This window comes from Bidens hawaiensis, unplaced genomic scaffold (genome assembly GCF_021521415.1).
Source record: "Bidens hawaiensis isolate Kalapana, Puna unplaced genomic scaffold, B.hawaiensis_p1.1 tig00039148_1, whole genome shotgun sequence".
Classification (NCBI taxonomy): Eukaryota; Viridiplantae; Streptophyta; class Magnoliopsida; order Asterales; family Asteraceae; genus Bidens; species Bidens hawaiensis.
This window is the reverse complement of record NW_027505598.1, coordinates 92,545-164,633: the sequence shown is the minus strand read 5'-3', so window position 1 is coordinate 164,633 and position 72,089 is coordinate 92,545. Positions and strand designations below refer to the sequence as shown.

The window sequence follows — 72,089 nt, the reverse complement described above, 5'->3', positions numbered from 1 at the left end:
ATAAAAAGGGATTAGGTACGAGATTACTCACTTGATAAACGGTGCGGTGTAAGATAAAGCAAGAACCAACTTTAAACAAGCACAAGTTAACCTATAATTAAAGATTATTGTTTTAATGATTTGTTTTAAGTCTTGATTATAAGTTAGCATAATTAATAAGTAAATTATTATATGTAATATATATATTACCGGAAAAGCAGGACAGAACAGGGAGGAAGACGGAGGCAGAGAGGGAGGCGGCAGAGAGAGCAAGGAGAACAGGAGAGAATAAGAGAGATTAAGTGTTTTGTGTGTGTAGTGTTAGGAAAAATAATACTATTATTTATAGGGAAACCCTAGGAGACACAATCCCTAGAAAAGGGGAAAAGATCTCAAAAAGCAAAAGATTACAAAAGCAAAAGATATCAAAAGATATGGCAGCAGGGAAAAAGAGAAAAAGGCTGACAGGGAACAGTAAAAAGGCATGGGCGGATCAGATAAAGGTACTGGTCAAAGCATGGAAAAAGCAGATTTCCAAAGATAATGCCAGTCACTTTTTTTTTCTGCCAACCAATGGGGTTGGTGCGCATGCTGCGCCAAAAGTGGCTTTTCAGACATAAAGCAGATTAGGTCAATCAGCACAAAAGATAAGACAACACAAAAGCAACGGCTAGATTAAACAGAAGACTCAAGACATAGCGCGAGAAGGCTGGAGCGCGAAGGCAAAAGTGCGCGAGCGCGAAGGCAGACAGAACCAATCTTAACGCGTCGCGGGAAGAATCACATTTCTTAGCGCGCCGCGGGAGGAACTAAAATTCCTAGCGCGCCGCGGGAAGAACTATAATTCTTCGCGCGTCGAGGGATGAACTACGATCCTTAGCGCGCTGCGAGAACTACAAATCCTTAGCGCGTCGCGGGAAGAACTACAAATCCTTAGCGCGTCGCGGGAAGAACTACCGTTCTTCGCGCGCTGCGAGAAGAATTACAATTCTTAGTGCGCTGCAAGAATTACAATTCTTAGCGCGCTGCGAGAAGAGTTCGTCTCGCGTATCGCTGGAACAGATGGTCTTCACGCAGGCTTCCTTGTAAGGAGTCTGGCGCGTGGAGCTGCGCAGACAACCTTAGGCGGGAAGGAACAAAGGACAAGCAAAGAGTTAGAAGAAAAAGAGGGAAACAAGGCGTAAGGGCGGGACGGCGACAAGAGGGAAAAGAAGGCGGAAAGAGAGAAGGAGAGGGACGGGACGGCGGAAAGAAAGAGAGAGAAAGAGGCGGGAAGGAAAATACATTATTATTAAAAGTAAAATATAAGTATAAATAAATATTAAATCATAAAAGAAAGGGATCGGGTCAGAGAAACGGGTACCTGTGTCGGGTCGGATCAGGGCAGATGTCACAACATTTATTGTATGCCACAACGTAGAACACAATAACCTAGTTCACCACATTTGCTTTTTTTTTTATTGCATCGATGACGGAGCCAAGCCGATTTTCTCTGCACCTTGTGTCACTTGACACCCCACCCAAGGGAACGAAGATTATTTACGCTCTCTAGCGAGTCCTTGGACATTTTTGTTGTCTTCAAACGCACCATACACTTATCAAGAGAGTGACAACAACTCTCAATCAGTGGTGCATTTGATGCATTACTCAAGCGTTTTAGTACAATAAAAAATAACGATCATAAAACACTGGTTACGACACAGTTTGCCATCATAACCTAATTTACATGTTTATATTAAGGAAAAATTTCTACCAATAGACATTCTTAGATATTTTCAAAACATATATCGCAAAAATAGACACGACTAATCATATGCTGACACATAACCCTCTTTCACACCATTAGGCACCAATGAGGGGACTGACACGGAATATAACGTCAACCCCATATTATGAAACGTGTCACGATCAAGATACAGTGGTGTGCGCCTACACTACATGTGCAAGCTATGCCTATTCTGGCTATCTGTTTTACGCTGTTCGTTCTTATCTGTTTCTGACAATTTTTTTGGATTCTCCATTAAAATAAGGTGATCATGAATAGGGACCATTTCCCACTGGCTAGCACGATGGTTACAGCCACGAAGATCAAAATGCATGACACGAGTTATATATTTGATGGATATTCGTGTGTCACGGGCATATATTATTGGTAATGATTACAAATTATTATGCAATTGTGAGAAACAATCTATTTGGCACTCACATGTGGTTGTGAAAAGTGGGCCTAGAGCTCCAAACAAATAAAAGATAAGGTTGCTGATGAATCCACGGGCCGACAAGAGAACATGGTGAACTGAAGCATCTTGGTAGCCACAGAAAAAGAAAGCAAAAGCCATAAGCTAAACAGAAGATTCAACGATTTTGGAGGGTTAAATCGAAATGAGATTTTATAGCCTTTTATGACAATTGTAAATAAAATAAAAAATGAAAAAAACGTAAATTGAATTTTGAACTCATTACCTAAAGCTAAGCAACATCCAAATTTACCACTAAACTAACATGTAATTTTGAGTTTTGACTTCCCATTATAATATAGCTATATTTAATACATACGTATATATTTTTTGATTTGGAGGTCTTAATTAAGTGTGAGTCTAAAGCCCTTGCTTAGTTTTGTTGGCCCACGGGCTGGCCCATGTGAGTCGAAACCCCACATCAGTTGCTCATACAACTGATGTGAGACAATTACAATACCTTGCAATGCTTTCAGTCATAACAATTGACCCTCCTTAAGGGAACATCCTCGTTGGTCACGGACTCACGCTGCCAGGTTTTTATAAAATATTCTAAGGTTATTTTCTATGAAAGGGTTGATGGACGATGGTGGGTAATAAGAAAACCGATATGAAAAAGATAAATATAACTTTTACTATTATGATTTGAATGTTTATATATTCTTGTTCGAAACTAATCACGTGACTGATGAAAGGATAGCTTACACCATGGGTGTGAATACAAGTGTTATTAGAGCATCTTGTAGCAGGGAATGACCCACGTACGTCCGGACAAGTACAAAACGCCTCCAAAAAAGAAACATATGGGGCATGAATGCATGATCCATGGCATTGGATAAAGATTAGCTTGGTATCAGTATTAAAAATCCCTCACAAGGGTATCGGTATCGAAAATACTCGGTACAGCCGTACAGTATCTCTACGGTGCAGTACCGGAGGGAAAAATTCGGGAAACTACCGGTACAGTACCAATCTTAAAACGTCAAAAAGTTGGTATCGAATTGATACTGACGTTACCCGATTCGGTAGCAGTGCATAACATGGGCCGGTAGCGTGGAGCTAAAATGGCCTGGATTGATGGGTTTGTTTATTTTTCAAATTTTAACCCAATCAAACAATTACATATCACCTTTTCTTTTTCATTTCTATTTCTTTTATTTAGAGATTTTTCTTGTGAAATCGTTACACACATTTTTATGAGATGTTTTTCATTTACATACACTGACGTGGCAAATGCTTAATACGAACACCTTTAGACAAGCGCAAATGGCATGCATATGGACATGACTAGAGGATGAAGAATATCGGTATATTCGCTTCTTATGATGTTGAAAGTTTTTCAGAAAATGATATGGTTTTATTTACACAGAGTAAATTACGATATGTAGACAACATTACAGTTGTTATAAGTATATTCTAATAAAAATACTTTAATTTAATTGTTTTCCACAATATAAATGTAAATATTACGATTAGGGTGTAGCATTAGAGTTTTTGAAATTTTGTTTTATGGTTTCATGTAATCATAACACATGTGGTAGACTGGTAGTTGATTACATCACGTTTCAAAAAGACCTATAGCAGTTGATAGTTTGGTACCGGTTAGATTGATGGTAGTTGCATATCAAAACGACTTTTTATTAATAGTATATGTGTATGTTGTGTAGATCATATAAATGGATTGGATCTTAAATTCATTTAAAGTTTAAGTTAAACCTTCATTAAGCTTCTTGTTAATTTTTTTGAAATGGGTTTTCTAGAGACACCCCCACTTTTGCTAAAAATACCTACCAATATGCCCCGTATAAAGCTACACGGGGCGTATTGGGTCCCGTATAGCCCCCATATGGGAAATGTTTGTATAAAATCGTTTGCAGACTTTTATATATTTATTACTTAACTGTTCTAAACATAAAATTAACAGTTGTTCTGCTTTTTCATAATTTAATATAAAAAGGTTGAACTTATCTTTATTTAAAAGATTACAACTAAATGGATATTGCAAATGGGACATAAAAAAACAACATGAAATTGGAGATACATTGCATTTGATGTACTCATGATTTGACAAATTGAAATAAATTTAAATGGACACGTGATTTTTATATCACTATATTCAAAATAGGTGCCCGACATATAACAACGACAATCAATCATAATAAATTTCACTAATAACAAAAGTATCAGTAGAATCTGGAAAGAATATAAAATTTTATTACTCATAAACAAAATTAGGGTAACTTTGCATGATAATAACAATTTTCTCAAATATATCAATAAAGTCACTTAAATTTTTTAAAGTCAGATCAACTTCATTTGAGAAGTAAATTTTATAAATGTTAAAGACTTTTTGAGTGATTAATTACCTCCTATTTCAATTTATTTTGAAAAAATAATAACTAATAGTAAGGAGTATCCATGATTTTATGTAAGTTTCATTTGTAGTCTTATTAATTTCTTTTTTTCGGTATAAATTAGTTTCTTTTTGTCACAAAAGACATGCCGGTGATATGATGTCTCCTTTATATTTTAAAGATCGAATGTTTAAATCTTGCAAATGCATGCAGAGATGGTATATAGGAGTGAATTAGTAACGGTTAACGAAAAGGTTAGCATATTGGTTGATCTTTATTGGTAGGCCGACATGCTTTGGGGGTTGTTTTGGAAAATTTGGGAGGCCTCGTGGAGTATTTTTTTTGTTTTAGTTTTTGACTTTTTGTTTTTGTTTTATTAATTAATAATCTCACTTTTATATCAACTATCAGAAACAAATTTATCAACTATGTGAGGACAAATTAATTTACTAAAATAAAAAGATTCTTGTGCATATTATTTTAATTTAGCACGAATTATTATTTTAGAGTTGGTTATCATTATTATATACGAAGTCAGCTTCACCACGTATCAGTGATAATAAAATCACTTTTTTTTAACTAAGTAGAATATATTAAATAAAAATGAAGATAAGCCGGTTACGAGAAGATAATATATGAAATCACGAAAATGCACATAATGGTGATTTTGTAAATATTTAAAAGAAAAAAGAATGCATGTAGAAACATTTAAAAATTAAATTTAAACAATAATATATATGTCATGAAGTGTTGGTGACATAGAGGCTTAACATTAATTTTAAAAGGCGTGATCAGAATTCGCACTTACAAATAACGCTAACAAAATAATCAAGGTGACTAGTTGTTCTCGAAAGACACTAGATCATCTAATGATCTAAGTATATTTTCTTGTGTCACTTTGATAACTTAAAGCATATGTTGCCAAAGCATATTTAAAGTTGAATAATCTTGTGCACTTAAAATTTTTAAATTATCTCTGGTTAAAGCCAGCTTAATAATTTTGTTGGTCAAAATCAAAAAAACATTTTATGATTCTTTGTCCATTATAATATATCTATATATAATATTTTTTTTCTTTTTAAATCAGAAGGCCTTAATTAATTGTTAACCTTAAGCACCTGCTTGATTTCGCTAACCCACAAACCAACCCTGTCTCTAATCACATCTTGACACATTATATGATAAAACTATTAAAAAAAATGTGGAGAGGTGTGCATCAAATTGGAGATTAATATTTAAGTAATTATGTGTTTCGAACATTATGGATTTGTAATTATCTACTCAACTTTTCTTTTCAATGAGAATGCAATTTTAAATTAAGGAAAAATAACTATCATAAAACACTGATTACGACACAGTTTGCCATCATAACCTAATTTACATGATTATATTAAGGAAAAATTTCTACCAATAGACATTCTTAGATATTTTCAAAACATATATCGCAAAAATAGACACGACTAATCATATGCTGACACATAACCCTCTTTCACACCATTAGGCACCAATGAGGGGACTGACACGGAATATAACATCAACCCCATATTATGAAACGTGTCACGATCAAGATACAGTGGTGTGCGCCTACACTACATGTGACAAGCTATGCCTATTCTGGCCATCTGTTTTACGCTGTTCGTTCTTATCTGTTTCTGACAATTTTTTTGGATTCTCCATTAAAATAAGGTGATCATGAATAGGGACCATTTCCCACTGGCTAGCACGATGGTTACAACCACGAGGATCAAAATGCATGACACGAGTTATATATTTGATGGATATTCGTGTGTCACGGGCATATATTATTGGTAATGATTACAAATTATTATGCAATTGTGAGAAACAATCTATTTGGCACTCACATGCAGAGGTGCACAAATCGGTTTTTTTAAAAAAACCGGTTCGATTATTAACCGGACCGGTTTTTTTTGGCCCGAAACAAAACCGGTTCGGTTAATAACCGGACCGGTTAATAACCGGTTTTTGTATGTCAAAACCCTAACCGGTCTAACCGGTTAGGACCGGTTTAGAAACCGGTTAGAACCGGTTAGTAACCGGGTTAACCGGTTTTTTTTTAAAATAACCGGTTAATAACCGGTTTTTTTCATAATAACCGGTTTTAAAAAAAAACCGGTTTTTCCATTAACCGGTTTTGGCTCTAAAACTTGTAACCGAAATACGAACCGGCGGTTTGTAAACCGGTCAAACCGGTTTTTAAAAAACCGGTTTTCGAAAAAACCGGTTTCCGGATTAAACCGGCAAACCGGTTCCCGGACCGGTTTTTTTGACCATCTCTACTCACATGTGGTTGTGAAAAGTGGGCCTAGAGCTCCAAACAAATAAAAGATAAGGTTGCTGATGAATCCACGGGCCGACAAGAGACAACAAGGTGAACTGAAGCATCTTGGTAGCCACAGAAAAAGAAAGCAAAAGCCATAAGCTAAACAGAAGATTCAACGATTTTGGAGGGCTAAATCGAAATGAGATTTTATAGCCTTTTATGACAATTGTAAATAAAATAAAAAATAAAAAAAAACGTAAATTGAATTTTGAACTCATTACCTAAAGCTAAGCAACATCCAAATTTACCATTAAACTAACATGTAATTTTGAGTTTTGACTTCCCATTATAATATAGCTATATTTAATACATACGTATATATTTTTTGATTTGGAGGTCTTAATTAAGTGTGAGTCTAAAGCCCTTGCTTAGTTTTGTTGGCCCACGGGCTGGCCCATGTGAGTCGAAACCCCACATCAGTTGCTCATACAACTGATGTGAGACAATTACAATACCTTGCAATGCTTTCAGTCATAACAATCGACCCTCCTTAAGGGAACATCCTCGTTGGTCACGGACTCACGCTGCCAGGTTTTTATAAAATATTCTAAGGTTATTTTCTATGAAAGGGTTGATGGACGATGGTGGGTAATAAGAAAACCGATATGAAAAAGGTAAATATAACTTTTACTATTATGATTTGAATGTTTATATATTCTTGTTCGAAACTAATCACGTGACTGATGAAAGGATAGCTTACACCATGGGTGTGAATACAAGTGTTATTAGAGCATCTTGTAGCAGGGAATGACCCACGTACGTCCGGACAAGTACAAAACGCCTCCAAAAAAGAAACATATGGGGCATGAATGCATGATCCATGGCATTGGATAAAGATTAGCTTGGTATCAGTATTAAAAATCCCTAACAAGGGTATCGGTATCGAAAATACTCGGTACAGCCGTACAGTATCTCTACGGTGCAGTACCGAAGGGAAAAATTCGGGAAACTACCGGTACAGTACCAATCTTAAAACGTCAAAAAGTTGGTATCGAATTGATACTGACGTTACCCGATTCGGTAGCAGTGCATAACATGGGCCGGTAGCGTGGAGCTAAAATGGTCTGGATTGATGGGTTTGTTTATTTTTCAAATTTTAACCCAATCAAACAATTACATATCACCTTTTCTTTTTCATTTCTATTTCTTTTATTTAGAGATTTTTCTTGTGAAATCGTTACACACATTTTTATGAGATGTTTTTCATTTACATACACTGACGTGGCAAATGCTTAATACGAACACCTTTAGACAAGCGCAAATGGCATGCATATGGACATGACTAGAGGATGAAGAATATCGGTAAATTCGCTTCTTATGATGTTGAAAGTTTTTCAGAAAATGATATGGTTTTATTTACACAGAGTAAATTACGATATGTAGACAACATTACAGTTGTTATAAGTATATTCTAATAAAAATACTTTAATTTAATTGTTTTCCACAATATAAATGTAAATGCGATTAGGGTGTAGCATTAGAGTTTTTGAAATTTTGTTTTATGGTTTCATGTAATCATAACACATGTGGTAGACTGGTAGTTGATTACATCACGTTTCAAAAAGACCTATAGCAGTTGATAGTTTGGTACCGGTTAGATTGATGGTAGTTGCATATCAAAACGACTTTTTATTAATAGTATTTGTGTATGTTGTGTAGATCATATAAATGGATTGGATCTTAAATTCATTTAAAGTTTAAGTTAAACCTTCATTAAGCTTCTTGTTAATTTTTTTGAAATGGGTTTTCTAGAGACACCCCCACTTTTGCTAAAAATACCTACCAATATGCCCCGTATAAAGCTACACGGGGCGTATTGGGTCCCGTATAGCCCCCATATGGGAAATGACGGTATAAAATCGTTTGCAGACTTTTATATATTTATTACTTAACTGTTCTAAACATAAAATTAACAGTTGTTCTGCTTTTTCATAATTTAATATAAAAAGGTTGAACTTATCTTTATTTAAAAGATTACAACTAAATGGATATTGCAAATGGGACATAAAAAAACAACATGAAATTGGAGATACATTGCATTTGATGTACTCATGATTTGACAAATTGAAATAAATTTAAATGGACACGTGATTTTTATATCACTATATTCAAAATAGGTGCCCGACATATAACAACGACAATCAATCATAATAAATTTCACTAATAACAAAAGTATCAGTAGAATCTGGAAAGAATATAAAATTTTATTACTCATAAACAAAATTAGGGTAACTTTGCATGATAATAACAATTTTCTCAAATATATCAATAAAGTCACTTAAATTTTTTAAAGTCAGATCAACTTCATTTGAGAAGTAAATTTTATAAATGTTAAAGACTTTTTGAGTGATTAATTACCTCCTATTTCAATTTATTTTGAAAAAATAATAACTAATAGTAAGGAGTATCCATGATTTTATGTAAGTTTCATTTGTAGTCTTATTAATTTCTTTTTTTCGGTATAAATTAGTTTCTTTTTGTCACAAAAGACATGCCGGTGATATGATGTCTCCTTTATATTTTAAAGATCGAATGTTTAAATCTTGCAAATGCATGCAGAGATGGTATATAGGAGTGAATTAGTAACGGTTAACGAAAAGGTTAGCATATTGGTTGATCTTTATTGGTAGGCCGACATGCTTTGGGGGTTGTTTTGGAAAATTTGGGAGGCCTCGTGGAGTATTTTTTTTGTTTTAGTTTTTGACTTTTTGTTTTTGTTTTATTAATTAATAATCTCACTTTTATATCAACTATCAGAAACAAATTTATCAACTATGTGAGGACAAATTAATTTACTAAAATAAAAAGATTCTTGTGCATATTATTTTAATTTAGCACGAATTATTATTTTAGAGTTGGTTATCATTATTAAATACGAAGTCAGCTTCACCACGTATCAGTGATAATAAAATCACTTTTTTTTAACTAAGTAGAATATATTAAATAAAAATGAAGATAAGCCGGTTACGAGAAGATAATATATGAAATCACGAAAATGCATCATAATGGTGATTTTGTAAATATTTAAAAGAAAAAAGAATGCATGTAGAAACATTTAAAAATTAAATTTAAACAATAATATATATGTCATGAAGTGTTGGTGACATAGAGGCTTAACATTAATTTTAAAAGGCGTGATCAGAATTCGCACTTACAAATAACGCTAACAAAATAATCAAGGTGACTAGTTGTTCTCGATAGACACTAGATCATCTAATGATCTAAGTTAACCTTATGCACCTGCTTGATTTCGCTAACCCACAAACCAACCCCGTCTCTAATCACATCTTGACACATTATATGATAAAACTATTAAAAAAAATGTGGAGAGGTATGCATCAAATTGGAGATTAATATTTAAGTAATTATGTGTTTCGAACATTATGGATTTGTAATTATCTACTCAACTTTTCTTTTCAATGAGAATGCAATTTTAAATTTGAAACTATACATTGAGAATAAATATTTATTATAGTACGCTAATTATTTGGTTGGTTACTGTGATTTGTAGACATTACACCTTTGCAAAGCCTGGGAGCTATTATTATTATTATTATTATTATTAAATATCAAAATACACAGTTGTGTTAATTTGTTTGATATTAGATATGAATTTCGATGAAAATGTAGTTGTATTAAATATAAAGTATCTTTTAGGTATTATTAACTAAAATATAACATTTTTATTGAGTTTTCGGTATCCTGTTTAATCCGATCAAACAACATCAGCACCAATACATGTATTCATTACTATGTATTTATTCGATAAATATACAAAGTACATAAAGTAATATACAGCTTTCCAGGGACTGCACATGTTAAGAGTTGAGAAGCTGGCCTATTGCTTGACAAGGTCAACTTTGACGAGGTGATCATCCATATATTTGCACGTCCCTAATAGGCTCGATTTTCTTAAAATTGTATGTATATGTGTGTGTGTTTTGGGGAGGGGGTTGTGTATTTTTAATGTTTAAATCCGATTACTCAATTAATTTAAGTCCATTTTCTATATAAGAAAAATTGTATAACCAAAATCATAACCAATACTCATTTAAAAATTTAATTGTTTAAATCCAATAAAAATAAAATTTTACTAAATGCTCAAATTTTTTCTTGCTTTTAGGCTTAAGCCCAAATTTTTTAACATTTCTCAAGGATGGCTCTGTCCACACTCATCCATAATGCTTGAATCCGTCACATCATATTTTTCGCTAAATGTTCAAATTTTTTCTTGCCTCAAGCCCAAATTTTTTTAACAATTCTCAGGGATGGCTCTATCAACACTCATCCATAATGCTTGAATCTGTCACATCATATGACCCTTAGATTTGACATGTGTTCTTTGGCGTTATTCGTACCTAATTGGTAATGTATCGGTTTAGGTAATTTTGATAACAATATCGGTACAATACCGATCTCATCCTTATTGTAAATGACTTTTGCACGTGATTGTACTAGGAATTTTGCTGAAATTGTAATACACACTACCTAAAGAGGATTAATGTCACACCCCGACTAACAAATTACGGAAACGTTAAACGAGAATGTAACAGACACCTATGGTATCAACCATATTGCTTATAAAGAACAACACCAACTAATTTACAATATTTCACATCGTTCTAACTTCTTTTACAAACTAAGTGGTTCAAATCTAAACCAGCCTGTTAAGCTGCTTTACTTCTTACTAGCGCACTTGCATCAATTCACCCAACATTGATCGTAAGTCAAACACGTAGCACATTAGCTTTCTAGTCCAAATCCGGTACACTTGAAAATCATGTTAAAACGGGTCAACTACAAATAGTTGGTGAGTTTCACGAGTTTCAAGAAAACAACTTATGCATACATCAATTATAGTTTGTAAGTACGCAAGTATGTATGTATGTAAGTACGTTTCCCAATACGTTTGTTTGTATGTTTTTATGTAATTATGCTAAGCTATAGTGAAGTCTTGATTGTTCGTTCGTGCTGCGTGCCTTCATTTCCCATGCACAATCAACCATTGTGCCCCCTCGTCAACCCATAACATGCCACGAGTAGCTATGTCTAACACTACATAGCGTGTTTGTATAATTATGGTCATGTGCAAACGGCGTTATGTGTGGCACGACAACCAGGCCGATTCCGTTTGGGTTTGTCAAACCAATAGTACTATTCACAAGCCACCGGCTCGAAGTTAATCACTGTGTTCGTGGGGACTTTTGTGTGTTAGCACTTAGATATTTCCCATTGTCAAACAATTTTAAGTATATAGAGATATATCAACATGATTTTCACCCCAAAAGTTCGTAAAACAATTTAAAAAGTAGGGTTATGAGACTCACGGTTTAGCAGGTACTCATTGCGATATTAGCTCGTGGCCTGTTTCACGCTATCACTTAGTCCCTATAATCAATATTATAATAATATTAATATTTTTATATTATTACAATTTTCATACTAAACCGGGCTGTATATCTAGTCTGGGTATAGCTATCACGCCCAGAAAGTGTCAATAAGCTTATATTGTGACGTTGTTCAATGCCTAATAATTAAAACCGAACTTGGTCAAATTTCCCTTTTTCACCTGCAGACCAAGTCGATCGTTTACGCGTTTAGAAAATAGGTATGACCATATAAACTTGGTAAACATGTTGGTTGATAAAATGATTAAATTTATAAAGAGAAAATCATAGATTAGATGTCTGGATTCGCTATGGGGCTCATTTCCGTTTATTCAATCTGATTCGGAGAAAAACGCGCACAATTTATCCAAATTGTCCGGACTTCTAACAAAAAGTTTGGTTTTACTTAGTTAACCTAAGAATATGATTCTTGATCACTCTTGATGTTCTGATATTCCAGCGGGTTATTTAATCATGAACTCGTCGGTTTTTATCATATTTGAATTTGTTTAACCTTCAATTTAGCACAATTAATTATTCTTTTATTTTAAAAATATGAAAATTTATACCCTTATCAATTAAAATATTTATATTTTTATAAAAATATTTCTGGAATTATTTACTGATTTATTAATTTATAAAAATTCATTTTATATGCTATAATTAACCCGAAAAATCGTCTATTTATACCAAACGATTTCCAAGAAAACCGAAAAAATTCCCGAGTGATCCAAATACTTCCCAAACACACTGTAAAATTTGCAGAATCTAACACTTTTTCCAAATTACCTTTTTGAGTCAAAAACGACTATAAAAACTCGAATAAACGCGAATCCAGAAAACATAGCTAGGGTTTTTCAATTGACCCCAAATTTTATATGTGATCATATTATGCTCTACCTGAGTTCTCCACAAAATTTCATAATTTTTAAGCAGTTTAAGTATTTTTCACAAATAAACGTTCCCAAACGGTAATAAATTCTCCAAATATTCTCGGATTGTCAAAAAATTATTAAATTTTGACAGGGTCTCATTCATATGGTCCCTTATGTCCCTAAAAAATTTTATAGGCTAAAAACAAGCATGTCACAATCGAATCCTAAACAGTCCCTAAACGAGTGTTTCGGCATTACCTTTGCGGTTTTCGTTTGTTTTCGCTCTCTTATTCAAATTTACGGTTTCTTGTGCTTCAAATTAAGGTATATACAGGTCCTATATCACAAACCAAGCATGTACCATCAATAAATCAGCCTTAAAACTTAGGGTTTTGGTTAGGGCTTTAAACCGAACTTTTGAACCATAAGAACGCGATTTAAACCCCTTAATCCGTGTTTATGGCCAAAAAAGTTATCAAAACAGGTTCCTAACCATGTTTATGATCAAAGTATAATTTTGAACTATTTTTAGGGTTTTTGCATGGTTAGGAGTAATTTTTGACAATCAAACTATGTTTTTATATAATTAAACATGGTTAAAATTGATCAAAAGTATGGAATTACCTAGGGTTTTTGAGTGTGTTTTGAAGAACAGGGATGAATCTCTAGATTTTTGAATAAACAAATGTTAAAATATCTTGTAATAGTTTATATATAAACAAAGAAACCTTAAGGGTAGGCTTTTCTTTTTTGCGGCCGGAAGAAAGTAGGCCCCATTTGGGCCTTATTTTGGCCCAATGGCCTAGGTTTGCGTGCCCGAGCGTGAAATCTCGAGTTCATGTTTATTTAGGGTTCGGTTTTTAGCGCGAAAAATATATCGGGTACGACAAACAATGCGAAAACGAGTGTTTTTTGGCCAATTTCTTTTAAATTTAGAAAAACATGCTATTTATTTTTAAAAATCGAAAATATTTTCACGGATCGCATAATACATTCCCATTAAGTGTTTTGTAAGTCTTTTTCGGCTTAACGAATGATACAATGCTTGTTTTGTAACTATCTTTCGTGTTTAAGTTCATAACGGGTAGTTAAACGAGCATATTTTCGTTTAACTGGTTTGCTATCGTACTAAGGCCATAATACTAATATGTTAGCTTATATTAATCGTATATCACTTATAGATGCCCCCTCCCCCCGGGATATCCAGGTCATAACCAGATTTGTTTGTTCATTACGCAATAAGCGGTTAATCGCTTATCTGATATGTGAATACTAAGGTGTATCCAGTTTTGTTGTGAATGTCACAATTAAGATATTTATGGTTATTATTATTTTTATTTTAAGTTTGTGTTTAGTAAATAATTTTATTGTTAAGGAACCGCTTTAAAAATTTACTATTATTTGCATTTAAAAATTTTCAAAAATGGTTATAAAAAGGTTTATTGGATTTTAATAATCTCTATTAACTGGTATTGGCCGATAATAATCCCTATTCATTTTATCACCGCTGACGGTCCTAAATTTAAAAAAGTTGGCCCCCAATGGTTCCAGTTAAAAATGACTTAACACCATTATACTTTTTTCGGAATTTCAAACTAATATTGCAGGGTTTTTTATCGAAAGGAGGATGCAAGTCAATTGATGTAAAACTTCGTTCGAAACAATGCTCCAAAACGACGAAACAATGCTTCAATTCGGATGTTAGAACTTTCAATTAATAAAAATTAAGTCGTCTGGATCACCGTTTCGAGCTATGTTTTACATCAATCGACTTGTATCTTTCTTCCAATCAAAAGCCCTAAAACATTAGTTTGAAAGTCGGAAAAAAATATAACGGCGTTAAGTCATTTTTATCGGCGGACCATTGGGAGCCAACTTTTTTAAATTTGGGACTGCCAATGGTGATAAAATGAATAGAGATTATTATCGGCCAATACCAGTCGATAGGGATTATTAAAATCCAATAAACCTTATAAAAATGTAGTTATATTAAAAGTAAACTATTTTTTAATCCACGGAATACAACTATAATCACTTAGAATTAATTTTTTATTTATTTTATGTTTGTGTTTACTAAATATTTTTCCGTCAAGTAATTTCTTTTAAATTATTAATATCAACTGAATTTAGAATGATAAAAAATGGTTATTGAAAATGGAGTAGTATTTAAACTTTAACGTATACTAGTTTTTTTTAATCGTAAATTAAGGATAACCTTTATAAATAGCGTGTTATATACATATATACCGTATACCATCAATATACATATATACCACCAAACCAAAGATAAGAAATAGGTGTACGCTAAACCTTACATATACATGTGTGCCAATACTTATTAAAACAACGAATAAATCTTCAAAGTTAGGTGGACCATTACAACAAATTGGTCTTAATGAGTTAAATGCATCGTTATATGCACGTGCGTAAAAACATAGTTATTACTTTACAAATAGTTAATCATCTCTCAAAAGTCAGACGCACGATTGCAATTGATTTGACAAACCGCTACAAACGAGGGTATTAACGCCATCACAATAAAGTATCAAAGATATTTAAAAAAAAAATCAATAGAAACTAACTTTTAATCAAAATTAAATGAGTGATGTGCATAGTTAACTTATTTTATTACAAAGAATTTTATGTATACCTCTACAAACTTGTAAATATCGTATATATTCAACCCGAATTTATTAAATTACGCACCTCCTTATAAGTTTCTCAAAATAATTAACAATTTTGCCCTTATTTTACTATATCTTAAAATTTCCATATTCATCCAATTTGTAAATTTTCATATCCATTTTACATAGTCAACTAAAATTTTCCTCTTTTGTTATTTCACACATATTTTAGCTAGTTAATTACAATCATATTACCTCAAATACAAACAATATCATAGGTCTGAAGAAATTAACATGATTCATATTTCTTCATAAGCATGTCTTATCAATGGCCTATCACAACTTGATGATCAAGTTGAATTTAATCACAATTAAAGTTGATTATTATTATTATTATTATTATTATTATTATTTGACTTATGAATTTGCATTTCATAGTAACGTTTTCAATCAAATAAAAGCAAAACTTGAGTTCATACTTAACAACATGACACGTTTTAACACATCAAAACACACACACATACACACACTTGTTCCATTCCATATATTTGCACGTTTTCCTTTTAAGTCATTTTCACTACACCCTCTTCATGCCTTTAAAACCACATTCCATCTTTCCAGTTTGCACCACAACTCATAACCTTATCACACTCTATCTCATCAACCATGAGCTGCCCTAGTGATTGGCCTGAGCCAATTGTCCGAGTCCAGTCATTGTCCGAAAGCGGCAAGCCAATAATTCCAGACAGATACGTCAAGCCACCACTAGACCGCCCATCGTTTAACTCAAATCCTCTCGACATAAACATACCGCTTATCGATCTAGCTGGTATGAAGACAGGTGATCAAACCGCTCGTGAGACCATATTAAATGAAATCTCGGTTGCGTGCCGAGAGTGGGGGTTCTTCCAAGTGATTAATCATGGGTTGAGTGATGAGTTGGTTGATGGAGCAAGAGAGATTTGGAGGGAATTCTTTCATCAGTCGATGGAAGTGAAGCAAAAGTATGCGAATTCGCCGAAAACATATGAAGGGTATGGAAGCAGATTAGGGCTTCAAAAGGGTGCTATACTTGATTGGAGTGATTATTATTTTCTTCATTATCTTCCTTGTTCACTAAAGGATCACAAAAAATGGCCTGAGAAACCAGCTTCTTTGAGGTGAGCGTTTCGTAATCTGATGTACACAAACTTACCCTACACTCTGTAAGTCTTAAAGTCTTACAGCTAATATCCATGACCTCAAGGTCACAAAGCAGCAATCTTATCAGTTGCAACAAGGCCGCCATAGAATGAAAATAAAAAGTATAAAAAAGTAAAAAACTAAGCATTAATTTTTAATCAAGAAGATACCTTAATTGCATGATTGTCTTCCTAAATACTAGGCTTTCTTAATTATTTTAGATAGTAGTTGCTTGCATGATAGATTTTATTAAATAATTATTTGAATCTCTAAGTTAAAAAATATGTTTTCTTAATGTAGGGAAATTGTGGAAGAATACTCCAAGGAAATAGTACGTTTGGGTAAGGATTTGCTAGAAGCATTTTCTATAAATTTGGGATTAAAGGAAGACTATCTACAAAACAAATTTGGTGGAGATGACATTGGGGCTTGTTCGAGAGTTAACTTTTATCCTAAGTGTCCACAACCTGACTTAACACTAGGTCTTTCGTCGCATTCTGATCCCGGTGGCCTCACCTTTCTCCTCCCTGATGAAAACGTTAGCGGGCTTCAAGTCCGTCGAGATGATCAATGGATTACAGTTAAACCTGCTCATCACACAATTATCGTCAATATTGGGGATCAACTTCAGGTATATATCTATTTCTTTTTTCAAAAGAAAAAACAAAATACATGTTACTTTCTGCATTATTGGATTTTAATAATTTTAACTTTCATCTATTGACTGTGATGAATCTCAACTCAAGGAAAGATTTACAAATAGTTCCAACTTTGAACATATTTTCCTTCAACGATTTTATACTAACCAAAAGTTGTGGCATGAGCTGCTTATCTGGCTACTTATGTTTCAAAAGCGTGTCTTCTTATGCAAAATTTAGTGGTTGCTTATCCATAATTAGCTTTCTGTTAGTGTGGGATCGCTATATATGTGTGTGTGTGTGTGTTCAAAGTTGAGTCTGTTTGTAAATATGTTCAAAGTTAGGAATTAATCCCGACAAATAGGTGAAAATAGATATTGTCAAAATTTCAATATCCTTTCTCTCTATAAAGTTTGTTTGTTTGTTTTTGTTTTTTAACCATATAATAAAACAATTAAAGCTTATTCGGATCTATGTCAATTTCATTCTGCGCCAAATACGGACCAACCATTGATGATTCGGTGGTTAAGTTGCCGCGAGATTCTTCTTTCTGATGGTCCAATAAAAGGCAAATTGCCAAGTGACAAAAACAAAACATTAAATGCACATGTTATAAATTCGGTAGATATATGTAGCACATGTATATTATGTCTCTTTGGACAATTTGGTATCTTGTGTTAAATTTTAATTTTAATTTTAATTTTTGAAAGGTTATAAGCAACGCTATCTACAAGAGTGTAGAACACAGGGTGATAGTGAATCCAGACAAAGAGCGAGTGTCGTTGGCATACTTCTATAACCCGAAGAGCGATTTGCTCATTCATCCGGCACCTGAGTTGGTAACACCGGAGACACCGGCTCTATACCCGGCTATGACTTTCGACGAATACAGACTTTTCATACGGACTCGAGGTCCTCAAGGGAAATCACAGGTAGAGTCTTAAAAATCACAACGATGACCTTGTATACATATGTTATATATCAAGTAATAGTGTATATGATGTTAATCATGCACAGTCATCACTTTCTTGTAACAACCTAGCTAGGTGTAAAGAAAGATTTAAATGTCTTGTTATCATTTGTAACAGTACTATAATCTTTTTTCTAATTTGTGCTTACAAAACTATAAATTATATTCACTCAAAAGTGTATTATTTATTTATTTATTATTATATTGACTGTTGCAATGTCATTTGATATTTTGTAACAACCATGCTATGATGCTAACAACCCTAACACTTAGACTCTATCTCGTATTAATGTTTTGAATATATTATGAAACCATACTTTGAATAGGATGTTATATGGGTATAAATAAAAGATACAAAAGCTAAACTTTAGAAATACAATAAATACAAATATATGAAATGCATAACTTATAGAGAGAATTTCTCCATCTTTGACTAGCCATTATTCTAGGGATTGATATGATCATTATTATCCTTAATATGCCCCCGCAAGATGGACGACCATCGGATAAGTCCAATCTTGGATAAAAGTGGATAATGGCCGTGTTTGAGCAAGAGAAGAAGTTGATGAGTTGAAGATGCAAATGGATATGAAGTTAGAGGCAAAAGAAGATATATATATATATATATATATATATATATATATATATATATATATATGTTTGGGTGAAGATCAAAGGTAGAGTTCGTTGGAAAGATGATAGTTCCGGCGGTGATAGGATTACAGGTTTTGCAAAACCTAACTAATATAGACGGAGAAGTAGTTGTGTTTGAAGAAGTAACCATTGCAATGGTAATGTAGGTAGAGGTGTTTTTTATAAAGGGATTTCGGTAGAGATGATGGGATCATAGTGCCCGGAAAAGAAATATAGAGGTGGTCGGAAAAGAAATTTAGGGGTGGCGGACGATGGTTTACAGGCTAATAGGATCAAAAGTTTTCTCGTTGAATAGGATGTTAAGTTGCCCGGAAAAGAGATATGAGCTTTGATACCATATTAACATTTTGAATATATTATGAACCCACACTTTGAATAGGATGTTACATGGATATAAATAGAGGATACAAAAGCTAAACTTTAGAAATACAATAAATACAAATATATGAAATGCATAACTTATAGAGAGAATTTCTTCATCTTTGACTAGTCATTATTCCAGGGATTGATATGATCATTATTATCCTTGATATCTCAAGCCATAACCACATATCAAAGCTGTCAACCGAACACAAATGTAGACTAAATACGCCTCTAAAATAGACATCAAAAGACTTATTTGAAACACAAAGAAAACATGAATTAAAACATGCAAACACAACCAAAGATAAATTTCAAACATAGATAAAACCTAAATTATAGCATGTAATTAATAAACACCGGTTAATCTATCAGTAATGGAGGTTACCTGTAAGGCCCCATTCCCGGTAACCCTACTTTGGTGTTGGATTTACTCATAAACACAATTCTAAAATCAGAGTTAATTAAAACCTTCGCGGAATAATTTAAAACTTCATACATCACATTACAAAACATTCATTCTTGTCTTAACATACAATTCGTGATTAATTAAAACAATCTTGACACTTCATCGTAGATGCCAATCTCTTCTGTCCATGCCATGTGTCCCTCCTTAAGCCAGCTGCCTCAATCTATTTGCCTGCATGCATACTAAAAGTCAGCCATGCTGAGTGAGTTCTAGTTAATCAATTTAGCATACAATACATTCCTGCCCTTACTCATACGTGTCCGAAGATACGCATTCATACCTTACTTTGCTGTTACTTCTTTCACACATACTTTATATACATGCATACATACTTACATACTTTCTCTTATAAAACCCTATGGTATACCATAAGCTATTCTACATTAAACATCACAGATATTGTAAGGGTCTGGTCCCTAACATCACAGATATTATAAGGGTCTGGTCTCTACTACCTCGAATAACCATACTTTTATCATACATGCATATTTTACCTGTCTCATGTATATATATATATATGCTCATTCATACTATCATTATATAGCAATAACATTCAATACGTAGTCATACACGTATCATACATTTATCAATTAAGTAAATGTATTAACTAACACATAAGAGTATGCACGCAGCTCCGAAAACATTTCAAAGAGAAATGGGGCTAGAACTCACTTGGAGTCGATTTAACTCGCCGTTAATAGTAATTCGCTTCTTTAGTTGAGCACGGCTAACTGTTCAATACATTACGCGTGTCAATTATCTATTACCACAACTACCTACATCTCAATTTATGAAACCCTCAACTAACGGGGGTCCGGGGGCAGCGCCCCTGGTAGCGGGGTCTAGGGGCGGCAGCCCCTAGCAGGGTCCAAGGGGCAGCGCCCATGGCTGGGGTTGAGCTGTTTCGCTTCGCATGGAAGCGTTTCGCTTCGCATGAAACTGTTTCGCTTCGCATGGAAGCGTTTCGCTTCGCATGGCTAAGCGAAGCGAAATGCCTGTTTCGCTTCTCATGGCTGAGCGAAGCGAAATGCCAGCCTTTCTTCGCTTTTATCATTTTTAAGCCATTTTACTTCGTGACTCTTCCTCAGGACCTGATTTTTATTCTTTCCCAACTTTTGACACATTCTGACCCCATTCACCTGATCCTGAACCCATATCTCTCATAGTCCAAGACCACCTTTTCATCTTAAGTGTACCCAAGAGGTTATAACTTAACAAGTTTATATTTTTCTTACATTTTACACCCCGATCTATCATTATATCTATTTGCATGATGATTCTAACCATAAAACTTAACCATTTAAACCGAAACCTACCTTTGCTTCGGGTTCGAGTCCAGATTCGGACAATACGTAGATCTGTACGATGATTCTTGTTATTTGATGATGTCTACACACGAGATTCTTCTTCTTTTTACACGGATTTGGATCCGGAACGTAGAGAGAAAGTGTGTTTGTGTGTTCTTGAGTGTGTGTGTGGGGTGGAAGGTAACAAAGTGGTGAAAAGGTGGAGTGGTTAGGCTTATATAGGGGGCCATAGGCCCCACAACCTACTCACAATTCCAAATCCAAATATTATCCAAACACTTAACGCACGACTAACTTAACGACACACAGTTAAATAACAAAACTTTCCGTCATTCATTATTTAACAAAAAGTTGGACGTTACCTTACCAAAGAAAAACCATCATCAAATATATTAATTGCGATGGGTATTTTCATTTGCAAAAGATTACCAACGGATGCTACTAAGAATCACCAAGGTGCGTCAACTACTTTCACTGGTGAATTACCATTAATCATTGTAAAGTCGTCTTAGGTGTTTGCTTCTAGACAGAATAGCGATGCTACTTTAGTGAGGAATCACAGACGAACTCTTTAGGTATTCCAAGCTTCGCCCTTGCCTTTGAAGAGAGAGAGATCTTTAATTTTATTGTACAAGACATAATGAATGAAGAAAGTTATTTCTAGTCTTTCGTAAATCATAATCACTATAATTAGTATGCATTATTTAATGCGTATTCAATAATAATACCTTAAATATAATGTTTAAGGTAAATCAAGTTAGAGGTTAGGTTATATTTAACTTTCACACACACGTCGTAAAACGTGAGTCATCTGGTAGTCGCTAATAATGTTTCACAAGTTGAAACACATGTGGATAACATGAAGATTCGCTGTGTAAACCCATCTTTATCCAAAGTAAAATAGTATATCCGGAAAGTAAAATAGAAAAGACGAAAACATTAAATTATCACAAATAAATCTTTATAAAACAATAAAATATGCACATCAAAGTGATTTATGAATATAGGAGATGCCATGCATGTGGATTTAATAATTCCATTTAAGAGCACATGTACGATTAAAATTTTCAAACTACTTATAATATTAATATTAAGATGGCCATTCCATTAATTAATTGTATAAAAATCCCAAAGTCCCGATCAAACCACCTGGAAAAATATTGAATTTGTAAATATTTGGCTTTTTGTCATCAACAAATAATATAAGATATTATGCAACACTGTACCAACTAATATTTATTATTAAAGAAGTTGACATTCGGGTCCAGCGATACGTGGGTGATGGTTAAGACTTGAGATCCTAACATCTTAAATTTGAAAGCTAACTCAAAAGAGTTTCTCACAGTGATGAGTTTCCTCATTGATGGCGTTTTTAGGCGAGCCCAGCCCGAAGCGTCAAAATCAGTATAAACGACTGACATCACGTCTTAGAAAGGCTCACTCGGATATTAGGGTGGTTCCAGACGTTGTTCAAAAATATATATATAAATATTCTTAATATAGCTGCATATTTTATAAAATTATATTTATGCTAAGAGACATGGAAACAATTTTTTTCTCATTCATCTTATTATTTTTTTAATCATGTCTTCCACATATTGCGATATGTTAGCATTTTGAGAATTACCAATGTATTGTGGTTATTTTTTATATTATGAGCCATGGTGCTAGATGATGTTTTTGGGACCACATGTTATAAGTTTTTACGATAACCGAGTTTTGTTTATAATGTATAAACCGAGTTATGTTTAGAATAAAATTTTTTTTCCTGATTAGCGGTTTTGGCATGTGTTTAAATCCACAATTTAAAGGATACCGAAACTAGTAATCAATTAGTTGCATTTAAAATAAATTTAGTGAAAAGCGAATATTATTTTTTAGTGAATAATGTTTAATCATGGTATGTTTTATTATTATGTAATTTTTTTATTATCAATAAATCTTTTACAAAAACTTACCTTAATTTTTAAATATATTTATTTGAATTTTATACATATTATTTGTATAGAAAAATTAAAACAAAAAAACTGAAAAAATGACAAGCGTAACGTAGGTTAAAAGATTGGTAAAATATGAACTGTGTCGATAATATAGCACGTGGGTAAAAAATGATAAGGAAAAACGAATAAAGGTATAAATAATATTTTTATGACACGTACATAACAAATTAGTGTCATTATGGATTTCTATATACCTCTAATAGCTCAATAAAATCTTATCATTTCATCTAGCATTTTTACACCATCTCAATATGTCACATAATACTTTTAAATTGGTGTTTCGATCCTCTTAAACTTATCGATTGATACTAATGAGTAAGCATGATGCATGAAGCTCATGTATAGGCGAGGTCTGAGGATGTCGGGCCATACACAAGTGATGTGCCACCATACATCGTCGTCACTTCTCTTTTTCTCACCTGCATTTTGTTCATGAAAGCTCTCCTGGAATAAAAGCATAACGTAGCATATTTATTTAAAGCAACTTTAAACAAAAGTTGATCAAACTTTATACAAATCTATTCTTAGTTTACAAACTTGTTATGTTTGCACATGGGATGTTGTCACGAATGACATAATAGGATAATAATTGTATATTCTCCTGAAGAGGTAGGTCCCAGCAGAGCCCAGTTGGACCCGCAAGACTCACCTTAAACAGGGAAGTCTGCGCAGAGACCAACTGGATCCGCAGAACCAACCATGATCAGAGACGTGACGTCCTTACGCGCAGTACGCAAGCTGGTCCCGCAGGAAATGCCTCCCAATGGTGAAGGACTCCGCCTGTCCCCGCAGCCTCGGATACAAGCCATTAGGGAAGGCCACCCGCGCAGCATGGCTACACGCACAAGGCACTTAGCTCTCGATCATTCAGTGTCACCTGAAGGAATGAGCCAAGCCGGGAGCAATCCCGCACAGAGGCGGGAGGGGGAATACTCCCGCCCAAATAAGCCAGTCCGTATACTGAAGGATCTTTTACTGTACATGACGAGGTATGGGCGAAAGATCTGATCAGAGATACGACAGCTCACTGATACAGTATGGCGAGCAGCATGCTCCTGTACTGTATCACTATTAGCCGCTGCCTACTCACCAACTACTGTCATACCACGTGCGTAGCCGGCAGTTGGTGGAAAGGGAATAGTACACAGCAGGCCTGGTCACTATCAGCCGCTGCCTACCCACCAACTACCAGCAGGGCACGTGCGTAGGCTACTGTTGATGAACAGGAACACTGTAGCAGCCGGCCATACCTCCTTGGAAACCTACCTTCGGCTATAAATACCCCAAATGGTATGATCATCTCAACACATTATTACATGACATTATCTTATATCATCAGAATATACCTGATATCTGCCCTAGCAATCTCTTAATATACATTTATATTTAAAGAGCAATCTAGTCTTATTCTCACGCCGGAGGGTGGTCACAAGGAGGAACCCCCCCTTCTCAGTGACGAGCTCACGGTGTCTGTTTTGCAGGTTATCAGAAGAACCATCTTCCAAGGGTCTAACCCCTCGTGGGAAACATCTATCTAACCCCCAGGTTATCCGTAATCTGCCCGGGGTCCGGTTAGTGTTTCTTCATTGGCGCCATCCGTGCATAAAGCTAGAACTTTATTTTTCTCCAGTTTTTTCAAACTTCTATAAAGATGGTTAGAGAAATTCCGGTAACCACAACCCCAGCTACGGGGGGGAATACCGGCAACACAGTTTTTACGAACACTACCCCGGCTACCGAAGCCGGGGCAAGTGAAGTAAATTTTACGAACACTACCCCACTTACCAAAGCTGGGGCAAGTGCAGTAAATGATCGCCTACCCACCGATACCCAGTTTGAGAAACGAAGACTCCCCCGCCAGACTCTCGATGAAGTTAAGGCATGGGCGGAGGCACGACAAAAGGAATTCCAGGCTGAGTTGGACGAACGCTTGCGTTCCGTGCAACAGGCCGACGAATTCGAATACTGGGAGGATGACTCGGAGGAATCCGACTCCGACGCGAACCCTCGCCATAGGGCAAAAGGGAAGCGTAAGGAAACGGAATCCCAACCGAAAAGGCATTTTGGACAAGCCTTCAACCCAAAAAGCACAGGTGGAAGTCCACGAGACTTCTCCAAAACGTTTAGACCAAACGTTGCAAATGCAGGAACGTCCAAGTTTGCAAGGGACATTGCGGAAGCAATCGCCCAAAAGAGTGCCAAACAAATGCCTAACATAGGCACATATGACGGTTTATCTGATCCAGACGATCATTTGAACAGGTTCATAGCGGGGGCAACCGTCAGCAATTGGACGGAACCCACGTGGTGCTACATGTTCCAAATGACGCTTGTTGGGGCTGCTAGAGCTTGGTTTGATCGTCTACCGGTCAACCACATATACGACTGGGCAGACTTCCAACAGAAGTTTAGCCAACACTTCAGCCAGCAACGGAAGTATACCGAGGAGCAATGGACAATCCTCAAATGCATACGAGAGGAAGATGAATCTCTGCCAAACTTCATCACTCGCTTCAACTCAAAGAAGCTAAGTTTGGGCAATATCAGCGAAGATCTTGTTCGCGCTGCCTTCATCCAGGGCGCACATGACCCAGAGCTCATCCGCACCCTAACGGGTAAAGATGGCATGCCATCCACATGGGATGGCATCATGACAGCAGCAAAACGCTATGCGGAAACGGAGAAGCAACTGGGTAAAGATCTCCCACAGAGCACAAACCTCTACACCCAGAGGACGAGAGAGGACAACGTCCTCACAGCCCGACTAAATAAAAAACGAAAGATAGGCATTTGGCAGTCAAGGGTAAACTTTGACACCTCATCCGGCTTGCAACATCGGTTGGGCGGAAGGGATAATGTACAGCCGCACCGAAACTCCAGATGGACGCCACTCACCAAAAGCGTCACTGAGATATTCGCCACTGAAGAGCTCCCGTGGCCAAAACCTCCGATAATCCGACATCGTCACGATGCTGATCGGAGCAAATACTGTGACTTTCACAAGACAAAGGGCCACAACACCGAAGAATGCATAGATGTAAAAGACATGGTCGAAGCATTTGTCAGAGATGGGACGCTCGCGCACCTCGTGGCGCAATAAAGGCTGAGCAGGCGGATGCGTGTAGAACCCCAGCTGGGGAAAACGAATAAAAATTCCAGCTTCAACATTGAGACTACATGCTGCGTAAAGAACGAGATCCCGAACCAGGTGCGTATCGGCTCGATGGCGCTCCCATCCCAACATGGAAGGGAGCTCATTTACACAGTTTGCATGTAAATCAATTCCAATTTGTAAAGAAAAGGCCAAGAGCCACTTCTAATGGAAATGATTCTCTTTAAGAACATCGAAGCTGATGATTTTACATTTATACTTTTCTGAACACTAATATGCCGGTTTTCACCGCATAATTACGTGAGGTCATTGCATGGGAAGGCGGTTCTACCCGCACGAACCCAAAACGTGACAAACCTTCACGCAGGTCAGTTGAAGGGGAAGACTTCAATTATCCCATTAAATGAAAGTGCCGGTCTATCCGCATGAATCATGAAAGGAAACTGAATAATAACCTATCAACAACCGCGCGTTGAACGGTTAAACTAGGCAACACTGGTGACGGCGTTCACATTACGTGAAGTCGTTGCGTGGGAAGGCGGTCCTACCCGCACTAACCCAATAACTTGACAAACCTTCACGCAGGTCAGTTGAAGGGGAAGAGTTCAATTATCCCATTAAATGAAAGTGCCAGTCTATCCGCATGAATCATGAAAGGAAACCGAACACTAACCTATCGACAACCGCGCGTCGAACGGTTCAAAACAAAATTCTTAAAAAGGATAAGGAAAACCTACACGCAGGTCAGATAAGGGTAAAGTTTTGCCATCCTACTAAGTGCAAGTGACGGTTCTACCCGCACAATCACGAAAGAGGAAGCAAGACTTCCTGTTATCAACCACGTTCAAAGGTTAACTTATCCTCAAAAGGTGAGGAAAACCTACACGCAGGTCAGATAAGGGTAAACTTTTGCCATCCTACTAAGTGCAAGTGACGGTCTTACCCGCACAATCACGAAAGAGGAAGCGAAAACTTTAATCCATTATCAACCACGTTCAAAGGTTAACTTATCCTCAAAAGGTGAGGAAAACCTACACACAGGTCAGATAAGGGTAAACTTTTGCCATCCTACTAAGTGCAAGTGACGGTCTTACCCGCACAATCACGAAAGAGGAAGCGAAAACTTTAATCCATTATCAACCACGTTCAAAGGTTAACTTATCTTAATGCCTTAGAAATTTCGAAAAGGAAAACCTACGCGCAGGTCAGATGAAGGTTAAAGTTTAGCCATCTTACCAAGTGCAAGTGACGGTTCTACCCGCACAATCACGAAGGAGGAAGCGAAACTTTAACCCATTATCAACCACGTTCAAAGGTTCTTATTCTAAACACTTGGAAAATTGCTAATTTAAACTAAGTATGCAAGTCATAAGTTTATAAAGCAAGGAACCCAAAGAAGGAAATAACAATCTTATACGCAAAAAGATTAATATTTCAAGAATATATTACAAGAATGGCCGGGTAACTACCCGCCTAAAAGAATAAAACTATACAAGTCTATCTTAGCAATGGGAAGGGATCTTCAGGATCAAGCTTCAGGGCCGCTTCCACTTAGACCCGCTCCGTCAGAAGAACGGGGTGGTTCGAGGAACGCTTTGAGGACAGCTAACCCATCATCAGCAGCAGCAGTAACCGCCGGCTCTGTGAAGGATGCTGTAAAAATCGCACTCACGGCCGGCGGGGACGTCATCTCAGCTGGAACAGTCTGCTCAGGAGCAACTGAACCAGCGGAAGCAGGCGCGGTCACCTGGGTCGACGCCTCAGGTAGGCTGACCAAGCCTACCGTCATTGGCGGAAGGGTACTCCTCTGCGCTTCACCCTGGAATGCGTCAACATCCACGCCTGCACAAAGATGAGAGTGTTGGATAAATTTATGAAGTGATAAATATAGACATTATGATTGTACTTACGGGTTTTCTTGACCCTGAACGTACGGACGGGCGGGGAGGAACCCGATGGAGCCGGCCTCTTGGTACCGGTCACCGTCGTCTTCGTTGGTTCTCCGGAGGTAACGGTCGTAGCCTCCGGAGCAGTGGTCTTCTCACCACCGGGCTTCCCCGCCACTTCTTCACTATCTGACTCCGAGTCAGATAGAACCACTGGATCAGCTGTGGAGGCCTTCTCCTTCCCCTTCACACCGGCAGCAGCCTTCTTCTTCCGCACCAACGGAGGAGCATCTGAGGATTCCTCAGAAGAAGACGGGTCAGGAATTCCAGCAGCGGGTACAGCATTTAGGGATTGAGGAAAGAATATCGCCTTACCTGGCCGCCTGTGGCTCAGGATCTCGTGGCCCTGCGGATAGACCTCCACAAACCGATCCGCCGTTTGCTCCAAGATGGGCAACTCGCCCTCGTCCAGAGCACGAGTACCCATCCGCGCGGGACCGTCGGTTTCCCGCGGGTACAGAAGCGACTCTAAATCATTTCCCTCTGAAAGAAAAGAAACAGTTAGAAGACAAACTCGTATCAAAAAGAAAAGACAAGACATACCATAGGGAATAGAGTTCAAACCGTATTCGAGAAGGATGGGAACCTGAGACGCATCCTTCCACACCCGGCTCATCCCTAACATGACCATCCCGGACTCCGCAAACCGGTAAACCGGAGATTGGATCCGGGATATCTTCGAAAACCATTCCGCCTCCTGGTAGTTGGGGGCGTGAAGGCTCGGTATCGCTTGGCCATTTTTAAACTTCATGGCAAGGGGGATGGCGCGGGCAGAAATGTAGAAGAATTCCTGCTTCCACGCGCGAAGACTGCGCTCGGTGTCGCAAATCTTCAGACCCTTAATACGGGTCGTCAAGGTGTACCACCCCTGGATGCACCTCCAGGTATAGAAGGTCATCAGGCGGTCCACATGGGGCTCGATGCCCAAAATCCGGCACACCCACTCAAAATGGCGAATCTTGGCGATCGCCATGGGGTGCAGCTCGGTCAAATGAACACCGTGCCTCTCAAGGACACGGTAAACAAATTTTGTCAATGGGAATCTAAGATTCCCATAGACAAAAAATGCAGCATAAACCCCGATCTTGCCTATGGGGGCATCGTACACGGTCTGGTGGGATTCAGGAAACTCAGGCTCGAGATGATCGAGCATGAACTTCCTGACAACATACCGGTACTGGTCGCCGGGCAGAGCACACTGGCACTCGCCAGCAGTACCCCTGTCGTCAGCTATAGCTTCAGCATCACGAGAAGACATCTTGCAGAGAAAGAAGAGAACGATTTCGAGAGAATGCTCGATTGAATAAAGGAGTATTCGCCGGAAATCGCCTTAAAGATGAAGAGAAGAGTGAAAAGTGTGAATTGCAAATAACCCTCTCCCCCTTTATATAGTAATCGCAATTAATGCGGTGAATTTAATGCGGAGGAGAGAGAAATCGAATGTGCAATGAAACTATGACACGTGGCAAAAAGCAAGCTGGCAACAGCTGTTGAAAGGACGTGTGCCAGTAATTTCGCGGCCACGCGCCCGAAAAATCGCGCCCACGCGCCTGAAAAAGCGACTGGAATGACCATGTTCTGTCACGTCACCATAACTTCCTGCACGTCCTGACACAGTCAGAAGAAACCGTCGCACGACGTTTCAGAGGTTTGGACTGTTCTGATCTTTTCACCAACTCTTCGAATTTCAAAATTCAAAATTCGAAAATATTAAAAAGTAAGCGGGAAAATACCCCTTTACCCCTTGGCAAACAAGTAACCGTAAGACGGCTGCGGGTACAGTGTAAAGGCAAAACCCTTCACATACCTAGCACCCGCAGGGAATTGAAGCCAAATAAACCTTGGCAAACAAGTAACCGTAAGACGGATGCGGGTACAGTGTAAAGGCAAAACCCTTCACATACCTAGCACCCGCAGGGAATTGAAGCCAAATAAACCTTGGCAAACAAGTAACCGTAAGACGGATGCGGGTACAGTGTAAAGGCAAAACCCTTCACATACCGAGCACCCGCAGAGAATTGAAGCCAAGAACCTCGGCTACCAAGTAACTATAAGACGGCTGCGGGTACAGTGTTCAGGCAAAACCCTTCACATACCTAGCACCCGCAGGGAATTGACGCCAGGAATACCTTGGAAGTAAAGTAACCGTAAGACGAGCGCAGGTACAGTGTTAAGGCAAAACCCTTCACATACCTAGCGCTCCGCTGGAAATTGAAACCAAGAAGGATCTTCTAGGCAATGCTTGCGGAAACGGAAATAACATCCCCGCATAGCGGGAACGTCGAGAACTACGTTGTTTGAAGCTCCAGGATGGAATTGGTGGTCTTAACATAATTGATCACTATGTTCAAAACTACCAAAACCACATGGAAAATCCATACAACTGGAACTCAATGCTCCTGACTTGCGAGGAGGTTACAGACCTACCCGCATCATACCCAAAGACCAAGCAGGAAACTCGGGCATTTCTGCAAGTGACAAGGACTTCCGCGAAAAGAATCCCCATGGAAAACCTTACAAAACCCTTTTCAAAACCCTTTGCTCAAGTCCAAAAGTTCACCTCACTTTATTAAACACTCATGAGAAGAACATTGGACTGGGGGGACTTGAAGAGGTAGGTCCCAGCAGAGCCCAGTTGGACCCGCAAGACTCACCTTAAACAGGGAAGTCTGCGCAGAGACCAACTGGATCCGCAGAACCAACCATGATCAGAGACGTGACGTCCTTACGCGCAGTACGCAAGCTGGTCCCGCAGGAAATGCCTCCCAATGGTGAAGGACTCCGCCTGTCCCCGCAGCCTCGGATACAAGCCATTAGGGAAGGCCACCCGCGCAGCATGGCTACACGCACAAGGCACTTAGCTCTCGATCATTCAGTGTCACCTGAAGGAATTAGCCAAGCCGGGAGCAATCCCGCACAGAGGCGGGAGGGGGAATACTCCCGCCCAAATAAGCCAGTCCGTATACTGAAGGATCTTTTACTGTACCTGACGAGGTATGGGCGAAAGATCTGATCAGAGATACGACAGCTCACTGATACAGTATGGCGAGCAGCATGCTCCTGTACTGTATCACTATTAGCCGCTGCCTACTCACCAACTACTGTCATACCACGTGCGTAGCCGGCAGTTGGTGGAAAGGGAATAGTACACAGCAGGCCTGGTCACTATCAGCCGCTGCCTACCCACCAACTACCAGCAGGGCACGTGCGTAGGCTACTGTTGATGAACAGGAACACTGTAGCAGCCGGCCATACCTCCTTGGAAACCTACCTTCGGCTATAAATACCCCAAATGGTATGATCATCTCAACACATTATTACATGACATTATCTTATATCATCAGAATATACCTGATATCTGCCCTAGCAATCTCTTAATATACATTTATATTTAAAGAGCAATCTAGTCTGATTCTCACGCCGGAGGGTGGTCACAAGGAGGAACCCCCCCCTTCTCAGTGACGAGCTCACGGTGTCTGTTTTGCAGGTTATCAGAAGAACCATCTTCCAAGGGTCTAACCCCTCGTGGGAAACATCTATCTAACCCCCAGGTTATCCGTAATCTGCCCGGGGTCCGGTTAGTGTTTCTTCATCTCCTCAACAATATAATGACATATATTAAATTGTCTATTCACAATATTAATATCATACGGGATGTGTTTGAATATCAAGGGTCAAACAGTTTTGTAAAATAAGGAAAAATAATTGTTTGATAATATTAAATAATAAAGCTTAGATGTGTTGTTACATATATATCGGTTGCTGAATAACTTATAAACAGTAACCTTATTTAGATGTTTAATTTTGAGTTAATTAACTTGCTTTTTTCATATTTAGCCAGAAAACTAATGAGGTGTTGTCTTACTGTTAGGACATGTGATATATATAGGGATCATCAAATGGTATCGGGTACTGGTGCCGATTTCAAGTTTTTAAGAAAATCATGATCAGGTAATTCCAAGATTGGTACCGGTGTTTACCGAACTTTGCCTACGGTACCGATACAGAACCGGTACCAAACCGAGCATTTTTAGTATCTGTAACAAGTTTTTAAGAAAATTGGGATCGGAAATTTCACTGACATGATCAAACAATGAGTTACCATATATATTTTAGAGATTTTATATTCACACACATGCCCGATTTTCAAAACAGCGGTCTATCATGGCCTATACCACCCATATAGGCCTATAAGAGGCGTACATGTACTTAGGAATTAGATCTAATTTGTTACATATGCCTATACGAGGTGTATAGGCACCAATGTCTCGTATCTTGTATAGCCTATGTAATCGTATAGATGACTCGTATGAGTGTCTATATCTTCGTATATATTTCTACGTGACTCGTATAAGCTATAAGACTTGTATAGGCATACTAGCTAGACGTCTAATTTATCAGTCAATATCTCCTAAAACACACTGTCATCTACACGACCCGTATAGACGTATACGTGTCATATGGATGAAAAACGGTGTATGAATATAACGTTGTGGTGTTTGAATATTGCATGCCATATTTTTAAGTCAAATAGTTATTATATTCATTTTTTCTCTTGCTCCTGGACAAAATATCATAATTACAAACACAATCAATATAGCATGACTCAATATGAGACACAAATTAATATGAATATACTGAAATGATTAGACAAGTGGATAATTGCAAGATATATTCTATAGGAGTGAAAGCCATTACCATAATCAAGATCTTGTCACACTTCCATCATGTGTGGCTAAATGACATTTTCTATTTTGATTCCTCTTCTATATATTGCCATGTCTGTTTCCCCTAAAGATAGATCTCATCTTTCAACTCTCTCTCCTCAATTTGTTAAGTTTTGATTTGTTGGGGTGCCCCGATCGTTACGCCTTTCGTGCGGGTGGGAACTTACCCGACAAGGAATTTCGCTACCTTAGGACCGTTATAGTTACGGCCGCCGTTCACCGGGGCTTCGGTCGCCGGCTCCCCTGTCATCAGGTCACCAACTTCCTTGACCTTCCGGCACTGGGCAGGCGTCAGCCCTCACACAAATGTGGTCTAAGGATTGGATATAAGTGCACTAGGGCTGTAAATGAACCGAACGAACACGAACAATGCCTTGTTCATGTTCATTCGTTAAGAAAATAATGTGTGTACGAACGGTTCACGAACACTTACCGAACGAGATTTTATGTTCGTGTTCGTTCATTAAGGAAATTAATATGTTCATGAACGGTTCACGAACACAAACGAACACGAATAAAATCGACAGAGCCTAGAGATTGGGAGCGATGTATTTATCAACGTAAATAATGAAAGCCTGTAAACGAATCGAATGAGCACGAACAAGCGCATATTCGTGTTTGTTCATTTAACTTTAAAAGAACATGGACACTTAATTGAAAAAAATATTTATGTTCATGTTCGTATATTTAAAAATGGACATTTGTGTTCGTTTATTTAAAATCTAAACAAACATAACTGAACAAAGATAAACGAACATGTATGAACAAATGTAAATGAACACAAATATAAACGAACTTAAATGAACACAAATTAACAAATATAATACCTTTAATCAGATGACATATCTAGATAAGATTTAATTATTTTCTATTAATAAATAAAGGGACATAAATAAACAGACATAAACGAATGTTCATGAACATAAATGAACGAACGGAACATGTGTTCATGTTCGTTCGTTTAATTAAACGAACGCAAATTTTTTGTTCATGTTCGTTCGTTTATTAAATAAACGAACATAAACAAACTCCCGCCGAACGGTTCACGAATAGTTCATCGAACGTTCGGTTCGTTTACAGGCCTAGCACTAGCTATGGATTAAGAAAAATGGTTACATCATGATAGATCAATATTCACTAGTAGACACTTTGTGCATTTTCATTCAAAGTCATCAAGTCTTTCTCATTCACAGTCAGTGTATGAAACTATGATTTTGCTTGTTCCTATCCGATTTTGTTTACATGTATTTGTCCTCTAAAAATATTGTTCCTGAAGTCTTTTAGACCATGTGTTATACTCATCAGTGAGATTTCACTATTACATGCGGCCTCAACGACACATCATTACCACCCTCTATATTTTACCATGTCTTTTAGCATACACTATTAAACAAATGGGTATCAATAACAACACATCTGTCACTATTAACAGTCATTAATGGTGAAGGTATGACGATAATATGGGGCTAGGTAATTTATTTTCTACGGACGGAAATAGTATCGAGAGATCACCAACGGTAATCTTTCGGTAGACTCAAGTTTTTTCTGGCGGAGCAAACACTATTACCGAAGGTGTTCGGCATTTTTTAGGGTTTCTACTTGTGTCTTCCTTTAAGGGTAAGATAATTAATTAAGAAGTGTTCCTCTTATATACCACTTTAAAGTTTGTCATTACTCTTAACTATGTGGGACCAGTTTTCATCATTCAACTTATTTCCTTCTTTTTTCTGAGCTTTTAAGCTCCAAAACACCTATTTTCAAGTATCGCTATCTTATTAGTTTTAGTTTCGTTTTGAGTGATGTTTGGTTCATTGTGAAATTATTACATAGTAGAACACAAACCCAATAATAATACTTATATTAACAAATGTTAGATAATTTATTATCTAAAGCTAGTTACACTTTTACATTTGATGAAATTACACTCTTTCACCAATTTTCTAACAAACATTACATAACACAATTATGCGGGATTTGCTCATTGCAAGTATTATGCCTTGTCTATTCTTTTGTAGTTCAGTTTTCCAAATTTAGAGCATTCTCATCCCACCTCCTGTCTTCAAATCAATAATTACACTAAAATTTATTTTATTTCCTCTTTTCGTTTCAATTAAATAATATTTTTTATACCTTTTATCATTACATTTTCTCTTTCCTTCACTCACAGCCACTTTCAAAATATATTAAAAAATTATAGGGGATGAACAATAACTTTTTAAATATACAGAAAAATCACTACTATTTCTAAAATATAAAAACTCTTCACTCACAACACACTGAATCACTTTTTAAATTATAAAAACACCTCTCACATAATATAAAGAGTTGGATGAGAATGCTTTTAGAGCATCCACATTAATGCCAAATCTGTATAAACCGTCACATCAACACCACATCATATTTCAAATTTTTATTAAAGTCCTCATTTTTTTCTCAACATCAAATCCCATAAAAACCCATTAAAATATTATTAAAATTATATAACATGTATGTATGTGAGAGTGAGAGAGGGGGTCTAGTAAACCCTGTCTGTCTCCTCGTTTGCATGCTCAAACTTCCTCTACAAATTTCACACGCAAACAAACCAACCCACAACGCTACAAACTTCATCTCCTCATCCATCCCCTACCTGAAGAGACGTGGATCGACTCACTGGTAGACGATCTACTTTTCTCGGGTGTGATTATACTATTTCACCGATGGTTTTCTTGGATCTGGGTTCTTCCACCTACAAAATGAACAGCACCGTCAACTTACCCCTCAGAAAGGGACAGAGGGGTCCTCTTTGGGGTAACCCTCCGGTGTGAGAATAAGTATCTGTAGGAGAAGATAATAATGTGAGAGTAAAGAAATCTGGAGAGTATTGCTTAATAGCTGAATACTCTGTAGATTTCTGTGATTGAGAGTGTTACTGACTGTAACTGTCTGTGAGTGAATGTAATTGAATATGCTTGAATGTGAATGAATGTGTTACTGGCTGTAACTGTGTATGTTATGATGATGTTTCCTTGTGGAGTTGATGCTGTATTTATAGTGCTAGGGTTTCCACTGATTGGGCTCAGCCTTGTTGGCCTCCTCCAATTGCTCTGCGCCACGTGTCCTCTGGGACACCTGGTGCTTTCTCATTGGTTGCAATCACGTGGTAGCACATGTGTCATGCTGAGTTGTCCACCTTTCATTTGGCAGCTGTCAACATCAGCATATTCTTATTCCTTAAAAAGATACCTTCTGGAAGGTTGTCTGACGTGCACAATCAAGGTGGCCCTAATCCTGATTTGGATAAGGATGAGGTTGATTATGTGCATGTGTGATGCGCGCCTATCCTGAGGATGCGCGAGGTCTTCTCTTTATTCTCACGCGCAGATGTTTCATGCGCAGATGTGATATGCACGAGCATGTGATATGCGCCACGCGCGGATGCGCCACGCGCATATGTGATATGCGTGAGCATATGTGATGCCTGAGCATCTGTGGTGCCTGGGCATATGATGCCTGAGCATGTGTGGTGCCTGGGCATATGATGCCTGAGCATATGTGATATGCGCCATGCGCATAGGTTTTGGCTTTGTGCCTCCTTGATTTCAAGACTCTTGTCTATATCTTGTGGGTTGACCCGCCTCGCTCGTTGTTGAGGCGGGTACATACCTCTTCACTACCACATCAGACGGGCACGCCCATAAACAAATACGTTGTGAATGCTCTTATAAATATCTAAAAATTTTTCAAAGGAACGTGAGTAGCACGTCAATTAGCTATCAAGAGGATTATATGCTAATTAATAAACGTGCTTGATGTGGATAAGTTTGAAGTTTGAACAAGCACTTAGCATTTATTTATTTATATTTATCTACACAGTATTTCAAACCAAATATAACAAAAACAATTACATTACCAAAATGCAGACAACCCGATAGCAACATCGTGATATACGTCATCTACATTATTTTATATACCACTATAACAATTTGGATTCATCCATTTAATACTATTGTTGAAAAGCATAAATAGTTCTAACCTATAAGTTACTGTCACTATTCGTGACAAATCCTCTTCGTCATTTATGTAAAAGAACAAAATTTCACATCATCGACTGTAACTGACGAGCCATCAAATTAACACGGCGCCTCAACTTCTGCAGTTGCTTTCTGATTACACCAACACTAAAAATTAAGGTAATATGTATATTTTAATATATTGATGATTGCGCGTTTTATTACTTCCTGTATTTATCAATTTTTAAAAATAAGTTCTAGACATATCCATACTAATCTTTTTTTTTTCTTTAATCAATTTTGTGTCCCCTAGAGGAGCTATTGCGAAATTGGCGTTGGGTGTTGGTCATCGATTTTTGGTTTACTCGGTTTAAAAATATTTCGGTCGAAACTGTACTTGAACCGAATTTACGATGTGGACCAAATAAACCAATTCAACATCAAATTGCTTTAATTTTAATTCCTGTTTATGTTGATGATCAAAACAGTCTGTAATAGCACGTATATTTGTCGATCAAAGTAGAGGTGTACAAAAACGGTTTTAAACCCAAACCAAACCGGTTTGGTCAAAGGCTGGTCAAACCCGGTTTGACTCAAACCGGTTTCGTTTATAAACCGGTTTAGAAGCAAGATAGGCCGTCCTGATCCAGATCGGTTCGGTCCGGTTTAACCAGTTTTCCTCAAACTGGTTCGGTTTTAAAACCGGTTTGGTAGATCTTAACGGGAACCGGTCCTGAAACTCACGGTTTGGATAGGTTTGGGAACCAGTTTTTGTTTGTACACCTCTAGATCAAAGTATTCAGTCTAGTTGAACTGCTGAAACTTGGAAGTACGAGTTTTGGGCTAAACTAAACATGGGTATTGGCCTATTGGGCTAAATGCAATTACTCAACTTAGAAGAGGGGTATTGGAAATTTGGAATAAAAATTGGTTTATTTGGTTTGAACATAAATGAAAATCTTGAAACTCAAAACCTCATATGTTTTTCATTTGAAATTGAACTGAAAACCGAATCGATTTCAATCATTTTTGGTTAAATTCAATGATAAACAAAAAAAGACACAATAGATCGCAAAATATAACACAATGGAGAACAAAATATGACACAATGTTGAGTAATATAACATAATATTAAGAAAAAAAGACACAGTGTCAAGAAAAAAAAAATTAATGATGAAAATAACCACAAAACATAATGATAAACAAAAATACACAATGATCTTTTTCACTCAACATTTTGTTTTTTTCGAGGTTTTTTTTCGAAACGAGAAAGACGGTGTCATTTTTGTGTTTTTTACATTTTTCGTTTTTGTATTAAAATTTGAGTTATGATTTTTTTAATTAATTTTTCATTATTTTTTAAGAGGTTTTTTTTATAACTACAAATTCTTTTCATCCATCTTATTTTTGTCTCATTTGTAGAATAACTTGACCCAATAAAGATATAAGCCGTGTCTTAAGAGTTATAAACACAATTAACAACACTCTCAAACTAATTTGTGTACATGAACATGATGAACACAAAAACACTCCACAATATTGACTGATACTCACATAGTTTCTTACGAATGATACCATCAACAGGATGAACTATGTTTGAAGGCATCTATTCAAGTCTTTATCGAATTCGATATGCGTAGATTTGATTTGGGAAAGAGATTCTTTCTTGTAAGAAAATGCTATTAATAGATTCTACAGCAATAGTCTCTCGCCGCTCTTAGAGAGAATTCCATGATTCTATTTATTTTGGATACTAGGGGGAATACATGAATACATATCTACACACGATCTTCAGAGCGCTATATAGATTGGGAGATGGAAACGATGACTAGGCCATATAAGATTCTCGAAGCCCACATGCAAGGATATAACAACCTTAGTCCATAAGCCTTAAGCCCACATCTCTTTTTGCATTCGAGTTCATCAACTCCAACTCACATTGTTCAGCAAATAAACCTATATGCAAAATACACAAATAAAAGATACATGCCTAAATTTAGTCTGGATGACAAATTGATCGTATAATACGTTCACAATTTCAACGAAAACATGTGCTATATATGGCATGATCGAATAGGAAATAGTTAAATCAAATCTTTGTTATTTGTAATTTCTTAATTATGTAACACCGTCCGTTGTGGTTGTTTTTTGTTTTTTTATATATAGTTAAACCCAGTGGCGGACCCAGGATTTTTTGCCAATGGGGTCCCATATTTTCGGTGTTCAAATTTTTCGGGTCGGTCGTTGTTCAGGTCGGGTCGAGGAGAAGAACATAATAAAAAACAATATCATAATAAAACTTTCTTTTCAATCATCACTACCTGAACGGGTCAAAATGGGTCGGGTTGACACATAAACACTTTGTTTTCCCTTTCTTAAACATTTTTGAGATAGAACCTACATCCACCCTTTCATAAGCATGTGTTGAAAACCATTAACTTAAACTAGTGAAAAATAAAACTGATATTTTAAAGTGTTTGAATGTTTCTAAAGAAAACCATGCATAAAGTTGAAAACAATGATATGTATTTTAGAGGTGTTTGAATGTTTCCAAAGTTATCATTGCAACATTAGCAATCAAATGATTGATTAACACTAAAAATTAACACAAAAAACCAAAAACTGAGCCTTGTAAGACTTAAACTCATGACCTTTCAAAGATAAAACAAGGGACTTTCCACCAGACCACATCAACATTAATAGTATGGGTTCCAAGTATTAAATCTTATGGGGTCCTCAAAAAATTTAATATACCGCTTCTAATAAATTTTTAAAAAACATTGGTGTCCCGTGACCCCGATCCACACTATGTGGATCCGCCCCTGGTTAAACCACATCAGTCTTGTTAAAAAGTTGGTTAATTAAAGCTCACTGCCTATGCGCGTTCTTTAACCAACCAAACAACAAAACATAACAAACGCATTGAGTCACCGCCAAAGAATATGGTTTCAACTTTCAACCACCTTCAGATTTAATCACAGCATTCTATTTTTCTTGAAAATAAATTTTAGCCATCTAAAGTAAGTGGTTATGCATAATTCAATTGTTGAGTTGAATTATGTGTTTATAATCTAGCTTCTTATTCGATTTTCATGTCCGCTTGTAGTCATACAGTTTGGAAGATGTCCTACCGTATTTAAACTTTTGTTCGTTATCAGGATTTATCATTGTAAATCATTAAATACTTTCATACATACAGAATATGCAGTATAAATAAGAATTACAAAATCTGTCATTTGAGTATCATTTATTTTTTTTTTATTTATTTATTATAATATACCTTTTGTTTTTGCATAGATCAGTAAGAACCTGCTTCATGGTGATGCTCCTAAGAATAACCAACAGTATACTACTGTTTATTTTGACAAGCTTTCTCCGAAAGCAAGAAATCATATTCCTTAAAGTTGTGTGGCTATGGTTTTATGAAGATTTAACCCATTGCATAAATGGCATGAATAAAAGATTTTGCTGATTTGCCTTTTTTGTTGTGTTTTATGGTCATTGAAAGGTATGTGTGGCTTTTTTAAAAAAGGCATATTGGTTTTTATAATCTCAACTATTGTTTTTTGGTTATTACTAGTCCCAACTAATGAATTGGCTGCTGACGGATCCAACTTTTAACGTATTTGTTCTTAATGGTCCACGACTAACAGAATCTTAACGTCGTTAGTTCCTGGTTGCTGGAAAAACCTTTTTGGCCGGAAACCTCAATTTTTTTCTCGAAAACTCAGAATTTTCGTCCCAAACATCTTGGTAACTTTGTATCGGACCTTTAGGAACCTTTTTCTAGTAAAATCCCCAATTATTGAGATCGCCGGAAACCCTAGAATCATCGTCAGAATCGGTTGATGGTGCTCAAGTGGTGGTAGTTGGTTGGCGGTGAGTCAATTGGTGGTGGCGGCGGTGTTTAGGTGGTGTTTCTGACAACAAATTTGACTTTTCCGGCGACCTGAAACTAACGGCGTTAAGGGTGTGTTTGGGATTCCTTATTTAAGGTAAAAAGGTCTTTTTATGATAAGTTAAAAAGTTCTTTTGGCTTTCTAATAAGGAGTTTCCAAAAAAGTGTTTTGATTAAAATGACCAAAAAGGATATTTTTGTATAAGTTAATAAGTTTGGTGGGTGGAACTTGGAAGGGTGTAATGGGTATTCTAATCCTATAAGGAGATAAGTTAGCAAGCTCCAACTTATTGAAAACCCTTATTTTGGTTTTGTTGATAAAGAGATTTGAAAAAGGCCTTATGTGCTCACAAACACTTTTTTAACACAAAAAAGACTTATTCAACCATCATAAGTCATAAGGAGAGAAAAATAAGGAATCCCAAACACACCCTAAGATTTTGTTAGTCGTGGACCATTAGTAACAAATACGTTAAAAGTTGGGACCGTCACCAGCCAGTTCATTAATTGGGACCGACAGTAAAAGGCAATAGTTAGGATTAATAAAAACCAATATACCTTTTAAAAATGATTATGTAATGTGGAATCACCAGAATTAGATAGTAAGATAATTAGTTTTTAAGAATATTTGTCAAATGATTTTGTTTGTACTCAATGGATATACATATCAAGTATGTATATTTAATCATTAATGTTAAGTTTGTCCCCGGTAACAAGTGCCATTGGTTGTTTTATTAGTCCGAGGTTAATGGCGCGACAAAATATACGACCATGTCCTCCCAATGGTACGCCCAGGAACCGTGCTACGGTGACAAAATAACTGATAAAGTTGTTCAAGGTTAACTTTTACTATATCAGTAAGTAGTGGTTATGCAAAATCTAGAGTACGAATTGATATGAATACTATTGATACCATTCCTAATACTCACACTAGTAAATTGACATTACCACTTGTACTAAAATCAACAAGGCTCAATAACAAGCTTTATGTTTTTCGTAATACGTTTGACTAATTTCATATAAAGGTGAGTTAGAGATAAAATGAGTGTTTTTTTTAATAATTGTAAAAATCTGATTTAACGGCTAGCTGAACGCATTTATTAGTGCATTTAACTCTTTAATGAATAATCATTAACTACCCAAAATTTGAATAATTTTTTTCCAGCAACGCGTTACAATAACATGATAAACTCGAACGAATCATACCTAACTATGCATTGTCAGTGGCGAAACTTATACAACTGATAATTAGATAACTTCATATAATCATATCTAACTGAAAATACAAAAGAGTATCCTACACATTTATAGTTAGTATTTACATAATAATGGTACAAATTTCACAACCTTTTTCAACTATAAGTCTATAACTTACATCTATTATACAAACACAAATCCAAACAAACTGTTTTCATAACCTAAACAAATGTTAAAAACGATAACGAAATCGCTATCTAATTACTACTGCTAGATACTTACTACATTATGCACTTGACCCGAATCTTGATCAGCTCATTATGATCTTGTCAGGGAATTGGACACCCGAAAATTGCTCCTCGGGTGGCTCAGCTATGACAAGTTTCAAAACCGAGTGACAACCGAGGCCATACTTGTTCCTAGCTTCGGTAAATGCTTCACCAAGGACCTGCTCGATCCAATCTTCGGTTTTCATGGGGTCTAAAACCCATGAAGCTTTAAGAATTTGCTCCATTACTTTATGATCGATTTCTAACGAACAATCCAACCCAATATTATTCTCGAAACAATCACCAATTCTCTTCAAAATCTTCTCAGCGAGCGAGTCAAAGTCAAACGGCTTAAAAATGACCTTTTCGTCCACTTGTTCGAGAACTTCCTCCAACCAAGCGCTCGAGTTCTCAGGGGTAAAACCGTAATCTGCTTCACGCTCCTCAGCTGGAAGATTCAAGTCCAGGTAATGCTTCCTCTTGTTCTGGTTCCGTGTAACCCGAACCACTTTTCGTGTCGGTTTCATGTCGTCGAGGTCAAACCAGGGCAACGCGCGGATGGGCCCACATTTCGATTTTAATACATTTTCCTCTGTATACTCCACATCAGCATCCTCAAACTCATCCACTTCAAATAATGTTGAATTCAACATAAATATTGCATTGCTGATGCTTACTTCTCTGCCATGAGAGTCCGAAAACCGCCCGGTACTCGCAGCCAGAGATAAATGCTGCTGAGTCAGCGTATCCGCCACATCAGCATTTTCAAGAAACACAACAGATAACGGTTTCTTGATCAGTTCATCCGTGATGTAATCAACGATGTTTTTCCCTCTCAACTTTCGATCACAACCGTTCATAAAATCACGACAACTTAGATCAACACATATAATGTTTTCCCGGCCTCCGAATAACACTTCGGCTAACGCAACAGCAGTTTTCTTCTTACCAGCCTTATCGGGCCCAACGAACCCGAACCAGATACTAGCCCGGTTGGGGCCCGGTCTAGCCCTGCAGCGCGCTACAGTTTGACTAACACCACCAAGAGCCTCTTCTTGTCTACCAACTCTTGTCAACAATAAATTATACACCAATTTAGAATCTTTCTGATCTATCGGGCCCGCACCGAGATCAGTAGTCACCGAGTTTCTTGATGCAGTTGAACCCGAGAGGCTGCAAACAACGCATGGATCTTTACCCTTTTTAGATATTGAACTTGTGTCACATCCGCTTTCGGTTGAAGATCTTGCAATTTGGTTCGGGCTTTCATTAACTTGAAAGCCCACAACCGAAGGGACTCGAGGCCCGACTGTGTATGTTGACTTGGGTAACACTTGCATATACGGTTCGCCTTGATGAAGACGTTGGCAAATATTATGCCATTTCTTTTGCAGCCCGAATATTTTCGCACTCACCACAGCAGGATCATCTTGGGCCTGTGCTGCAAAGATGCAAGTTCATATGATTAACATAAAGTTATTTATGTACAACCAAAACGTTAACGCATACCTGCACCACGTCCATTTCACAAATTTGAGACGAGTGTAACCACGAAGGCAGAGACGACCGATGATGGTCTGAAACCGAACCGGTTAGTACCCCTTTAGATATATCATTCACTTCTAACTTAAACTTGTCATCACAAATGTTGCATAATGACCCAAAATGACTTGAGAACCTTAATGGGCTAGTGATGTCAGATGGTAGAGAAAAAAATCCTCCAAATGGAACAAATGACTCCATTAGACTGCAAAGTGCAAATTTATCAATTTAGCACAAATAATAATTTGGGCTCAATCCCTACAAGCCCATAGACAGTGGCCTCGATATGCGGGCCTGTTAGATCTAATCGTTATGTTCATGGGTTTGTTAACATACGGGTCACGGGTCAATGTTCGGGCCAGTCAAAACAGAAGTCGGGTTAGACTTCTGGATTTAGTAAAAGACTTAAACAACTTGTGTGTCAAGTTGTTCAAATATGAGGTTCTAGTCCAATAGTTTAAAATTTGCGATTTTCGTCCCTGTGGTTTCATTTCACAATTAAGCCCGAATTCACTAATCCCGTTAAGTCTGGTCGTTAAACCCATCAGCGTGTCATTCCCGTGAGGGGCAGTTTTGTCATTTTTCTCCCCAAGTAAAGCTCAGCCCTAATTCGCAATCCTCCTCACGTGAGAGGTTGGGGTGTGTTTGGGGAAAAAAGAACAAAACCGCCCCTCACGTAAAGGACACGCTGATGGGTTTAATGACCAAACTCAACGGGGTTAGTGAATTCGCATTTAATCGCAACTGAAATGAAACGACAGGGATAAAAATCACAAATTTGAACTATTAAACTAAAACCGCAAATTTAGATAAACCATATAGACGAAAACCGTAGTAGTCTCAATTTACTATCTCTATCAATTAACCAGCTAAAATTGGATATTTTGATATAGAATAATATTAAATTTTCACCTGGATTTTGGGAATGTTTCTGGCATGGCAGGCCTGATGGGAAGAACATGTAGGTCCCACTCATGTTCAACTGAAGGAAACTTATTAAAAAACTGAACACAAGTCTCATGGTTTTCAGCAGATCCAATTAACCACACTCTACCCCCATGATGACTAGCCATAAGCTCCCCTAACTTCTTTACAACCACCTTAACAGAATCTGTTACACTTTCATCCAACAATATATTCAAATCACCAAACTCAATCATCACACCAGAAGCAACACTCTGGTTCAAAATATTAGCCACCTCATTTAACTTCAACTCCAACAAACTCTGGGTTTTGATCATGTGTTTGATGGAAATAACATTTGTTATTTCTGAAAAAGCACCGACTGGGCTTTTCTGCAGTGACTCCACGAATATCCTAACGGTCTCAGCCGCGGCTGGATCGACAAGTAATGGATTGTTCCGGATTTTCCCTGGCTTTTTAACGAGTATTTCGTTGATTCGGTTGTGAATTCCGTTCGTTTCTACATAACCTTGAAACGGAAAGACGAATATTGGGTGGCCTCTACCACGAAGAAGCTGACGGTGAACCGGTCGGAGTATCAAAAGCTTAATATCCGAGCTACGAAACCCGGATTCCCCGAACACCCGGCTGACAACCGGGTCGTCGAGTATCGACAGAATTAAATTCTGTAACTCGACTTTCACTGATGAGACACAACCTGATGACTGAGAACTTGTCATTTGCTGGTACAAATGAAAGTTCTCGGGCTGGCGTCGTTGATTGGCCTGCGATCGTTTGATCGCAGCCATCAGCGAGTTTGAGACCGGTGGCTCGTCCACGCGTTGAGCAGTGGACGAGAGCCGGTCTAGCGCGACGCCCAGGCAAAGCTCTAGAGCTTTGAACTGGACACGCGATGCGTACGCGCTGTTTCTGGCACGTACGCATGCTTCGCGTAGAGGGGAGGATGGGAGGGATAGTAACGCCGAAACCATGTGTAACGACGACGTTTGGGCGTGGCAACGGCGGTGTGCGACTGATACCGCCTCGTCTAAGGCGTGTACCGCCTCTGGGGCTAAACATTGCCTGGCTATGTTTACCGGCGTCGGCATACCTGACGACCGGTGAAGAGTGAAAGTGTTTGGAATTAATATAAGAAATTTTGAACAAGACACAAGTGAATATATTTTAAAATTGTGATTTTGGGCAAGTATATATAATAAAATCTCAAGCGTACTAAAAGTGTCCGTATCTCAAAACACTCTTTTTTGATTGTGTGTTAAAGAAAGTTATAATCAATTAATAACAAAATAAGGTCAATTGGTGTGAGAGAAAAATAGAAGGTTAAAAGTTTAGTATATTAAAAGGAGTTTTCTTGTTTGAAGGTTTGGGGTTTGAATTTTACGGTGGATATTAACGTTGTATTAGTTAAAATAGATTAGATTGTATGATGAAAGCAGTTTGAACTTTTATAAGGCTATGTGTTGTGGTTCAGCGAATGAGGATCACTTCAACGGATAAATTGAGCCACGCTGCTCGCGAACACTGCAACGGATGTCAAGCGAGCGGTGACTTCACGGCACACACGAGCCGGTTAGCGGCCATGATAGGCAAAAAGAGAAGGGATTCGGGCGCGAATGGCTAGTGGACCACAACGGGCTCTAGTGAACGATTGCGCGAACGACAAGGGGTGAAGGGTTAGATCCAGTTAGCATCATGCACTCATGTTGCACAACACATAGCCTAATATAAACGATAGCTTATTTATTTTATTTATTTATTATAATTCACACTGACAACTGAAAACTTTCATTTTTTTACTTTAGTTGCCAAGTGTGATCTCTATCATCATACACTTAAACCCGATTCCGCTCGTAGGAAAGGTATGTTTCCTTAATTACTTAATTCATTTTGATTTTGGATGGAAATCGAGCGCAATTCTATGATGCTTATACAAGTGAGATCATCGTTGGTAACGAGAAAAAAAATTCAAAAGTGTCATTGGTTACACTACGATTAGTATGGATTATTATTATTGACACAAATATAGGTTGCAATAATGCATGTTAATCATTTTTCAAACAAAGTTAAATGTTACCAGAACATAATTGTTTTTATATAGATGAGTTGGAATTGTTTCTATAACAAGAATGAATCATTAGAGTCTAAAGTGGGTGGTGTGTATGAATGTGCAAGGTGGTGTTGGTGTTGGTGTTGGTGTTGGTGTTGGTGTTGGTGTTGGTGTTGGTGTTGGTGTTGGTGTTGGATGGTGGAGATTATGGTGGCGGTGGTGGTGAAATGATGAGTGGTAAATGTGGGCCCATTGAGAGGGGTGGTGGGGTGAGGGTATAGATTCTTGTGTGTAATGAGATCTTTTGGTTTGATAGAAGCTTTTTGAAGAAGGGGAAAGGTGTGAGAGGCATGTGTGTGTCTTCACATGAAACATCTCTTTTACTCTCTAGTGGAATAGTCATGGAGCATCCAACAATTATTATACCAACTTTCTCACTTTTAATATTCAAGTATTTAAATATATTCATCACAAAATAATTTGTTTGTGATATTTCTATGGAATGTCACGTTTACATAAGTATAGTCTAAGATCAAGGTAGGTCTACATTTGAAATAACATAACTTGTTGTAAAACAATAAATTAGAGTAATTAGAAGAACGGGAAATAGCATAAAAATCAACTTACTTTTTTGGTTTTTTTTATAAATTTTTTTAACATATTTTTGCATGTTAAAGTCGTTCTATATGTTAAATATGAACAAAATTATGAAAATGTCTTCCAGAACAACTTGAAATTGATATATTTTGTTGTAATTTTGCTTACGTGTTTTTTATCTTATGTTGCTTATATTTCTTTTGTCCCAGTTGTTTTTTTAAAACAATTTAAATGTAGTGGTTTCAAATTGTTTTAGATAAATATCATAAATTTTGCTCAATTTTATAGCATGCGGAAAGATTTTAACAAGCAAAAATTTATTGACAAGCTTTCATTAGGAAGAAACAAAAACTATGTTTGTTTTTTATAGTATAGGTGAACACATGACTAGTTGATTATGCTCTTGCTTGAACATATGACCTTTTTTTAGCCCGGATTGAATAGTTAGCAATATTTGTACACTTTTAGTTGTTTTTTTTATTTTAAAAAATATAAATTATATTATGATTTCAAAGTGTAAACTATATATATTTTGTCATGGCAATACAAAATAGTCAATATTGCATTTTTATCAAGACATAGTCGGTAACAAATTAGATCAAAGGTAATTATTCCTAATTTTTTTTTATTTCTGTTACCATATGCTAATGAGAAAATGTTTCCTTCTTATCTAATTAGTTTAAGGAACGTCAAGAGTGCATACAAGTGAAGAACGAAAACAGATTTACAATATCCATAATTAACTTTTTTTTGGAACGCCGAATTCCTTTAAACACATAACAAGACACTATAAATCAAACAACATCGCGAAATTACAAATAAATACTACACCAATCTTTTCATTACAAATTATTAAAGAAGAACATTTCTTTATCCAAAAAATGCTCAAATATCTTGTCTTCAACCATTTTCAAGTAGTTAGCCAGCTTTCCATCGAATATAATTTCGTTTCTAATCTTCTAAATGAACCAACATGCCGTAAGGATGATCTGATAAAGCACCTTGTTTTTCTTCCCACCCAGAATGTAAAATCAGTGAATCTTAAGCAAGTCTTGAACCTAGAAAGCGAATATCCATAATTTACTAATGTGCACTCTTTGACGCTTATAAACAGTTTATGTGTGGTTTTACAAAAACAAACAACATGATTGAAGAAACACTAAGTGACCCCGGGCAGATCATGGATAATATGGGGGTTAAATAGATGTTTCCCACGAGGGTTAAGTCCGGCAAGATGGTTATTCTTCTGATGACCTGCAAAACAGACACCGTAAGCTCGTCACTGAGAAGGGGGGGTACCTCCTTGTGATCACCCTCCGGCGTGAGAATCAGACTAGATTGCTCTTGAATATAAGTGTATATTAAGAGAAAGAGCTAAAGAGAAGATATATGAGATGATATGATACTGTTCCAAGGTGTTGGAGTATTTATAGCCGAAGGTAGGTTTCCAAGCAGGTACAGCCGGCTGAATAGTATTCCTGTTCTACCAACTATGGGCTACGCACGTGCCATGCTGGTGGTTGGTGGGTAGGCAGCGGCTGATAGTGACCAGGCCGGCTGTGTACTATTCCCTTCCCACCAACTGCAGGCTATGCACGTGCTACGACAGGGGTTGGTGAGTAGGCAGCGGCTGATAGTGACATTAAGTACTAGAGCGTGCTGCTCGTCGTACTGTTGTCAGTGAGCTGTCGCAGCTTTGGTCATATCTTTTGTCCATACCTTGGCAGGTATAGTACAAAAGATCCTCCAGTAGCGTACGGACTGGCTCATTTGGGCGGGAGTTTTCCCGGCTTTGGGCGGGAGTATTCCCGGCTTGCTCATTCCTTCTTCAGGTGACATTACTGAATTATTTGAGAGTTAGTGCCTTGTGCGTGTAGCCTTGCTGTGCGGGTAGCCTTCCCTGATGGCTAGTATCCGTAGCTGCGGGAACAGGCGGAGTACGTCGACCATTGGGAGGCGTTTCCTGCTGGAGCAGCTTGCGTACTGCGCGTAAGGACGTCACGTCTCTGAGCATGGTGGGTCCTGCGGATCCAGTTGGTCTTTGCGCAGACGTCCCTCTTCAAGGTGTCTTGCGAGTTTAGTCTTTGCGCAGAAGTCCCTCTTGAAGGGAGTCTTGCGGGTCCAACTGCGCAGACATCCCTCTTTGAGGTGAGTCTTGCGGGTTCAACTAGGCTCTGCTGGAACTACCTCTTCAATGATATTTTACATTTTTAACATGAATGAGAGGGATGAGAGTAGAAATTCATTATAAAGCTAACTAAACCTTTTTACTTAATGATTTTTTAATAGAAATGAAAGCATCTAGTTGTTAGAAAACTAATAAACTTATATTGAAAACATTTATTTTAACAATTTATAAAGAAATGGCAATATATATTTTAGAGAAGGCATGGGAATGACAGCTTCACCTCCCAAAAGCGTTGCCTTGACTGTAAACACATGTGGGTCCCTTCTTACTTTCAATGACATCATTTCATTCTCTTTGATCCGACAAGAAGAGTCAACTGGTGTGTCAGGAACTTTTTTACTACACATATATAAATATTTTAATATATATACTAAATTTTTTTAAACTACTAATTTGAATCACTTACGGACCACTAGAGTATTATTGTGCCACAAGTGGTACCACGTGAATATATCCACCATCAAGCCACCAAATTAAAAAGGAAACTCAATATTTGAGAAAAACCCCATCTTATGAAATTCGAACCCAGAACCTTATGGTAACTAAGTTTTATCCCACCACCAAGTTACCTTTGGTAATATATATACTAAATGATTTTATTTTTTTTAAATACAAAAAACCCAACAAAACATTTTTTAATTACTTATCAACTTCTTTTTTGTATTCTTTTACCTTTTTACGACCAACTCATTATATATATATATATATATATAAAGATCAAATGGTGGTGTCACAACTAAACCTACTGTTTATATTTATGATTTTAGTTTTGTACCTTGAACAAGTTTGTAGTGATGGTTTGTTCGTTGAAGTGGCTTTGATTAACTTATTTACGGTTCAACAGCCAGGTTTCGAATCCCCTTGGCTGTTCACATGCGTTTTTATATTTTTCAATCTAGATCTTTTTAAGGTTTTTTCTTTGGCTGTTCACATGCATTATTATTTTTTTTCAATCTAGACTTTTTTAAAGATTTTTTATAAGTATAATAATTTGAGGAAATTGAGTTTTAGATTTAATTCCGGTATAGTAACGAATTTAAGCGACACCAATTAAAAACGCAACGCCTCGTCACCGCAACACCCATGTTATTGTTTATTTAGTTTCGGTTCGGTACCATAACAAACCTAGCCAATAACGAAATTATTTTTTATATTTAAATCTGGTACAATAACGAACCTAATCGTTACCGGCCGAATGTATATCGACTCGCCGCTGCAATGCCCGTGTTTATTTTGTTTTTTGTTTTTTTTTTGTTCTAAATATGTCAATTTTTCGATATTATTTTTTGGGTTTAGTTTCAGCGTTGTGGCAAACCTATAGATACCGACCGATTTTCGTCACAACGCCTGTAATTTGCCAACCGAATAAACGTCGTTTTACTTATATTATTTTTGTATCATAAGCGATACGTTTACTAATTTATTTTTCTATCAGATACCGACCATATATGTGCCGCTTTCATCATAAGTTGTACATGTGCTGACACTATTTTGGGCATTCACATATAATTTTTTGATCTAGCGCAAGTGTCGTGACGAACTTAACCGATACAAATCGAATTTGCGTCAAGCCGCCGCGGTGCGGCGGGTTCAAACCTAGTTATGTTTAAAACTGTTGGTAATAATTTTTAGTGTTTAACAAAGGTTCTAATAAAGTATAAAATTTAAACAAACGTTTCTTAGTGTTTAAGAAACAACTTCAAAGTTTGACAAGTTTTAGTGTTTAACAACGGTTCTGAAGTTCAAACAAGACATGTCTATTCAGCCGCTAAATTGTTATGACAACTTTTCTCAAGGCAAAAGTAAAAATCTTATTATTTATAAAGTTTTAAACCCATTAATAATGAACAATGTTTTAACAAGGTTTGAGCCTTCAAAACTAGACCCTATAAAAGTCTAAAGCTAAATTCTACGATGATCTAGGTAAAGAATAGGTCTATCCAGATAACTACAATCATTTTTTAATTATATAGATGAAGAACACTATGTTGATATAGAAGAACAAATTGATGATGCTATTTTTGTAAGCTGTTTATAAACTATTAATATGTTTTGTTTGTGAAATATACCATGTGACATGTCAAAATTGGAGTACGTTTTAATGATAGTTTTTTATAGTTTAGTTATCACTATTTATTTTTATAACATATGTGTGTTTTACACTGTACTGATTTTGACTACAGAAAAACTCTCTTTCATGGTTTAGACTATGCAGAAACCACGAAAATCTTGAAAGAAGTATTATACATGCGACATTGCTCGGTCTAGTAGACATCAGTTGAGTATGGTTTTTTCCTTCACTTGACAAAGCCTTTTAGACTCTATGAGGGGTACACCAGGATACTTAATCTATGAAACATGGTTCCCTAGACTAAAGTACTTTTGTGTTTAGAGGGACAAAGAGTAATGATCCCAATAACAAAGATACGCAATTGAGGACGATACATTTGAAGCTTACGATATGCCAATTACATGTGCGTTTACAACTGTGTGATAATAACACATACCAAAATTATAGTGTGTGATAATGACACATACCAAAATTATAGTTTTGAAAAATCATGGGTGATTTTATTAAAACTTGATTAATATATCAATATAGTATTTATCTTTTAATTAAAACACTTGTATTAACACATTGATGCATTTATCATCTGTCACAAAGTTCTCTATATTTGTGACCTATGTTAAAACTTGATTAATATATCAAGATTAATGTGACATAAATCATGTGTAGGCACAATTGCATTGACATGATAGATTACACACCACATTGTACGAATGAAACTTGTATTCAACCCTTTGTTACTATTCACTTTCTTAAGTGGGGTAGCAAAAAAAAACTATTTATTTTCTTAGAAAATTACGTATAAGTAAACTTAAGTTCTTAAATATGTGACTTGGATGGATTAACTTAGAAAGAATAATAGTGATAAATTTGTTTAAAAGCTAACAAAATTTTAAAATCCGAAAAATAAAGTCCCAAACTTTTTAGAATAACATACTCAAGTTTTTGTTATGTTTTAAATAATTTATTTCGTATACTTACATACAAGAAGGATTAAAATTGACTTGTGATCGCCATCACTATTTTAGTGGGATGGTTATGGAGATTTTTTAAGAGTTTCTTCTACGAAAAGATTGTGGGTTTGAGTCTTAAAAAAAGAAGTTTTGTCAGTATCCTACAGAATTTGTTTAATTGTTAAAAAATTGGCATGTGATCTAGTTAAATTGACCTTAAAAGGTTGGCAAAGATTCTTTTCCTTCCAAAAATATGAATAATCAAAAAGATAAACGAGTAGACATTATTTAATGAAAACGTGGCATCATATTGACCTTAGTCTTGATTTTCGGTGCTCAACGAATCGATGATGACCCACGGAATGTGATTGATAAATTGAGCAAATCTTTTTCGATACTAATAAATATATTGTTCACAAAAACAAAATTATGAATAATTTTTTTAAAGCCCGATAGGCCAATATATTAAACAAAATCGGAAACCTTCTAGCAAGAAACAAAAACACACGAAACATACAAGGAAAATGAAATAACGAACAGTTAACAAACAAGTTACAAAAGAAAATTTTTTCAAGATTAAACATGTGTCACCCATGTCAAGCTGGCCTGCTTGCTTCTACATTTCATGCAAAGGAGACCGTTTTAATAAGGCTGAGGGGTGTGGGGGGCGCGAGAGGGGGCGTGAGTGGGGGCGCCATCCAATAATATTGTGACGTGTGGCAGAGAGAGAAACTTGATAAGATGGGTATTGGTAGTGGTGATAGCGCCCCGGGGCATGGTGTGGAGGGGCGCGAGAGGGGGCGCGAGCGGTTTTTTTTTTTTTTTTTATAAATGTATTAAAAAAACGTATTATTAAAAACAAAACATTAATTAAAAATCTATTAACATGAAAACTAATTAGAAGATAGTTTTTACGATTTGATTTCAATTTTTTGTTAATTAAAAATCTATTAACATAAAAACAATTTTTTTTTTTTAATATAATATTGAGCCCAACGGCTCTATTCCGGAATCCCATGCATCATCACGCCATTCCCAGCCGCTACCCAGCCCGCGCCTGCCTCGTTTTCCGCTCTCGCGCCCCTCTCGCGCCCCTCTCGCGCCCCGGTGGTGTGGCTCTCGCGCCCCGGGGCGCTAGCGAACGCCCTCACGCGCCCTGACTAGCGCTCCGCACCCCTCAGCCTAACTAATCATCTTTGTTACTGGGCATTATGTGTTCTTGTATATCTTCGTGTTCATTGCTTTCCAAATAAAATGAGATGGCGAGTATTGCTAAGATAAGAATATCTGATTCCTTTGAACCTTTTGATTTTTTCGGAGTTCTAGAATTTCTTGTATGGAAGCATAGTTACTTGTATAGAGTAATTTCACCCAAGATAATATTACTGTAAGAATGATGCTGGTTAATCTGCAATTCCCGAAAGATGTTTAAGGTTTTGGGAAAAAAAATCCGCATATGCGTCACAATTAGCATAATCCATAATAAAACTGTAAATCCTTCTGATTTTTCATGTGTTTAAAAAGAATGAACGTATAATATTTTTCAATATTACTGATAAAACTTATTTTTATAATTGTACAAGTTAAGTGAAAATGATGAAACAGTAATGAAACGTATTTGTTATATTCAATAAGTTATTTTTGTAATTCCCTACTAACGTTAAATTTAATAGCAACTAAGGAGACAGTTAATCCGCGCATCACGTGAATAATATGATTTGTATATGTTCTTTATATTTCATAATTCAACCATTACAACATTTAGAAAGTTATATTGGTATTTCTAAACTACACCAAGCTTTTAACATTTGTGATTTCTCCGTTTTGAACTTTCAGATGCACTTAATGTCATGGTTGCAAAAGTCGCTAAACGGATTCTATGCGGTTAATTGGGGAGTTGAGTGTTCTCGGAGTATTCGGGGAGTATTCGTAGAGTACTCGAAATTGATAAATATAAAGAAAATTAATTTTTGAACATTATATATTGTCAAATATCATAAGTATATATACTATATTTATAACAAAATAAGTGAATATCAATATAAATAAGAGAAATACATTTTTAAATACTAAATTATTCTAAAATTTGCTAATCATTAACTAAAAAAAATGATATGTTTTTTTTAATATTAAAGAAATATGAATTATATTTTATTTTTAAAGTCAAAATCAGGCAAAGTTGACCTATTAGATGTGATTTTGTTGAGGTTGACCACATTTAATCAATTCTTAGTAACTAGGCGGAATTGGAGAAATTCTCCTCGGCGCCATACCTTGTAGCGAGTACTCGTAGAGTACTTGGCCTTAGAAAGCTACTTTTACAACATTGTTTAGTGTAGTAAACGAAAAAGAAAACCAAAATAAAAAGAAATTAAAAAAAAAAGGTTTAGAGGTTTTCTTGAAAATGTTAAAATCTGGCAATTTTCTACAACTAAAATTGTTAATTGATACTCACTTACTCTAGGTTGTCATCAATAAAGATATATATTCACCTAATCGAAACCAAGTTTTATATCTTATTTAATTAACTTTAACATTAATAGGGAAAAAAATCACAAAAACGTAACTAAATTAAGGTAGAGTGGTTTTTAGTTAGAAAAAAAGAGTTTGTTGAGGAAAATAGCTTTAAACCTAAAAAAAAATGTTAGAAAACATTTATTCAGTTAGGATTAATCCTAGTCAATAAATCAAAGTTGTAATTATTAAAATCCCATAATCATTTAACTTTTGGCTTGAATATATTTGTGTAATAAAAAAGGTTAAGGGGAGTTTAGGATACTTCACCCGCTTGTTTAGAGAAGTTTAAGAAAGGTTTGGGAAAAAATGAGTTGGCATGTTGTGATTGACTTTTGGTGAGGAAAGATTAAAGATGCCGATGAAATCCTAAAGTCCTATGTTGTGGGGTACTGCCGCTGTCACCTTATAACCATTTTAACACCAGTGCTCCGCCAAACCATAACACCATCATCATATGTGCATCCGCCAAACTATCTTTGGCCACTGGCGCCATTTTCTTAACACCGTCCCACACTTGGATGGGCGACGTCCACTTCTCTCCATTACGCGGAGTGGGTTTGTTTAGAAAATCTCTTCTATAATTTAAAAAGAAATATCTAAGGAGAGAAAGGAAGGCTAGGGCCTAGGGCTAATAATGAACCCACTTTAATCCAATTGAAAAAGACAAGTTAATATATATGGCTTTCAAGGTATGATACATTCATGATAAAATATGAACAAGAGGAAGTGTATACATTTTGTAGCTTTAAGTTTAGTGTGTGGGTTAGGTTTAAACTAAAGGATGTAAAATAATAGTTGTGTTACTTTTTATGTTATCTTATTTTACTTTGTATCACTATAGCGCGTTAACCTGCACTTAGTATTCTTTTTCTCGTTATCTATCCGGACTAATTTAGATCGATATCAAAAACAACTACGAGAAGGTCCAAATAAAACATACGCTACTAGAAAACTAGACAATTACGACCGAATTCACAACAAAAAGGTCGCAAAATTAGCAATCAATTTGTAACCAAAATCTCTTAATGGTTGCATCGATCCAGTTACATCCTACCAAACATCCACTCACGACCTTTGTACATCCGTCCACTCACATTCATCCAAATATCCATGTTACTTGCTACATGATTTTGAATCATGTGTATGGTTTTAGTTGTTCTTTTATTTTCACCTACTAAATAATGTATATGCATACACACATGAATCCATACATGTTTTTTTATCGATAGAAATCCGATACACGAGTAAAGATGTACACGTACACGTGACTCTTAGTCGTGTATCTGATGCCTACTTGGTAAAATTTTGTTAAATGACCTATTAATTAAACACTACAAAGTTATTATTTTTCTCTTATTTTATAAATTGAAAAGACATTCGTTATATTTTGTTTTCGTTATCGATAATCACAAAACTTTTTCTACAATGCGGTCATTTAGTAATCTTCTTATTAAGACTGCTTTCTTACCGTCAAGACCATGTTGATCAGTTTCTATAATCGATGATATAATGTAAACAAGGAAATATGTAATACCTGATAATCCAGTGATGTTTGAGATTGACATCTTCCTAATCTGATCGAGTTCCCCTTTAGAGTGTATGGTTAGGATGGAGATTAGGTGTTCTTGATGAACACGATTTGAGAGAGAGAGGTAGGGGATGATTCTTATGGTGTTATTATTCATCATTAGTTATTAACCTCTCTAATAAGCTCTCTATATATACACCCAAGGGGAAACCCTATTAATGTTAGTAAGGGTAATTCCGTCCATCAAGGATTTACCAGTTATAAACATAAGGTTATTTAGGTCAATGATCAATAATAAGATAAATAATTATAAGGGCCATATATAAAATATATATAAAATATATATTTATTCTAACATTCTCCCACTTGGCCTAGTAATTATTTATTATGAGCATTAGATTAGTCTGATCAGAGGTTAATACTCATTTTAGTTCTAAACCCAAATTGCAGCAGAGAAATACAGTCGTTGAATCAATATTCGACTCAGGACCCCCATTAATCATACTACAACTCAAATTTAAAACCTAACTTTAGGATCAAATTGACAAATAAGCCCTTACCGTTGATTTGTATAATTAGTGTCTATACGTCTTTAGGCATGCATGAACGTATTTAGAGACAAAACAAATTTTCAACGTATGAGGAAAAATTAATAATTAGTCATTCATAGTACGATACGCAGTTGCGCTTGGTCATTGGTAAAACCCGTCTCTATTATTGGCCATTTAGGAGACTTATGGGTGACAGACCTTTAATTAGTGGATCCATAAGCATATCATGAATGCATTCGATACAAAAGTTTAGTTTCCTCTATTTGTTCTTAAGTCATAAGCGAACAATAATTTAGACTTGTATCGAATTCTAATGCAGCTCCGCTTGAACTGTTACTGTTCAAGAAAAAAGGGTAGCTGACTTTATCACAATAAGTCTTCAATATTGGATTTATATGAAGTTAATAAATTATGAGTCAACTGATAAAGTTTTCCAACAACATTTAGTGACACGTTGCGTTATGATCAGCAACATTTTATGTCATTATAACTTAGGTCGTTGTTATCAGTTAGTTAGGACTCCTTCATGAGATAGTAATGTCTGCTGACATAAGGATATACCCAGAAGTTGACAAAGTTAGAATATTAGTAGTCAACCGTTTTTTAGTTCTCACTTCTTCTTCTTTAAATTATTGTGTCTCGTTTCTTAGAGATATTGTGATATTTTATCAGATGCTTCACAATAGAAATAATTAGTCTAGTGTTTAGCAATGTGACCAATATCTAAACGAGTATAGATTTGAACCTTCTTAAGGCATCTAATTAATGATGCATAAGGAAATAATCTCATTTATCCTATTAGCCTCTAAAGGAGAGCAATATTGTATGTTACAAGTGTAAGGACCCGTTTCATGTAAAACATATAAAACTAATGAGTCTATCTCGGTGTATTTTGATAACTATTAAATAAGAGGTATCTCCGAGATTGATTAGGTCAAGATATGCGTTAACAATACTTTGATTCATGTAACATATACTTGTCAAAAGAATGTCATCTATATAAGGACAAGTTTACATTAGTTGCTCCCACTCATCTTGAGGTAGGTAAATCAATCCACTTAGTTCTTTATGAAGAGAGTTGCATTATGATTTCATTATTGATTCTTGCATCAACCCATACATGGATTTTATTGACTTACAAACTAAGTGTTCTTAACCTTCAGTTTAGAACTTACAGGTTATTTTACGAACATGTAGGCCAGTGTTAGGGAAAGTTGTTTTAATGTTCATGTAATGTAGCTCTAAATTATTATAAGCTACTAGAACAGTGATGATCCTCAAAGTAACCTTTTGTAAGACAAGGAACTAGGTTCTTTGATAATTTATTCCCTCTTGAGTATACCTTTATCAATCAATCATACCTTTAGTGTATTAACGTTATTCATTCAGATTTAGTTTAGTAATGACTACCTTTTAGGTAATTCAACCAAATCCCAAACGTTATACTATTTTAGAAGATTGATTGATACTAATGGTTTAATTAGAAGAGGTAGGATCATTAAACCTTCCAAAATCCATTTAATCTTTAGTCAGGTAGGGTACATAATCATCAAAGTTAGTAGGCCTTTGAGACCTAGATGACCTCCTGAGTTGATTATTGGGTTTATAAGGAGTTTCATATTTTCAGGTATATTAGGAGCAATATTAGTTTCTAAGTATGTAAGAGTTGGTGCAGTATGGTGTACAAGAGGTGTAATCGGAGTTAAAGTAAGCGACAATATCTCCCCCCGCGTCTTGTACTTAGCCAAGTTATGATAAGGACTTTTACTGCTCCTACTGACCTTAGAAATATGTAAGAATTCAGCATGCTTAGGGTCAACATCAGAAGACCAAAAAAATTCTAATTGAGGATTATATTAATTAGTCTTGGTAAGAAATCTAAGTTTTCCCATATTTAGGTATCCAACAAAATTTGTTAGGAGTAGCATTAAATGTTAAGGAGACAAGATATAATGGAGCAGTGTCTTATACAAGGGATGTTTTATGAGGTAGATTAAGTTGTTTCTCCCCCATCTCTTGCATATAAGGACACTCAGTGCTCCCACTGATCTTTTAGGCCTCTAAAAGTCCATACAAGTTTTGGCGATTCATGTCATAGGAAACTTTCATACATTTTAGACTTGATTTCCTTATTGTCCATATTTCATAAGAAATTTTAAGGACATATTTAGAAGGAATACTGATAAGTATATATGAATTGATTTCTTTAAAGAACTTGTCTAGTAGGAAACATATTAGATACAAGTTGATATTCTTCTAAGCTCCACTAATAGCAGTGAATTTTAACTTATGGTGGACCTCACTTACTCCCTTTATCCAGTTTATATTTAGGGCATTTAACACATGCTTTCAAATCACTAAGAATGAGATTTAATGGCAATTCATCCTTTGTCAACCGAGTCATGATTTCTCATGAAAATTTTGGTCTTAATGGATGAAGTACGTAAGTCTCATTTATCTTTTGTTAAATTCTCATTTCTATGATAACAAAAGGTTGTGAAATTTGTAGCATCGCTTAGTTTTATCTTATAAGGTTTCTATTCAGATAATAACGACCGATAATATGATAGTTTTAGTTAGTAGTGACTTTGTTTTGGTCATTTAAAACCTTATAACTGTCAAAATGTAGCTTTAGTATTGATACTAAATTCTGAGTAAACTCTAGAATGTTTAAGGTATCATAAAGCTTAATACAAAACAGCTTTTATGGTTCTTACAACCTTAACACTAAATGAGTCACTGACTCTCATCTTAATTATTATCGATTTCTGATAAGGAAACGTATAAAACTAAACTCAACTAACATGTGTTAATAGGGATATTAATATTAGTGGAGTTAAATATCATTAATTGGTAACTACCTTTCTTAGCCAACTGTTCCCTTGAGGTATGGATAGTCTCTTTGCTCGTGCCTAGTCTAATGGCATGATTTTGCAGTGAGACTTTCCCTTTGAGAACTTAGAGCTGGAAGCAGTACTTGTATTTTGTTTCAAGACTTTAGAACTATCCTCTTTTAAGGTTTAGTGGCAGTAAGGTGAATAACATTTGATTTTCAATTTTAGGCATTCCTTTTCCTGTACATATATTGCTAGCAACACACTCAGTTTCCTTTAGTACTTCTGAGTGTTATAGTTGATTCTTAAGGCATCTAATTGTACTGGTGGAAAAGTAATACACTGAAAAGACTTCATTAAGTTCCATGTATAAGCTCTCAGTTTATGGGTCATGGAATTAAGTATTAGGATGTATTCACAAATGCCAATTAACCTTTTTATTTAGGAATTTTAGAATCCGTAATTGCTCACCTGATAGGAATCATGTAAGGAGTTCTTGATTATCATAAGAGACATATTTATTTATCCCACTGATTATGCTCAAGTGTTTTTCTGTAATGCTTTTATCAGAATGAGCAGTAAGAATTTCAAGTCTTTAAGGATAATCAAGACTCAAAAGGGCAAATTTTATAAGACCCTTTTAGAAGCAAAACTCTTCTTAGGTTTTGTAATAAGAGTGGATGATTTAGGTTTGAGATTCAAACTTTATAGAAGAATTTTAGAGTGATTTATGTTATGGGTAATCTAATAAGGCAGACTGAAATTAGGATCATTAATGAAGGATCATTAATGTAAGGATCATTATGAAGATGTGATAATTTTAAGTATAACACCAAAATTAATTTTATTATACTTAAATAAAATAGATCACCGTTGGGCAGAAAATGTATTATTTAAGTATAAAATTCTTGTGCGAAAATAATTGTAACAAATCACCGTTGGGCAGAATTGGAACAATCAAGTTGTTATGCACAAGGTAAGTTTGCAATACATAAATGTAACAAATCACCGTTGGGCAGAATTGAGACATTTAAGGTATTTAAGGCAAAGTTAATGTCATTTGAGTATCTAGCAATTTTAGGATACTCATCTTTTAGATGACTATGCTTAGTTAGACTAAAACAACTTTGTTAAGCTACCACATCACCATTGGGCAGAAGTGAACTCATGAAGTGTTGTTTAAGTTAAGCAAAACTAAAGTCATGCGAATGTCTGATAACGTTAGGACATACACTTTTAAGTGACATACTTAATTAGACTTAAATAACAATATTAGGTTACACATCACCGTTGGGCAGAAGTGAACTATAAGTGTTATTTAAGTTAAGTAATTTAACGGAGCAGGGCCCCTTAATCAGTTAGGTTATATATAAGGGTTTCTGATCATTTCGCAACATGTAAGATATAAGTAAAGTTGCGATTTCTTCGAAGTGATGTTGCGAATTTGGTTAGGGGATTTTAGATGTTGCGAACAGTGCAGTCATAAGTAATGTTGCGATTGATGTTTTATAAGAGATGTTGCGAATGATGTTGTTATGAGAGATGTTGCGAATGGAGTTGTTGTGATGTAATCAGCATTGTTGCGATTTAAAGCACTCGCAACATAATTGTTGCGATTAAGAGTACTCGCAACATCCTGTGATTTTATGGGCTGATCGCAACATCAATAGGTAATACTCGCAACATCTTGCAAAATTAGCTCGTCGCAACATCTTAAGTAATACGCAACATCTTAAGGTTCGCAACATTAGTGACTTTTCGCAACATATGTCCCTTCGCAACATTCTGTGATGCTAGGTTCTGATCGCAACATAATTAGTGGACATTCGCAACATGTTACTCGCAAGATAATATGTAATTCTCGCAACATCATGCGATTTCGCAACATTTCATTTGTTGCGATTAGAGTCCAGTTGTTGTGAATAGATGCCTTGATTCGCAACATTAGCAGAATTCGAAAAGAATAATCAACCTGATAACCTTTTCCTAATTTTAAGGGATTTGGGAGATTCTGTTATAAAGTTTTAGATTATCTCAAAATTTAATAAGATTTCAAAATTATATCTTTTATCTTATTTAAAAGATTTTGAAATTAAACTTAGAGATAATATTATCTCTTTAAAGTTTTAGATTATCTCTAATTTTAATAAGATTTCAAAATTATATCTTTTATTTTATATTAAAGATTTTGAAATTAAACTTAGAGATAATATTATTTCTTTAAAGTTTTAGATTATCTCTAATTTTAATAAGATTTCAAAATTATATCTTTTATTTTATTTAAAAGATTTTGAAATTAAACTTAGAGATAATATTATCTCTTTAACAGATTTCATTTTCCCAAGTTAATCCTAATTAAGGTTAGTTTTCGAAAATTATGATGTTCTTCAAGAACATCTTCGAAAAAAACAAGAACAGTTTCAAGAATTTTACGAAACTGTTTTCGATTATATTATCAAATTTAATACTGGAATCGAAATCTGAAAGTTTTGTAAAACAGATTTCAAAAATAATCAGGTTTTTATAATGAACAGGTTTTAATCAGACCTAACAATTCGTTAGAAGTAATACGAACATCAGATCCAATCAGTTTTATGATGATGATCAAAACCGTAAACATAAGGGTTTTAATCAAAAACTCGTTTCCTATTTTAATTCCAGTTTTTATGGACATCGAAGAAACTGATTAATCAACATCATGCTCTGATACCACATGTTGATCAGTTTCTATAATCGATGATATAATGTAAACAAGGAAATATGTAATACCTGATAATCCAGTGATGTTTGAGATTGACATCTTCTTAATCTGATCGAGTTCCCCTTTAGGGTGTATGGTTAGGATGGAGATTAGGTGTTCTTGATGAACACGATTTGAGAGAGAGAGGTAGGGGATGATTCTTATGGTGTTATTATTCATCATTAGTTATTAACCTCTCTAATAAGCTCTCTATATATACACCCAAGGGGAAACCCTATTAATGTTAGTAAGGGTAATTCCGTCCATCAAGGATTTACCAGTTATAAACATAAGGTTATTTAGGTCAATGATCAATAATAAGATAAATAATTATAAGGGCCATATATAAAATATATATAAAATATATATTTATTCTAACAGACCATTTCATCAGTCATCTTCTTTGGTGAGACTATTTTCTTTGGTTCTCTTCCTGACAATAATATTTTCTTATATTCAACAAGAAAATAGTATTAAAAAGAAAAATCTTTCTTGACGAGACCACCACTGTAAATAAAAAACTACAAAAAAATATGATCACCAATAATAAAGAAAACTGCTTATATTAATGGTTTTAACGGTAAATCGCACACTCTCTAATCTCTAATCAACTTCTAAGTTACACCTTTATTATTGATAGCCACGAGACTTAAACTCACAACCGTCGAAAAGGCAAAGAATTATATATAATACTCTTTGATAACTATTTGCATTACAAGACCACAATTAAGAAGCTATTTTAGTGCCCACACATGTGTTACAAACATTATAAAAAGTGAAACATAAAGAAATGAAGAGGTTGGGCAATTTGGGGACCAACGAGTACCAAATTCCATTCACATCCCCATGATTTCATTCTTTGAAAATTTCAATCAAACTTTAATTTATGATCATTATCATGTGTCTCTTTCGGTTTATATTATTTTTTTTACCATATAGTTGATTCGTATTGTAATAAAACAATGCTTGTCACCTAAAAGCGAATCAGATTTGATTTCACTCTTTATTTTCTTTGGCAATGTGGAACCACTAACCCCACTTGATAACAATATTGGTAAAAATAGGTTAAAAAACGTTAGTATTATTATTTGAGTGATACAAACAAAATACGTTAGTATTACTATGTAAATTCAGTAGAATAAAAACTATATGTTGGTTTGACGGTTGGGTATTTCAAACTTGGCTTGAAGGTTGAGTATTCCAAACATTCAGCCTAAATTGTTTCCATTTTGATGTCGAACGGGATTTTTTGTATGAACCCTCTATTTAAGTACTATTTTTTTTTTGTGTGTGTGAGAAAGTTGTAAAAATATAGAATTTTTAGTACGAGAATCGTGAAGTTGTAAAAAATGTGAAGGTGAAATGTGCATTTAACATATAAAAAAGTTGTTTTTAATGGAGGTTAAACGGTAATATTATCATTGGGAAACATTAACATTTGATCCACCATGCCCGAGTTTTACTACTCAAAATTCACATGAGCTCATTTGCTGCGAGCTGAATACCCCGCACACCCTTATTAAGTTGGATAGATATTGCATACTATATATGATTTTATGAAGTTACTAGTTAGTTTGTTATCATATTTAATTAAATTTTATCATTTTTACCAATGTAATTCAAAAGAAAACAACATTCTTTAAAATCTCAACAAAAAGTTATGAAAAATAATAAATAAAAGTAAAATGATAGTAGTGAATGGAGTGACATCAAATCATGGTGTGCTGGTGTGAAAGTGGGGATATCTATTCCTTGGTGGGAGCTTTTCCAATCACTGTGGAAAAAGTTGTTTTCTTTTGCTTTCTCAAGTAAAGCCTCAATAATGGAAGACTTAACACAAAGTTTGTGGCCAACTCACCCTTGGACTTAACCATATATAGGTACCCATGTTTAGCCTAGTTGGGGAACCTACTTTTCATTATTATTGTTAATTTTTTTTAAAGAAAAAGTCCTTTTCATAAAAACTTTATAAAATGGGCACAATCTAAGAGTGGCATATTTGGTCTTAACGAAGGCTAAATGGCCATGTTATGGGCATATATGCCTTTCACAAGTGAAATATTGTGTGTAATGTTTGGCCCATTGTTCAATCAAGATCTTGCTTTTCGCTTTTGCCATCTAAAGTATCTTAATTAATTTAAAATGGTTTGCGTAAATTTCACAACACGATGCGTTGAGTTTAATCAGATTCTCGAATTTTATACATTTTTAAAGCATACGTGTATGGAACACGAGTTATAAAGATGGTTGCTTTTAAAAGTTTTGATACTATGATGTGGGGATTTAGGTTTACCATCTTTTAACTATTGTGAAGAAAGGTTAGGTTGTGGTTGGCCTTTGGAGGGTCTACTAGGCTATTTTAAAATGACCTTTTATGAACACGCTTTTTGAAGAGAGGTTGACAACCGTTGCCATCGTTTTCTTTTGCGTTAAAACGCATTTATTCAATAGTGTGCCCTACACCATGGTACTGTGGTGGATTCTCATTTTAAAAGTCAAAAGTTGTAAAGGTTGATTTATGCTTTTAACGGTCATGCTACATGTCAATCAATCAAAACAAAAACGCTTCTTGAAAACACCCACTTTCTAAAAGCCCACATTCTAAAAACAAACTGGCCCAACCCATATATATTTCATTGACGCCATTCAGAAAAACAGGCCCAATCCATAGCACAACTATAGGCAATTTGAATTAAAAAAGACTATGGTTTAAGAAGCCCATATGTAAAGGCATGCTTTCTAATAAACAAACTTAGACTACACTACACGTAGTGGTCATGTCGTGGAGGGAAAACGAGCCCAAAACGATTGTGAGCTTAGTTTTGGGTTGGAATGTTGTGGATACAACGATGTTTTTCTTTTGGTGGGGGGGGGGGGGGGGGGGGGGTTGTCCAATCAAATGCTTAGTTACCACTACACTGTTTAGTTTTGAGCTTAGTTATGGCCATTTTACTAGCGATGTCAATTTATGAAACGAACCTGTTAAGACGACACGTGTTTTAACAAGTTTGGGTTTGAGCTTAACATGTTTTGTTTTTTAAACATGTCAACCTGTTTAAGATATGTTAATATTCGTGTCCTAACATGTTAAAGTTTTGTTAAGTGTTAACCTGTTAGTAACCTGTGTATATTTTTAATTTAAAAAATATAAATAAACATACAGTACTAAAGTCTTAAACCTAAAGTCATACTTATATACGACATTTCACTAATGTCCCTCAGAACCCGCTATTATATTTTTAATGGATAATGGATGTTACGATTTGCTTATACAGTTTTTTGTTTCACATATGTTATGGATTTGTGATTTTTTGTTTCAAATATGTTATGGATTATATATTAATTAAGACTTTTATGTTTGTTTTGAAAATTTTTGTTTCATTACACATGTATTATTCATTGTATTTTTAAACAGATCCATTAACAGGTTCGTGTTCGTGTTTGGAGAAAATGACACGATTAGTTATCATGTCGTGTTCGTGTTTAGTACCACAGGTCGTCGTGTCTTATCGTATCATGTCTTATCGTGTCGTGTCCGACATGTTATGACAGCCCTATATTTTGCACTGTCACTTTTTCAAACTAGTCATTGCTGACTGAGACGTTACTTGTAAAAAAAAACCCCATATATTCTTAGTTACCATTACGCATGGTCTTAGAGCCTCAAACCCTTTTTCATGGGTTGATTCCACTTTTGGGGGTGGTGTGTCATCATGTCATGTGTGTTAGACTTGTTTTAAAAAGTGTGATTGGCTTGATAATAATGAGTAAGATTTTACTAGTTGCGTTTTTTTTTCGGTTTGATAAGAGAAATAACTTTATATTATTTATGAATATTATGGCCAATTCGGTTTTGATGGCCGATTTCAAATCGTAAATCAAACCGTAAAAACCAGTTTTTCAACTGTAAACCCCGTTAATTGGTAAGGTTTACCCTTAAACCCGCTGAACCGTCCGAATCCGCATGGTTTAGGTGGTTAATTCGAACACCACTGGATCTGAATTTACTACTTTTTGTACAAGACTCCTCGTGAAAACTGACAACTGTTTGGTTCGTTATAAATGTGTGAGGCTTTTCTTCAAATATTTTAAGTAGAGGGACAAAATGTGACACATACCAAAATATAGGAAATAATGGTTGACTGGACAACTTGCACAAAAAGTAAAAGTAGTAGAAAAAAGATTGTGGGCCCACTCATTGTAAGTGAAAATGATTGGGCGCGTGAAACAAGTTACCTTTGTGAGTTCTAGTTCCAGTAAAGACAAAACAGTAAAACACAACTACATTTATGGCCGGCCAAAATAAGTGTTTTTCTTTGTATCTTAGAAAAAACAGTATTTTTGTTAAAAAAAAAAATAGATTCAAACTTAACAAAAATGTCCACCCTAAACATGTAGCATAGCATTTCACTTGCAATTAAAACTTGGTCGTAATCTCAGAGACGGATTCATAAATTTTTGTTACGAGGGCACAAAATAGATCAGGTAAAAGAAAATGGGTCGGTACAAAGAGAATAAGACCGGCTAAACAATCTAGAGGCCCCAAGCGGCATGGATGAATGATACTTGTGGCTTGAGGTGGCCCTCGCATGTTTACGACAACCATCACACATAGTGATGAAACTAAAACATTTAAATTGACTGTTTGAAATATATATTAGATTTGGATTTTTGGGTTATGGACTCCAACCATATAAAACAAATATTATTCAAACCGAATGAGTTAATACTTAACACTCGATCAAGAACCATTATTTTTTTAATGGAGGGTCACTAATTTCCTTTTACATCGATCAGTTAATAAGTTTATTTATTCATTTATTTATTTTTTTGTTAAACCAAGTGTTTTAAAGAATAAGATGATAAAGTTAAATACTTTAAACAAATAAAAATAAATTTGAAGCTACTTTATTTAAAGTTGTTAAATTCTAATCCTACTTTCAGTACTTTGCATACTATTTTGCTTATGAGCACTATTTTTACTGAACAAAACCATTTAGGTTAATTTAAATGGGCTATTTTAATGGACTTTTGAACTTCATTTTGACAAAGTTTAAACAAACATTCGTTCAAAAAATCTATTCACAACAAGAGAGGTACATAACCTAAACAACAGTCGCCAACCGTCGCCGGGAAACAAAACTTCTGATCACCATCAAGCACCATCTTTGTTCTCTATCTCTCTGTTTGTGTTCTGAGGTAATCGACGGTGTTCGGTGGGCACTAACTGATTTTTGACTCATTATATCCTAATGCATATATGTAAACGGTGCACCCCTGCGCGATCTACTACATAATGTGATTTATGAACCGAAAATTTAACAATGGTTTAAGATTAACTAAACCAAGTTGGTTGTTTAGTTGTGTCGGTCGAACTAGATAAAACGGTTTGGTTTTGATAGTTTTTTAACATAGAATTGTACCAATTTACAGGTTAATTTGTAAGGCTTTCAAAAAGTTTTGTTAAATGTTTTTTTCTTTAAAAAAAACGAACATTTTAAGAATCAAAAAATAATTTTACGTTAAATGTGAGAAAGTTTTTGAGCATGAAGTCAGTTAGATAAGTATGTATATGTTTTATAGTAAAAAAAACATTTATACGCACTATTATTATTGGATTCATATATATAAAAAGTATATTATTTCAATAAATACAGACTCAAACTGTAAAACTCGGTTTTCAAATCACAAAAGGATCTACATTACTTCTAAACAGGCTGAACCATATAAATTAGTTTGATATGAGTTTTTTGGTGGGTCTGGTTCATGGACATCGCTACTATTTATTGTCAGATACGGTTTTCTTAAACAGATTTTTTTTTATTTATTGTCAGCTATATGTCGCCTTGTCAAGAGTTACAAGCAGGCGTGAGTTAAAGATTTTGGTTCTTGATAAACAAGGCGAGCTAATTAATACAACCACAAATGTAGTGTACAAGGAATTTTTTTTTTGTAAACTATTTTGCGTACGTAATGTTTATTTTGTAATTCCTGTAATTTTAATGTAAGTTGTATTTGTATTTAACAATATACGATTATTATATTATTGATTATATTTTGCTTAATGTTTAAATATTAAAATTTTCATCAATTTTTCGTGTAATACATGGGTCCCAAAACAAATATATAATAATCCACATATGTCTTACCAACTTATTTAACAGGGTAGTGAATTTTGATTAAGCTGTTGAAGCCACCCATTCTCTTTTAGATAATAACTTAATTGAGGTAATTAGATACTATGAATCATAATTGGTTTGATTGATGTAATTAAGAAATATTAAATGGTAATAAATATATCATTTAACATAAAAATTCATTAAATTGAATGAATGGTAATTAAAAAATTAATTAATTAGGTAAAATATGTATAAATGGAATCATATTTGATTAATTGATGTAATTAATAAATATTAAACAATAATAAATGCATTATTTGTTATATCACTTAACATCAAAATTTATTAAATTAAATGAATGGTAATTAAAAAATTAATCAATTATATAAAATATATATAAATAAAAATTGATTAGTTGGCATCTCATGTGGATGACATATTTGAAAGCCATGCGAAAAATATGTTTTGTTTTAATAAAGTAGTTAGATGCTAATCTTATTTTGTTATCTCATATAGGGTTACAACCCTACTCGGGTCGGGTCTTAAAACAAGGTTGGGTACGTTAGGAATAAAATAGGACTCAATTTGGTTTTCAGTTTTTGTTTTTGTTTTTTCTTTCTTTAACTACAATAGTAAAAATAATTAAAGAATATCTCAGGTTATTGAATAATAGCAAATAAAATTCATTGAGTTATTTCGTGATATAAATGCCAATTTCTTTTTTAAAAAGTGTTATTCCCCACAAAACACTTACTGTTATATTTATTAAAATCTATCTTTTTCTAACATTCTTTTATTTTGCTATCATCAAAGAATAAGTGGCTTTTCTCTTCACGGCTTATAACTTTTTATAGAAATAAACTTGTCAATCGTAGAAATAACTCAAATATAGAAATAACGAAAACATCTAAATTTCTATTATTATCATCATATATTTTTCCAATTTTTTTTTCACATAATAAATAAGTTTGTTTTTTACTTCACTTTTTACATTACTAAAGTATTTTTGATAACTATTTGTATTTAATTTAATATTTTTATTCAACCTATATAATACACATATTTCCAGCTAGTATTTGATAGACTAATCTATAGGTGCAAATACCGGTTAACTTGTTTATGTGCTACCAGTTATTAAACAATTAATCAAACAATTTTAGTCAAACGGTCAAAACCGGTTAATCACAATAACTAATTTCAGTTCCTAACTAGTTTTTAAGTGAAAAAACACTCAACCTATGTAACCGGTTCTGTTATTAAACAGTTAACCAATAATAACATACTGAAACTAAACATTATTAACACTAGCCACATTAATCTATGCTCGATTACTAGGTTCTAACTAGTTTTTGGCTTTGAAAACTTCTAACCGGTCTATAACCTCTATTTTTTTTTAAAACTGAACCAATTATTAACTTGTTTCAAATTCAAGTATGTTTCGAGTTCTGATTCTAGAGGTGGGCAAATAAACTAATTACCGAACCAACTCAAAATCGAACCAAAACTAACCGGTTTGAAACCAATTGTGTAGAAACTGATGGAACCAAATGAAACCATAGGTTTGGAACCGGTTTTTAATTTTCTCTACCAAATCGGTTTCAAACCGGTTAACTTAACCGAAAGTGGTCAAAACTCGAACCGAAACCGATCAAAACCTGAACCGAAACCGATCGTAACCTGGTCAAGAAATCAATTTCAACCCGAACCAAAACCAATCATAATCTAATTTTGACTTTTATTAATCAAACCAAACCTACTTCAACCTAAAGTGGTTTTAAGTTTTAAAGTAGGTTATCCACCTCTACATTATTATTAATCCATATAAAGTTAAAATAAAAGGAACCGAGGAAGCCGACAAAGGCGAAGAACAAACAGAAAAAGACAATTCTATCCCTGAACCCCAATCCCATCTCCACGTCACCTCCCCCACACCCCCCACTCTCACCCCCACGCGCGTGACTTCCACTCTCCCATCTTCTAATCCATCATCACCTTGACCACATCTCACATCCTCATTCCAATCACACACACACGGTTCAATCGTATGGCTGAGATCGGTCAATCATCATCATCATCATCATCATCGTCAACTGAAGTATACGCTCCGACGACGACGACCGTACAAGTATGGCGGACACTATTGAACTGGTTCTCGTTCTTATTCCAGATCTTCGTTCAGATCATTAGAGGTACTCCTTCCGTTGCTTCGTTTATTAATTATTCTACGACGACGTCGTTTAAGCCGTTGCCGGTTGTCGAGTTTCCTGAACCGGCGAATCTCGTTAGTATTCCGGCTGACGTGGCGGAGTTTGAGTGTTTGGAGAAGCTTACGGTACGTTCGTGTAGCTCAATTGTGTTGTTACTGCTTGATTGAATTGATGTGATTTGGTATTTGTATATATATGTATATATATCATGTATGTATGTGATATGAGTGTAGTGTTGGATTATAAGCTTGTACAAATTAAGTGCAGAATGAAGGAAACTTAATGAAGAGAAGCTAGGATATAAAATTTGTGTGTTTCTATTTAATTTTGGATAACTTATTGCGCGATTGATTGATTTTACGAGCTAGTGGAAGCGAACTTGTTTAGTTTGATCTTAATGGTGTTACTGTTTGATTGGATTGAAGTGATTAGGTATTTGGCTTTATTTATGTGATATGAGTCTAGTGGTAGACTGTTAGATTATAATTTTGTACAACTTAATTGATATCTAGAATGAAGGATACTTAATGTGCTGTGTTAAGAAAAGATAATGAAGAGAAGCTAGGATATGAATTTGTATGTTTATCTTTCATTTTGGATAACTTATTGCGCGGTTGATTAAGATTGTGGAAGCTAACTAGGTTTGAGACTTTAGAGTTGTTTAGTTTGATTTCAATTGTGTTGCTGTTTGATTGGATTGATGTGATTAGGTATATGTATATATGTATATGACATGAGTGTAGTGGTAGACTGTTA

At 35.5% G+C, this 72,089-nt stretch overlaps 3 protein-coding genes across 3 annotated transcripts in view; 2 read left to right on the top strand and 1 right to left on the bottom strand.

The window, feature by feature from the left end:
- Window positions 1–16,438: 16,438 nt before the first annotated feature.
- Window positions 16,439–18,711, top strand: LOC143614189 (jasmonate-induced oxygenase 2-like). The gene is made up of 3 exons (XM_077087697.1): window positions 16,439–16,957; window positions 17,280–17,610; window positions 18,328–18,711. Exons 1-3 carry the CDS (start codon window positions 16,464–16,466, stop codon window positions 18,559–18,561), a joined length of 1,059 nt encoding a protein of 352 aa, XP_076943812.1. The 5' UTR covers window positions 16,439–16,463; the 3' UTR covers window positions 18,562–18,711.
- A 23,626-nt stretch (window positions 18,712–42,337) lies between these two features.
- On the bottom strand, window positions 42,338–46,114 carry LOC143614193 (protein SMAX1-LIKE 6-like). The gene is made up of 3 exons (XM_077087700.1): window positions 44,973–46,114; window positions 44,028–44,265; window positions 42,338–43,954 (listed from the first exon to the last, which is right to left on the bottom strand). The coding sequence occupies exons 1-3, from the start codon at window positions 46,070–46,072 to the stop codon at window positions 42,560–42,562; spliced, it is 2,733 nt and encodes a 910-aa protein (XP_076943815.1). The 5' UTR covers window positions 46,073–46,114; the 3' UTR covers window positions 42,338–42,559.
- A 25,049-nt stretch (window positions 46,115–71,163) lies between these two features.
- Window positions 71,164–72,089, top strand: part of LOC143614194 (uncharacterized) — a 3,914-nt gene continuing 2,988 nt past the window's right edge. The window contains exon 1 of the mRNA XM_077087701.1: window positions 71,164–71,458. Coding sequence (XP_076943816.1) covers window positions 71,171–71,458 — 288 coding nt within the window. The 5' untranslated portion in view covers window positions 71,164–71,170. The remainder of the gene's footprint in view (window positions 71,459–72,089) is intronic.

What these genes read in the sequence shown, in the direction of transcription:
- LOC143614189 (XM_077087697.1), top strand. Translation starts at nt 16,464, where the DNA reads ATGAGCTGCCCTAGTGATTGGCCTGAGCCAATTGTCCGAGTCCAGTCA. An exon ending in GAGAAACCAGCTTCTTTGAG is followed by an intron (nt 16,958 to 17,279) that starts GTGAGCGTTTCG and finishes TTCTTAATGTAG; the next exon opens with GGAAATTGTGGAAGAATACT. An exon ending in ATATTGGGGATCAACTTCAG is followed by an intron (nt 17,611 to 18,327) that starts GTATATATCTAT and finishes AATTTTTGAAAG; the next exon opens with GTTATAAGCAACGCTATCTA.
- LOC143614193 (XM_077087700.1), bottom strand. Translation starts at nt 46,072, where the DNA reads ATGCCGACGCCGGTAAACATAGCCAGGCAATGTTTAGCCCCAGAGGCG. An exon ending in GAAACATTCCCAAAATCCAG is followed by an intron (nt 44,266 to 44,972) that starts GTGAAAATTTAA and finishes TGCACTTTGCAG; the next exon opens with TCTAATGGAGTCATTTGTTC. An exon ending in GTGAAATGGACGTGGTGCAG is followed by an intron (nt 43,955 to 44,027) that starts GTATGCGTTAAC and finishes TTTGCAGCACAG; the next exon opens with GCCCAAGATGATCCTGCTGT.